The 72089-nt window shown below is 36.5% G+C and overlaps 1 protein-coding gene across 3 annotated transcripts; it reads left to right on the top strand.

The window, feature by feature from the left end:
• The first annotated feature begins 19348 nt into the window (after positions 1-19348).
• LYPLAL1 (lysophospholipase like 1) lies at positions 19349-65136 on the top strand. 3 transcript variants are annotated; one of them, XM_082614614.1, is made up of 6 exons: positions 19349-19453; positions 23911-24010; positions 35034-35203; positions 44309-44424; positions 45226-45274; positions 64857-65136. In XM_082614614.1, the coding sequence occupies exons 1-6, from the start codon at positions 19360-19362 to the stop codon at positions 65087-65089; spliced, it is 762 nt and encodes a 253-aa protein (XP_082470740.1). In that variant the 5' UTR covers positions 19349-19359; the 3' UTR covers positions 65090-65136. The 3 variants fall into 3 exon arrangements, with proteins under 3 accessions (XP_082470740.1, XP_082470742.1, XP_082470741.1); XM_082614616.1 differs by having other exon boundaries at positions 45226-45287; positions 64857-65087; XM_082614615.1 differs by lacking the exon at positions 64857-65136 and having other exon boundaries at positions 45226-46168.
• The last annotated feature ends 6953 nt before the right edge of the window (positions 65137-72089 follow it).

Genomic DNA, 72089 nt, shown 5'->3' with positions numbered 1-72089 from the left:
ATTAATCACACTCTACATGGAGAAAACAGAAGTCATTACTGGCAACATTTATTTTCACTTTTGATGGTCCAATAATGAGAACAAAATCTACTTATAGTTGGGGGACTTTTTTCTCTTGTGTAACATACTTCCACGCAATTATAAAGTAGTATGTTATTAAAAGACACAGTCTATTAAAAAAAACCTTAAAGGAAATATTTTAGAAAAAAATGAATTCCAAAAATATAAGAAAATACTGTCATATTTCTGCCATCAAACAACCATTTCCAGAAATACTTTCATTACTCTTGGTTACTAGTGATCTATCTAGCCCAGTTTTAAACCTATTATATAGTAAACTTTATTTAAAATATTCATTAATCCACATTTTTCCACAACCTAAATAACTAGGGACCATCAAAGATGATTTTTTATAACCTATTTTAACTGGGCTCATTTATGCACTTTTGACTATTTTGTCCTAGATTATTATCCAAAGTGTAACTAACATAGAAGAGACCCCAAATTTTAACTTTGTAGGAAAAAAAAAAAGCCTGTAAAAATGTGTATGCTTTTCACTCAAAGGTAGTGCTCCCAGCATGGTGCCCGCTATCCATGTGCAGCTGTGACTGAAAAAACTCAAGGTGTGATTAAACAGTCTTTTTCATATAATCCTCCCTTAAAGGTTTTTTAATTGGAACACAGCCACCATTAACAGAGCCAGTTCACCAGAAGTCTTTGCTCCAAGTGACGAAAGGAGCCACCCAACTTCTGACTCCTTCATGCCAGGCTGATGCTTGTTACTGCCATCTCTCAACAGTGCATTGCTCTGTCACACGTCAGTTTTAATAAAGCAAATAACATGATGATAACTATGCTTACGAGCCTTTGACATTTGGTGGCTTCATAAGAACCTTATTTTTTCACAGCACAAACAAGAAGCACTGGCGCGGATCTTCTCAAGTGGAAAACTCTCCTGTGTACACATGCCCGCCCCTCCCCATCCCCACACAGCCCCTCCTTTTCAGTTTCCCCATATCCTCAGCTGTAGGGTTATTTTCTGGTGTACTAGCCCAAGAACTTGAGGGCCATTTCAGCTCTTCCTTCTGTATGTTCCCTGCATCTAATTTGTCATCAAATCCTTTCACCTTTTTCTTTTTTTCTTGGCCATTCTGTGCTGCTTGCGGGATCTTAGTTCCCTGACTAGGGATCAAACCCTTGGCAGTGAAAATGCCGAGTCCTATCCACCCCACCACCAGGGAATTTCCTCCTTTCACCTCTTAACAGAAGCTGCCTCCATTCTTGTCATGGTTCCAGCTCCTATCACCTGAGCCTTCTAGAGGACACTCTTGGGCATGCACTCCTCCCCTCTGGAATCCCTTCCACAGTCTCCATCGAGCTAAATGTGCCTAAAATATCACTCTCTTCATGGCATTCCCCTTCTTAATATTTTGTTATGGTTCCCAATTGTCCACTAGATTCAGTGCTAATCCCATAATGGGTTTTCAAACCCCACTATAATGTAATTCAATGTATCTGTCGATCTGGCTTGTTCTTGTAAACTCCAGGACAGCAGTGTTCCCACTGCTTCCTTTCCAGCTGGACTTCCCCATTCTCTAGGCCTCATGATGACTCTTTCACCCTGTCCCCAGTTCTTCTTTAATGCTGGGCACAGAATGTCCTCCCTCTTCCCCACCATTTAAACCCTACCCATTCTTGAAGATCCTGCTCAGTCTACTTCTTCAGGGAGTCTTCTCACACTACTATACTCTACATAGTAATACTCCACCTCTAAAATAATTAACTCTCAAAGTCCTTTATTATATGTAGCTTCCTGTCCTTCTATCTCTCTCAGTCCCTCATTCTCACGAAATTGGCTCAGAGACCTTGTTGGGGACCTGCAGGCTTTATCCTCTCATTATTTTTCTGGTCTACCTGCCCTTTCTTAGCTTAATGCTGTCCCCACTTACCCTATACATTATTACATTCTCATCAATTCAATCAGTAGTCCCATCTCACCTTGACCCTCTGCCTTGCCAACTCCAAGATTATTAAATTGTTCATTTCTTCAGTGTCTTTTCAGTACCTACTGGTACAAATTTGATGACGGCATAGACCAGCTCCTTTAAATTTTCTATATGGATTCATGGCTACTTAACAATTCTCTCCCAATCTTACCCAGCTTCCTTTTTCTTTAAGCCTTTATAGATTTTCTTAAGTCCTTAATCCTTTTCCTACTCCTTTCGTTCCTAGAAAATGTCCATTACTATATACAGTCGTGCTCGGTTTCACTATCCCCACACTCAGACTTGCCTATGTTCTTTTCTAGTCTTAGAGGAAGAGCATCTCTACTCTGCCAGCCTCTTGCTTCCTTCCCCTCCCATCTTTGAGTTCTTATTCAAGCCATTGTTCCAGTTCTCCCTCTCCTGGATTCTCTTGTCAATTTATAATATGCTCAAATCACCCCCATATTTTCAAATACCCCTTTTCTCAGCTCTGTCTCCTTCTTGACTTTACAAGTAAACTTTTTAAAGACTACACTTGCTGCGCTCACTTTTTTAATCCAGATTCCCAAACTGAGTCACAGCAACTGGATGCCTAGCCTCACTGCTCCACAGAAAATGCCCTCCAAAATGTACATATGTACATTAAAATACTATTCAACCACAAAAAAGAAGGAAAGCCTGCCATTTGAGACAACATGGATAGACTTTCAAGGCATGAGGCTAAGTGAAGTAAGTCAGACAGAGAAAGACAAACACTGTATAATCCCTCTTATATGTGGAATCTAAAAACAAATGAACTCATAGAAAAAGAGATCAGATTTGAGGTTACCAACTTTCAGTTATAAGATAAATGAGTACTGGGGATGTAATATACAACATTATGACTATAGTTAACATTGCCACGTGGTATATTTGAAAGTTGCAAAGGGAGTTAAATCCTAAAAGTTCTCACCACAAGGAAAAAAATTTTTTTTTCTATATCTCTGTGAGATGATATATGTTAACTAAACTTATTGTGATAATCATTTTACAATATATATGTCATTATTCTGTACACCTTAAACTTATACAGTGCTGTATGTCAATTCTATCTCAATAAAACTGAAAAAAAAAAAAACGTTGCTGGTCACCTCCTTCCTACCTACCAAATCCAATGGCCTCATTTCATTCTCATATAGCACCCACGGGTATTTACCTAAATAACTGTCTCAAAATAATTGTCTTCTTTGCTTTCATGACATTCCTCCATATTTCCTTCTACCTTCATGATTCCTCCTGAGTGGTTTTCACTGATTTCTCTTCTTTGGCCTAGCCTTTAAATGTGGGTCTTTTATTTTATTTTATTTTATTTATTTATTATTTTTTTGGGAAGATGTTGGGGGTAGGAATTTATTTATTTTTGCTGTGTTGGGTCTTTGTTTCTGTGTGAGGGCTTTCTCTAGTTGTGGCAAGCAGGGGCCACTCTTCATCGCGGTGCACGGGCCTCTCACTATTGCGGCCTCTCCTGCTGCAGAGCACAGGCTCCAGACGCGCACAGGCTCAGTAGTTGTGGCTCACGGGCCCAGCCGCTCCGCGGCACATGGGATCCTCCCAGACCAGGGCTCGAACCCGTGTTCCCTGCATTAGCAGGCAGACTCTCAACCACTGTGCCACCAGGGAAGCCCAATGTGGGTCTTTTAGAGAAAAATTATTCTTAGTTTCTCTTCCCTCCTACTACTAATTTTCTCTAAAAGTGATTTCTTCAATTCCTATGGTTTTATCTGATTCCTAGATACTGATGACTCACAAAATTTACTTCCACCCTCAATCTAAGCATTAGACCCATATTTCCAACAGTCACCAACTTCTGCTGATACCTCAAATAACCTGGGAAAAGCCGGACTCACTATCTTTACTCTATACTTGCTCCTTCTTCTATATTCTTTATCTTTGCTAATAACTTCACCAGAACACTTGGAAACAGTCATTTTAGACTTTTTCTTTCATCTCCAAGTCCAGTGGGTAACCCAGTCCTAACCCATTCCAACTTCCCAACCTGCCCTCACCTCCATCCTCAAAACCACTACCTAAATTCAGGTAATCCTTGTCTCTCTCTAGTCTATTGAAAAAGACTTCTAATAAGCCCCTCCCTATAGCCGCTTTCAATCTACCCAATATATTGTCCCTTAAGTTATTTCTATGTTGCCAGAGCTAGCTTGTTACATATATGACCATGTCACTCCTCTATTTAAAGAGAAGAATCAACTCGGATCTGAGATATGTTTCTAAAAGCTAGCTTGTCCTTTGTGTCTTCCCAAGTTAAAATATGGTCTACACATACAGGCTGGTTGAGAAGACCAGTGTATAACTTTGGCTCATGTGGTTTTTACTTGAGAGATGCTTCCTATTTTCTTCTGTTGCTCAAAGTACCAGGTGACATCTCTGAAACCATCTCTTCCTCTTTCCAGATGCAGTTCGCTCTGCTCCAAAATGGGTTTCTCCATGTCAGTGGTGACATCCCATCTTCATTTGCCTGCTGTTGCAGTTTCCTTGTACTTCAAGGAAACCATGGTTAAATGATGGAATGTGGGCTTCAGTGACCTTTCTTAAAGATGTCTCATTTATTTCTATAGAATAGTCTTTCCACTTGGCATAAAAATTAATATCACTTTTATAAATACTTGCTGAAATTGAAATGCCCAGTGTCCTGGCTTTCCATCTAGAATAAGATTATGATTAGGATCAAAAGGACTCACCTAACTGAAGATGGTTCTGGATTTTTTAGATTATTTTAGAAGATTTCCTACTGTTATTTTGCATTTTACATGTGCAAACAAAGCTATAACACCATTTAAAGCTGCTACCGGTTTACTCTGACTACACGTGAAGGTGCTTATTTGCTGCCAGTGCCAGCCTGGGCATTAACCAAGTCTTGATGCATGAATCTCCCTGTCGCCACCACCAACAGCTGTGGCTGGGAGAATTTAAGCATATTTTTCAAGCCTTGTATAGGATGTGTAAAGGTTCTTCTACTCTACCTCCCAATGTAAAGCATTACTTCATAGAAGAAAGCCTTATTTTATGTTGATTTTTAAGCCTTTCACACAACATAAATATAAAAAGCTTTATCTGAGTTTACTTGTACTGTCTCACTCAAGACGGATCTTAAAAATGCTTTAAGAATCTCCGCCTTGCTCGTCATGTGTTAGGGTGTGTGTGAGAGCAGGAAAGAAAAAGCCAAGGATTAAGTTTGTTTATCTTAAAATTTTTAGCTTGTCGTCAATCATTTCATTTTAATGTGCTACATCATGCTACAGTAATTGTTTTAACCCGTTTCCTGCTGGCCATACCAAACCTTCTGTGAAATCAATTTAAAGGATTTTTTTTGAAATTTTTCTCCAGAAAATAAGGGAAATAAAGATTTGAAGTGATTATACAAATAATTACAGCAAAATCCAACTATTTAAGTAGAGTTTGAACATATTTTTCACTACTGGCTCACAATTTTTAGCATATTTGTCATGCAAGGCACTGGGCTATATATATTTTGCAGCATATAAAAACACCTAGATTAAATGGGTCAATCAGTTCATTAACTAATTAATTAACTTCCTGCTTCACTTTTTCTCTAATTACATAGCTGTTAATATTTGTTTAGGAGAGCCAAACATGATATAATCATTTTCATAAGCTATTATTCCATGTTATAGAAGTTCTGTGACACAAAAATCACACAATTATAGTATCCTTTAAAAAAAAAAAACCCTTCCCCCATCCAAAAGAAAAGTTATATATTTAGGCCAATATAAACTTGTCAGAGTTCTCCCTCTCAACTTCATACCAGGGCGTGGTGCTACACAGCTGGGGAGCTGAGCTAATAAGTGTTGAAAAATGAAAAATGCTGCTTTATGCCATCACATAAACTGGCGAAAATAATACTTTTACCTCAACCCCATTTTTGACAAACAAATGCCAAAATGCAGATGCTGTAAGAATGAAACTTTATGGTATTAGACTTGTGGGACAAACGAGTCTTGTGGGATTTTCTATTTATTGAATACTATATGTAATAAGAAGTGGCATAACATTTATAAAATCTAATCACTTTTTGCTCCTTTTTGAACCTCAAAGCAGTCATTTCCAGAAAAGCTGTTGGAAACACTGCCTAATGATCTATTTATCCAGTAGCGAAACAGGATTATCCCTTTTACAAGGAGACTGAGCTTTCCCTAACAATATAAATACTGTAATGTGAATGCACACTTTGAGGATTTTGAGGAATACCATGCTCAACAAACATTTATCGAACAACTACAACAGAATTCAGAGTGAGGCTAAGTGTTCTCATGTAATTTACATTCAATACTGAAATCAGGATCCAGCTGATTTTTTTGGGCTGCTATGTTTCCTATCTGATGGTCATACACTCATTCTCACTTACTCGCCATTCATTCAGCACTCAATCTGCAAACATCTAGTGCAGGTTTACCATGTCCAAGTCACATAGGCCTACTAAGTCATGAGAATTTCACAATTATAGCAAGATGGCCCAAACTGATCATGAGGAGAAATCCCTTCATTCAGGGGCTAGGAGTCAACCTGATGGAGCCAGAACAACGTAAGCAAGGAAAGAGAACCAAGAGCATATACTGTTAGGGTACATTCCTTCCCCACAGAGAAACATTGAACTTCAGTGAAGAGAGGAGACAGAGCAGCTCACGACCCTCTCCTAAGGCTTCTAGGTGTTGTTAGGGTCCAGTGGCTGGGAATTTCTGATTATATTTAAAGAACTGTGATTGTCTATTCTATACATGCCTTCCCTGATTTTCCATAGCTAGAAATATATTCTCTTTCCTCTGAACTTATTAAAATTGTACCTGTAACTTTCTTATAGAAGTTACTAGTATGTATCTTACATTATAGATATGTATACCTCTTGTCTCCCTACAAAATGTAAACTCCTAAGGGTAGGACCAAAGTCTGATGTATCTTTCAGTCACCAACAGTATTTAGCATGGTGCATTTTGAATATTCTGTCATTTGGTTGAATAAATGTCGTCAATGGAGTCAAACAATACATAATCTAATACTCATAGCATCAGATAATACTTACTGCAATAGTAAATAAAGACAAAAACGTAAATACTAGTTGAGAAAACTAAAAAGCATGCCTAATATTTGGGAGAAATACCATTTAGGCAGTCTAAGTCATGTGCCGATCAATAAGTGATAGGAGAAATGAGGGAAATCTGATTACAATTTTTTAAATGTGGAATTATATGAAGAAGCCACTGAAAAGTGACTTTTCCCAAATTCCCCAAAGTATTTGAATATATTTTATAGGACACAACCGAAGACTACCATTACATGAGCAGAGACATATTATCATTTTTATGTTCCATAATTTAATAAAATGCATCACTGGAGTATTTTCCTCACAAACAAATGCAAATTCTGCAAATGGCAGATGGTTTCCAGGAACAAGTCTATTCCCCAATCACTATTATTAATCTCAGTGTTACTACTACTGAGTTACTACTCAGTTTACCATTACATACACTGAAATGGTAAAAACAAGAAGGATTTTGGTTCATTGTAGTAGGTTCTAACTATTAAGCAGATGGCTTTAAAATGTATTTTTTTCTCATCACCCTGCTGCTATACTCTGAGCTATAGAGAGGAATCATGAGTTCTTTAAGAATATAGACTTGTCAGTTATCTTTGTTTTAGTGCACCGGATATAGCTGGCAATCTACTGGTGCTATTGACATTTTGCCTAACTTGGCTAAATAATTTCACTCCGGAAGAGAGGATTATTTTAAATAGATAGATAGGTGTGAATATCTATATATATGTTATTCTAAGACTCGGAATGTTCACATTGGGGAAGTGGTGAACACCAGAAAACATTAAATTAACATGAGACATATGGATATGTGAGAAATCACTGATTTTATATCACTTACTATGAGATTTTTTTCCTCCACTTGAATTCAAATGATGACCATCACAATACAACTTCACTGGACTAGACACAAAATAAGCAAAAGGCTTAAGTGAGCTTAAGTGAATCAACAGCAAAACAGCGAGGCATGACAAAAACACTCTTAGGGATGCAATAAAGCACTTTTTTCAAACAATGTGGGAGGTGGGCAAGACACTTCAGCAGAACAGCTTGGACTATAGCCATGTGGCATGTGGTGACATCTTTTGAGGAAAGGATTTAGTCAACCACAGGTCAAGGAAGGAAATAATGATAAACAGTGACAATCTCGGAGAACAACAGCCATAGCCACAAATTAAAGTTCACTCTTCAAAGGACTTCATATTAAGCTTCAGATCCCAAAATAATTGACATGATTAGCATAACCTTTGAATATAAAGAACAACCTTTTTTCTAACCTGTGATATGGACCACTACAGAAAAGGAAAAAAAAAGAAATAGTTGTTTCTTTTTTCTTTACAGTATTTGCGTGCCTTTTATTTTCTTTTTTTTAACTTACATGATCTTTTAAATGAAATCCCTAGAGAAGCTTCTTGGATTGTCCCTACTGAAAATGCCTTAGAGATGTGTGGAACACAGTTAAGAAAGGGTTGCTGTTGAGTACAAAGAGACTGACTGAACTTTTAACACCACACATTCTATTTTTCTTCTCTTCTTTTCCTTATTCAGAAATGAACAAGCCCCTGAATGATGTGATGAGGGAAACTTGGTGCTTTACACAATGCACAACTTGTAGGAAAAACTGCATGTACCTTGTGTTTATGACCAGAGCCACGGGTCAAAATGAAATAATCAAGAGATTTCATTTGCAGTGCATTTTTATGTTTTCTGGAAGTTTGTTTTAAGACAAGGAACAGATTTATTGATAGTTCAGTCTTTTCATTGGTCTAATGAATGGCTTAAAGACAATGATGAGACTTGAGTCTGTGTGTGTGTGTACTGAAGAAAACATGGAATTTACCTTCTCTACTCCCATTCTAGTATGTTCTCCCTGAATAAGCAACAAATTGGTGGTAGCTATTACCCCAAGTGGTTTCCAGATGTTAACCACGTGACTGAACAGAACTATTCTCTGACAAGAGAGGCAAGTGATGGGAATTGTTAGTATATGTGATGATTTTAATAACCATTAAGCACACTTTTTTGTCTATCAACTCCACCTGCACAATGTAAAAAACCTACACAAATAGGATACTTTTTGTGGGAAAGAGGAAGATTTATATGTATATAGCGTATGCGAATCTTTCTTTTTTAAAAACAAAAAATAAACTAACTTAATGAAAGCTGGTTATTATTTATCTTTTAATGGTTTAAACTTTTCTAAGACTAAATTTTGTGCTTATGCTCTATAGAAAAGCATGTACATTCTTACAGTCTATGTTAAGATATGACAAGCCTTTTTGATGTCTTATTACATAGTCTAGGTAAAAATCTGCTTTTAAATTATTTTCAGCTAACATTGAACACTGATGCACTTTCTATTTTTTTGTTAAGAAAAATAAATAATTCACACTTTTGCAAGTGAAGGTATGTACTTTTTCTGGCTTTCGTTAAATTATACTATTGGAAGCAAGTGCCAGCAGACTTTGTGGGTGGCATTTCTCACTGAGATGCAAGACATGAATCAATATTTTTATTAGAGTCAACCCACTTGTCTTCATAAACAAAATATTGTTAATGTTTTTCCATTTAGACTTCAATGCTGGTAAGAAGAACATACAAATTGTTAGAAGAAAGAAATAAACTACTCAGATAAACAGTTTTTCAAAGACCATCACTGGTACAAATTGAAGCAAGAAGTTGAGTTTTTTGCCAGTGGAATTTCCAAAAGCTAATGTTTAGTGAGTGTTTTAAAAATGTAAATTATTGAATAGGTTGCTTATTTCTCTCGTACTTTTACTATTGACACAAATGTAGTGAATGATATTTTTTGAACGTCCTTTGGCTATTACACATTCTATAACAACCGCATAAACATAAACTAGTGGGGAGTATGGGAGAAAAAAGTAAATGACAATTCGTTCTCCACACATGTGCACACACACACACACAAATACACACCTGCAGCCTGCCTTCAAGTGAGAGAATCATTGTAAAGTTTGTAGCACGGTGGCAACATTAAATGGAAGCTCTTTACTTTTGTTGGTATTGTTTTTTAGGGCCAGAGTAGGGAAGTGGGAAAGACAGAAAAGTAAATGGTCAAACGTCCATATGCAGTGTTTGTAATGGCCACGCGTGCTGGAGGAACAGGTAAGAGGGGCATTTGGGCTCAATAAAGACTAGACAAAGGAAGAGAAGATAGATTTGAGATTTGAAGAATGAATAGGTTAGTAAAGGAGGGAAGAGCTATGCCTGGCTGAGAGATCAGAATGGGCAAAGGCAAAGGGGCCCAGGGTGGCACAGCACATGGGGAGAACTCTTGCTGTTCAACATCATGAAAAGAGTAGAACAGATTGGCTGTCTCCAGAAATAAACAGGAAAAATAAAGAGGTATGTTCCTGAACAGTGTTTTGAAAATTGCTTTGTAAAATCAACTTTTATATCAGATGTAAAAGCACCTAAAAAAAGGACTGTGAAGAATCCTTTTATTGTCTAGGCACTGGGACTGCAAAGATGGAAAAAAATCCAATCTGCCTTCAGAAAGGTCAACGAAATATACTCAATTAAATATAAATTATGCCATATTTAATTTGTCTTGTATATATAGACTTTGAGGTGTATATCATACTTTCTTAAAGTGAGGCATTTCCATAAAAATGACCTCATTTCCTTGTTCTTGTCATGCTCAGATCTGAAAGTATCATCTTCAAGAAAAGTGTTTTCTAAGTAGGGTAACTTGACCTCAAGAGTGTACAATACAGTCCTTTGGAATGTGGAAAGAAGATATTAAAACTTGTTTACATCTTATTTTTATCCCAAGCTTTTAAATTTCTACTTTATGTTTTGTGTACATAGAATGTATTACTAAATAATGCATTCATATAACTTATAAGTAAATAAATATACATATACAAGAGATGTGCTAAAAACTTTTTAGTGATAGGGCATATATAACAGAAAAATGCTGGAGATGATCTCTATAGAAGTTAATTATTTTTCTCCTACCAATTAAGCTGGATGATACGGTAGCTAGCACCAGGTGGAGAGTGCTGCTTTGGTTTAGCTGAAGATATAAAGCACGGGGCTTCTCATAAGCTTTGCTTGCTGGGAATCGGAATGATCTTGTCACCATTAATCTTATATGTTGTTGCTTTCAAAACTATAAAAGCATGGAGCAAGATAGTCACATCTGAGGTCCATATATTTCTAGGGAGTCCTTTGGTGGATTCAGAAAACCCCCAAAGTGCACTGGGGTGTGTGTGTTTGTGTGTGTGTGTGTGTGAGTGTGTGTGTCTCCCTTTCACTTGAAATGGCCCATAACTTTAAGCTGAATCTTAAGAAGACCATGACCAGCCCCTACCCAACACCACCAACAATTTAATAGACTTATCACAGGACTGCAAGGTCGGATCTTAACAGACGGCACCGCAAAACAGACGAAAGCTTCAAGTGAGCTTTATTAGGGGGCGCTCCCGGGCGAGGTTCACTGGTCCGAGAGAAAGGAGTCAGAGAAGTCGCACCCGGGCGAGGGTTGGGCAAGATTTTATAGGGGAAGAAGGGAAAGGGGTGTGGTGAATCTGGGAGGGCGCAGGGTATTCCTTATTTGGTGGTCTCTTCGGGTATCGTGGCAATATCTGGTGCCGGTTGCATCAGTCTTGGGACCGTTAGTCCTGCCCCTCGAAAGGCGGGAAGGCTGGGCCGGGTGGAAGTTCCCCAGGTCAGTTCCTGGAACTGGGTGGTCCAGAAAGTCTCCAGGTCAGTTTCTGGAACTGGGTGGTCCGGAGAGTTTCGGTCTGATGCAACCTGTGAATCTGATTGCGTTCCCCTGCCTCGGGCTAGTTGGCCTTACAAGGACAAAATCTTGTCTTTGTGGGCTGGCTGACCTGTGTGCTCCAAACACATATGCCACATTTAAAGCAACCAGCCTTCCTGGATTATGGCTCATTCCTTGTCCTTAGGACCTATTTCTTCTTCTCATTCAGGGTTACGTCCTAGTTTTGTTTTATTCCCACTACACGATCTCTTGCCAATGAGCTCTCTGATTTTCAAAAAATTCTGCTTCCCAAGTGAAGCCAGAACCAGTCCTAATATTGTGATCCTGGCTCTGCCCTTGTCTGGTTTCCTCCAAGTTTTGGCCTGTCCACCTCTCTGGTTCTTCCTGGCTACTGCCAACACGACCAATGACAGGTAGATGTCTGAAGGGGTGTAGAGTTTCACTCTTCCTTCAGGCTTTTCCTTCAAAATATAACTCAATTAAAAGCATAATTCAATTCCAACAAGTAATATTTACGATTCCATTCTAGGCATCTCAGGAAGATACAAAAATAAGTAAAATAGGTCCTGCAAGTAAAATAGGTCTTGCACTTAAGGAAACTACAGTTTAGTAGATCACAGGGATAGCAGGAAAAGTATTTAAACCTAGGTTTCATACCTCAAAGCCACTGCACCTTCCACCATACAACACAAACCAGGTGGGAATTGTGTGTGGGTTTGTAGATTTTCAACACTGTTTAATAAAAACACTTCTTTTCACTTATATTCTTTTATTCTCTTAAGCTGTGAAGGCAAATGAAACAAGTGTATACAAATGAAAACATGTGATGAGTGCCAAATTAACATTCTGAATTATCACTGCCTTAAACTCCTGTTTTATCCCTTGCATCTATTTATCTATTGTGATAGTAGCACATAACATGGAATTTATCATCTTAGCCATTTTTAAGTGTACCGTTCACAGTTCACAAGTGCTTAGTCACATTGTTGTGAAACAGATCTCCAGAACTGTCTCATCTTTTAAATCTGAAGCTCTATCTGAAATCCTATACTCATTAAACAGCAACTCTTCTTTTCCGTCTTGCCTCAGCCCCTGGTAACCACCATCCTACTTTCTGTTTCTATGAATTTGACTACTCTAGACACCTCGTATATGTGGAATCATACAGTACGTGTCCTCTTGTGAATGGCTTATTTCACTCACCATAATGTCCTCAAGTTTCCCTCATGCTGTAGCATGTGACAGAATTTCCTTCCTTTTTAAGGCTGAATAATATTCCACTGTATCATATACCTTACTCTATCCACTCATCTCCTGATGGACATTTGGGCTGCTTCCATCTCTTGACTATTTTGAATAGTACTGCTATAAGACCCTGCTTTCAGTTATTTTGAATATATTCACTTGCATCCATTTTTAACCTATACAAAGAAAATGTTCTCCTAAAGACTTATATTTTGCCAGCATTTTATAAAAAATTCTCTGAAAGTATAATTAGACAAAGGAATGGTATTTGCCTTTAGGATATGAATTAAGGAGAATTTTACAGTTTCTGTATTTTCTTAATTAAATACAGAGATGACAATAGAAAATCCATTGTCATACCTTTACATAAAATATTTTCCATTGGTCAATAATATAGACAGATAGATAGGCAGAAAATAGTCCACTTCAGAATAAATTGCACTTACTTTCTAAATTGCAAAGATTGATTCATATGATCTGATTGTCTTCTTAAAAGATCTTTTTAAATTCTTTTTTTCCTGGCTTTAGAAATCATCAAGAAGAGAGTAGAAAGAGAGAGTAAAGGTACTAAAATCAGCCACACAAGAAAGGAGGAGAATTGTATTTGCTGATATTTCTGATACTACTAAATAAAAGTTTGTGCAGTACAATTAAGAGTTTTGAGCCAAGCATAATTAAATGTCAGAGGTATACTTATAAAAGTGGCATGTGTCACAAATTTAAACTCCTTCATGATCTCAGAATCATAGAACTCGAGAGCTTATCAAGCCCTACTCCCTGATTTCACAGTTGGATAAACTGATTCAAAGAGACTAATGGTCTGTTTAATGTTACATAGCTTGTTACTCCTGAAGCTGGAACATCATTTCAATATTCTGCTCACTGCATGCTACTGTGCCATTATGCTGTTATGATTACATATATATTTCATCTGCTCTTAAATGAACGTAGCAGGACATAGATGTTCAGACTGTATTAAGAGGGAAGTTACTCTTTTTGCTTTTCTTTTCTTTTCTTTTTTTAAATATGTGTACGGAATGCATCATCTTCCCCTCAGCCTATGGGATGGTTTGAAGATTGAGACTTCCCTGCCCTCAAGGGAACAAGATCTGGTTAGGCGTTGCTAATACCTCTTGCTCTGAATTTGAAGAGCCATCAAGATCTGTTATAGAAGGCAAAGAATGGATGCTAGGGTACATAGACATTCCGAAAATCAATGCAGGGATTCCCATGAGGGATGTGAGGACATAGAGGAAGTGGACTAGGAAGCGTTTCCAGAAAGTATCAATAGCTTAGGAATATGAGAACTGGTCATGGGAAGTGCTCCAAAGGGAGGTGATCCCTTTCCTAAAGAAGAATCATGTCACAATGCAAACAACATTGTTGCAGTTTCCAGTCACATACACTGACCACCGAGCCTACGTCTGAGGCAGAAACTTCCACCATCCTCAACCAAGTCCTGTACACTGCTTTGGTGTGAATCACTCTGACTGTGAATAGTCCAGCAGGAGTGACAAGTGCCCACGCTCCAAGATTGTATTTAGTCCGTATCTGAGTAACTCATGTGTCATCCCCCATGCTGCCTCAGCCTAGCTCACAATACCCCAGGTGACACATCTGCTGTGAAATGGCCCCATGTCTGCCATGCATATCTAGTAGGAGTAGTGGGTTATAAAAGGAGGATTCCCCACACCTGCATTTAGAAGGACTGAACTGAAAAAACTTAAGGTCCCTAGAACTGAGGAAATGGCTATACTAAAGTTTATAATCTCATATAGCCATTCATTTCTAAAAAGTTCATTCTTATTGTTTAATAAGAATTCAGGACCTTTAAGTATTTTCTAGTTTTTCTTTCATAAATGGATAAGGGGAAAGTATAAAGGAACTTACTTTGTTAGTTTATAAAATTTTACCCAGTGTTATTACCTAACACTGAGATATTTTGTCCAATGTGTACGTACTGTTAATGTATATGTGTTTCTCTCTTTGAATAATGCAACAGATAAAAACCAACCAACGCAAAGAGGGTAAGATTTGATGCTCAAGAATGAGGAAAACAACAAATGCATAAACTGTGTATTGTCTGATGACTAAAGTGATTCCAATTAACTGTGATCATTTGAAAGTACCAAATATACTACTCTAAATGGCTTATCTTACAATCATTCTGAAGCCAATAAGTGTGTCCTAAAGGATTTCTAAACACATAGCGTCACAGCAAACTAAACTCTCACCTTACCATTTATCTTTAGATCCCAATAGATATTGAAACATTGCAAAAAGGGAGGGTTTTTGTTTGTTTGTTTTTTGCTTTTATTTTATTTACTTGTTTTCCTGAGGTTAAACACTGAAGTTACCAAAAGGGAGTGCATCAATAATGGGCATATAGATTGGCTGAAAGGAAACGAGTTAAAAACAAAAAAAAAATTAAGAGATACACAAAGAGTAAAAGAATGTATGAAGAAAAATCTTCCAAAGATAACTCTTCCCCCAAGTTCAAAATGGCAAAAGATCCACCAGAAAAGAAGCAAACAACCATCCTGGGACTTAATTACATGCAAAGTAATGCATGAAAGGCACATGAAAGTTACAAAGCAAAGTTACATGAAAGGAACAAAACATTTTTGTTCAATAGTTTCCTACCAGATGGCATTTCTAAATACAGTAATCTAAAACCTTCTGTTTGTTCTATGAATAAAGATGAAAGGAATAGCAACAATAGCTAAGCATTGAAATCACTGGAAATAAAAGAGTATTTTGATTAGGTTTATAAGAATCTGGCTTATACCAATAATGATCCTAAATGTGGGAAGCCTCAAGTTCTAGAGGAAACTCAGAATCCCAGCATTCAGGTACTGCTTATCTACCTGCTCAAAGTGATGCTCATTCAAGGTGAACTGGTGCTCATTCAAGGTGGAGGAGCAAAGCAGGAATTAAAACCAGACTTGGGGATAATCTGAAGAAACACAGAACTCCTAATAGATAGAGACTCTAAAGGGCTACAATCTAAATCCCAGAAGCATTTTTTTTCCTAAAATAGAAGAGTTGGGACATACCCTAATTTTTGTGAGCTACTGTGTAAATGTGTGAGACTGGACTTTGGCATCAGATAGAACCAATATACAAATCAAGGCTCTATAACTGACTGGCAGTATGAACTTGAGCCAAGTTCTTTACCCCTCTGAGCCTCACTGGCAAAAACAGATAGTAATACTGCACAGTTTTCTTACCCACCAGGGTTCTTGGCCTCCTTAATCAATAGGAATTGATAAGAGACCAGACAAGACATTCAGGCAAGGCTTTACTGGGGCCCCTGCTGCAGCCGCCGGGAGCAAGAACAAGCAACAGGTCCCTTGCTTGCTCCCTGGAGGCAGGGGAGAGCTAGTTCCTTATATGGGGTGAGGGGAGGGATGTGTCCAAGGGTCAGGCCGGAGGGGTGCCTTAGATGGTTTGCCTACCCCTCTGGAGGTGCTATGTGCAGGGGGCTCGTGCAGTCCCCTGATTTTGCTCCTGGCTCTTCAGAAGTGGCAATTGGGTTTTTGGTCTTTTTGTATCTTGTTGTTCATTATTTGACCCAACTGCTCATACATGCAGTTATTTTTAGTCCCTTATAGTTTCTTTGTATTTTGTAGGAGACGTCTGTCCAGATGCAAGTACCGCAGCAAAGGGTCCCAGGTTCCAGCCTGTCTCAGTTTTATGGGAATTTACTTATGATACCTAGTTATGCCCCAATGTTTTACTCTTTTTTACTATTACTATTTTACTATTATTAGCAATAATAATCATAATAATTATGTTTCTGATATTTTTGCCATTTCAAAAGCATGGGGTAGTGCACAGAAAGTTTTTCTGGCAGTAAATGGAGTTCTAAGAGTAGAACTCAAAGCCTTACCTGGCATATCTCCAGTGGTCACTCCTCCTATAGCACTGCCCTCTTCTCACCTGGCTCTTGAAAGTTATCAAGAATTCAAGTGGGGAAGGCAGATCTAGAGACAGAAGTAATTTTTTTTTTTTACTTGGAGTATAGCTGCTTTACAATGCTGTGTTAGTTTCTGCTGTACAATGAAGTGAATCACCTATATGTATACATATATCCCCTCCCTCTTGGACCTCCCTCCCAGCCCACCCCTCCATCCCACCCATCTAGGTCATCACAGAGCACCAAGCTGAGCTTCCTGTGCTTTACAGCAGATTCCCACTAGCTATCTATTTTACTCATGGTAGCGTATATAGGTCAATCCTAATCTAGAAGCAATTTTTGAGAATTGGCTATCAGAGCTCTGCCCATCCCAGCCTGTCCTCATTAATGACTTCATTCTCAGTCCTCTCTGCTGAAGATCTAGAGGCTTGTGAAAGAAAACAAGAGTTACTTTTTGATCTGGTTAACTAATGGCATGTAGGGCCATTCCCAGGGACAGCATTGGTATAACACTGATAGCATAGAGCTTATCTTGGCATCTGAAGATAAGCAGTTTAGTCACCTGGGAGTAGCACAATTACCTTGAACAAATAAAAGATATGTTGCAATTGCTTAAATATGGAGCAGACTACAATGAATGGAAGGCTGGTGTTTAATGGCTCTTAAAGTTCCACTGGTTGTTTGTTGAACTTTACAAGAGGAGTGAGCCACCTGCTGGGACTGAAGCCCTCAGTATTAAAAGATGTCTATGATTAGGCCTTGATATAGAAAGCAATTCCTTTTTTTTTTTTTTTGGTACTTTAAAAATTGTGATAAAATATACATAACAAAAAATTTACCATTTTAACCATTTTTAAGTGTATAGTTTCAGTGGCACTAAGTACATTCACAATGTTGTATAACCATCACCATTTCCAGAAATTTTTCATCATCCCAAACAGAAACTCTGTACCCATTAAACAACAACTTCCCATCATCTCCCCCCAGCCCCCTGTCCTGGCTTAAAGCCCTTGGTAACCACTATTCTACTCTACTCTGTCTTTAAGAATCTGTCTATTCTAGAGACCACGTATAGGTGGGATCATAAAATATTTGTCTTTTATGTCCAGTTTATTTTCAAGGTTCATCTGTGTTGTATCAGAATTTCATTCCTTTTTAAGGCTGAATAATATTCCAATGTATGGGTATACCACATTTTCTTTTCCATCCACCCATCCATGGACACTTCGGTTGTTTCCACCTTTTAGCTGTTGTGAATAATGCTGCTATCAACACTGGTATGCAAGTATCTGAGGCTGTGCTTCCACTTCTTTTGTATGTATACCTAGAAGGTGCATTGCTAAATCATATGGTAATTCTGTTTAACTTTTTAAGGAACCGCCAAACTTTTCCACAGCTGCTGCACCATTTTACATTCTCCTCAGCAATCTTCAAGTGTCCCAACTTCTCCACAAACACTTATTTTGTTTTTTCAATAATGGCCACCTTCAGAAATAGAGACGCAGAGGTAGAGAACAAACTATGGGCACCAAGGGGGGAAAGTGGGGCAGGGGGGATGAATTTGGAGATTCGGATTGACATAAATCCACTAATATGTATAAAATAGATAACTAATAAGACCCTGTGGTATAAAAAATAAATAAAATTAAATTAAAAAAAAATGGGGGCTTCCCTGGTGGCGCAGTGGTTGAGAGTCCGCCTGCCGATGCAGGGGACACGGGTTTGTGCCCCGGTCTGGGAAGATCCCACATGCCGCGGAGCGGCTGGGCCCGTGAGCCACGGCCGCTGAGCCTGCCCGTCCGGAGCCTGTGCTCCGCAACGGGAGAGGCAACAACAGTGAGAGGCCCGCGTACCACAAAAAAAAAACAAACAAACAAAAAAAAACGGCACCCTAATAGGTATGAAATGGTACCACTTTCAATCTGATTTTCCTAAGCAAACTATTTTTATAAACTACACGAAGAGTTATTATTACATGGCTGTCTTATCCTGTATATAAAATGCTACAAACATCCTGTGTAAGTCTCACAGGAGAAGGTAAAATATGTTTATGTTAAATTTTAAATATCATAACTCCAATATTTCTCCAAATCAAAAGCAATCCTGAGTTTTCGAACTGCAGTTGAAAATCCTACAGCAAAGAAGTATATCCGTGCCTTACCGAAGGGGTCACCTGTATGATACCAGTCTTGGCAAAACCAAAGCCTCAGTACAGCCTAAACTGCCTCAGACTTGGCCCGGAGGCAGGACTGCGCATGCGCATCTCGAGGCGCGCCCCCTGCCAGCCTACGTGCGCGGGCCCGCGGGAGAGCGTAAGGGCGGGGCTTGTGAATCTCTAGTCGTGGCGGCAGTCATGGCGGCTACGTCGGGTTCAGTTCGCCTGCATCGCTGCATGGTGTCGCCGGCTGGGAGGCACAGCGCCTCTCTGATCTTCCTGCACGGCTCAGGTGGACTACAGTTTTTCGTCCCGGTTACTGCAGCATGGGAAATGCCCCCCCCACCACTCGGTTTCCCCAGTGTTGCCCTAGTGGGGGAAGCGCTGGCCCCAGTAGGGCGCGGTGGACTCGGAGAGGGTGACTCTCCCCTCGGTAGCCCCGCGTCTGTGGACACACAGGTCTGGTAACCTGTCCCCGGCCGTCCTCCCCCCCCGCCCACCACCCTTGTCTTCCTTTTGCCTGTCTTGCAGTCACTGGCTGGCCCGCTGTTCTGGCCTTTGTGTCCCGTCATTCGGCCAGCCCTCTGTTTACATTCTCTCCATTGCAACCATTGCCACACATTCCCCCGCCCCATGTCTCTCCCCCAAATTTAAACAGAGCAAGTTAGAAAGGTAAGTCTTTTGCTAGAGACAAATAACATTATCTAGTACTTTTCAGAGTCAGCTACCAGTGTTTGGAATTTTCAACCGCAGTGGATTATTTATCTCCTTTCTGTGAGGGACCATGCCAGGGCTGGAGTGCCTTTTCCCCTTCACTCTTTCCTGCCCCCCATTCCTTCTCCTTTCCCACCACCCCCTTGTCTTTCAGACCCCAAGATAAAGCACAGAGTCAACTCGGAGTCCCAGGGGCAGGTATTCTCCTTCCACTGCCTGCCTTTAGTGACGTGTTTAATTCTGTATAGCGTTTCTTACACTTACCTGTAGTTACTTCTGACTTCCCCACTTCACTTCTTCCTCAAGATTAAGGACCCTTGTTTGAACCTTTGCATCCCTAGTGCGGCCCAGGGTAAGTTCTTGGGAAGTGTTTTTTAAAGAAATTAAATGCAGCCTGTGTCCCCCTCGGGGCCTACCTAAATTTAAAAACAATTCGTTTAGTTTGACTCAGCAGTGGAGATCACAAGATGGTGCATGATTTACTGCCAAGTGAATTATAAGAAAAAAAACTTTGGATAGGCATTATTAAGGCTTTTGGAAAATGAAGAGCTTGTTAGGTTTGCCAGAGGAAGTGGTCTTTAAACTGGGACTTATGTAGGCTTAAAGAGGACAGTGATTGGATAGTGGAAAGGATTGTAAGGTACAGGGTGGAAACCTGGAAATGGGCAGTTGTAGGAAATATTCTCATTTTTAAAATGAGTCTGGGTAGATTGAATAGTTTGTCCATGGTCACTTGGCTATTACTGTGAGTGGTGGTGGAACTGGGATTTGAACCCAGATCTCTGACTCCAGAATCAGTGCTCTGGAGAGGTAAGTTGAAAAAACTCTGAACTAGGATGTATCATTTTGGAAATAGGGAAGAAAAAGGCCAAAGATGTTTGAAGGGAAAGACTTGACTAATGAAGTATACTTAGAAGATGAGGGGTCTAAGATGACAGCAATGCTTATAACTCGGAGACTAATACTTATATTATTTGGGGCTCCAAGGGTGTTTATAAGGACCCAGAAATTCCCCAATACCATAGTCCTTTTAATAAGTAAATAATTTCATAAAAAGTCTGAGACTTTTCTTCTTTTTTCCCTGGACAGCTTTGCTTAAAGTTACTATCCTCACTCTTTTCAATTTCAAATTACTGACGTTTTAAAATTTGTAACCATATGTCTCTGAAAGCCAGAGTTGTATGTATATATTTTTTTGCTCTGTGCTTTGAACGAAGAGTTTATCCAAAGAATCCTGCCAGTTATGCAAGTATATTGCAGTTCCTGTGTATTTTGATCTCCAACTTATCGGGAATATGATTTTACATTAGACAATAATATATGTGGTTATGTTATAGGATATGTTTGGCTTCTGGTTAATACAAATGTGGGCAAACCGATTTTAACAGTTTTACCATACTCTTGGAATAAGGTGCTGGCTTTTTAAAGAGCAGACTTTATGAATGGATGGATGCATGTTGTTTTGTAGCATTTAGTTTTGCTTTTCAAGGTTGAAAAAGTGTTTAGAGGCAGATTTTGTTTTTTTAAAAAATCGTGAAAACTTGAGGTTCTCTTCTACGCAGTGGCAGCCATAGAACATCATATAGGAATAGAAGTTATATCTAGCCAACTTAATTTGAGTGTTTCAACTACTAAAATACCGAAAAAATACCTTCTTTCAGGATGATGAAAACAAATGATAGCTTAATTAGCTTTGCTCAGCTTCTCAGATTAGATAAATTCACTTTTATACGCTCCATTAGGACACTGTGGTTCTTCTTTCAGTGACATTCACCGTATTTGTAATTACCTAATTTAATGTCTGTATCCCACACTGAGCTCTAAGGTTCACACAGGCCCAAATCATGCATGACTTGCTTTCTCCCCGTATAGTAAGTCTCAGCAAATTGACTGAGTTGGTTCTTACTAAATTCACCAGTAACCTCTGTGTTGCTAAATGTAATGGACATTTTTCAGTCATCATTTTATTTGAACTGTTAGCAGCATTCGCCTTTCTTCTTGAAACACTCTCCTGGTTCTTTCTACCTGTATATGGATGTTGCACACTCATTCTCCTCTCCCTGGCCATTAATGTTGGGCTTCCTCAAAATTCGGTCCTAGGTCCTCTTCTCTTCTCCCTCTACATTTTTCTCCTCAGGCTAAATTCCATACAAGCCCACAGATTCTATTTTTATCTCCGTTCATGCGACACAAATATGTGTCTCCATTTTAGATCTCCTTTGAGCTCTAGACCTGGTTATCCAACTGCCTAATAGTCATTCATGCATTAATCTATTCATTCAAGAAATGTCTATTACATGGCCACTGTGCAAAGCACTGTTCTACGCTCTCAGCTCTTAAGAACCTGGATTTTGCCCTCCAGCTGGTTGTAGGTTGCTCAACCCTTCGTGTAGGACCTAGAATGCATTACAAAGGGGTACCTCACACTCAGCATGTATAGACCTGCTGCCTCCTGTGTCTCCTGTCTTGGTGTATATAGCTCTGGCCAAAAACCTCGCCGTCACCCTAGAAACCCTTCATAATTGACCCCTCATAGCTAATCTATTGCCAGTTTCTTTTAATTTTATCTCCTAAATATCTCTAGTATCTATTTCTGTATACTCCACTGCGATCACTGTAGTCTAAGCATCTGTCATCTGAACAGTAGCCTCCGAGCTATCCTTCCACATCTATCTTTGTCCTCTTTCAGGTCTGTCTTCACATAGCTTCGAGAGTAATCCTTAGAAGCATGCCCCCTTTCTGCCTCCCCCCCCCAAAACCTTCACGGCTTCTCCATGCTCTCAGGCTTTGTCGGGATGTTAGGATCCATCCTGCATTCACTGCTTTTCCCCTCATTTTCTACTTTTCACTTCTTCAATGCCATACTGCTTCCTGTACAGCGTTTCAGCATTTGCCATATCCTGTCTGAGATGCTTTTCCCTGTGCACTTCAGTTTTTACCATCCTGTAGATCGCAGTTCAAACCATTCAACAACTATCTACTGGATGCCTAGTTTGTGTCCTAGGCATCAGATGAACAAGTAACTCACTGGCTGAAACACAAAATGAACCTTGCCTTGTGGAGTTTATATTCTAGTGAAGTTATCCCTGAATCCTTAAGTGGGTCAATTCTGAATCTAATAAACCCTTGAAGTATGAAGTGTCTTACCTTTGCAGTGGTTATGCTTGTCTTTCACATTTATTTATATGATTAATTGACTAATGTCTGTTTCTCACAATAATCTATACACTCCATGAGTATAGGAATTCTTTCTCCCATCACCTTCCCATCACTGCCTCTCTAGCAGTAAGCACAGTGTCTGACACATTAGTAGGTATTCAGTAGATACTTTTTTAATTGCTGCCTTAATGAATTGATTGATTAAAAATTAGAGTTGTTAACTTGAAAATTTTCTCTTTAGGACCACATAAAATGAACCTATAGTTCCTTCCATTTTTATGGAACTACACATATATTAATTCTTGCATGAGGCTTGGTTGTTTTTCAGCCATGGGATGTACAGTCATTATTTTAGATTATGTAAACATATTGCCAAAATTAAATTCTCATTTCTTCAAGTAAAAAATAAAAGTATGCTGTATATCCCTTTTGAAGAAATTTGTCTTTTTAACTAAGAAAATTGTTTTAGGTTGTTACAATTACAAAATTTTATAAGCACTTTAGGAATTTACTATTTTTAAGAGTAGAAAGAATAAATGACAGTGTTTAAAATCAGATATGGAAAGGATTTCTTTTTTAGAAAAATCAATTGATTTATTTGTTCCTATTATATCCTTTAAACAAATGAAGAAACTTAAAACTCAAACAGGTCTTTAAAGTGAAGTCAGGAGTAAAATAATCAAAATTATTTCTAACTATTGATGGCTGATCAGTTATTTCCCATTAATAAATCGGTTTCTATACAGTTATTTTTATTTATGAAGATTTTTTAATTCTGTGTTCTAGCCTCTGTGTGACATGAAATTTATAGACTGCTTTTAAATACACTGTATTGTCAAACTGTTTTAACTTAATCTAGATTTTGTGATTCCTCAGGTGATTCTGGACAAGGATTGAGAACGTGGATCGAGCAAGTTTTAAATCAAGATTTAACATTCCAACACATAAAAGTTATTTATCCAACAGCTCCTCCCAGGTATGCAGTAATTTAAATCATTACTCAGTATAACTCTGTGGCATAAAGTATTTATAAATGTACCAGCTAGATGGTTTTTCAGCTTAATTCTGTATTTAAAATATTTTAAATTGGGGTTCTTTTTTCCAGAACTTTTTTTTTTTTTTTTTAGCAATTACTCTGTTAGACCAAGTTTCGCTAGGTGTGTAATTTATTCTTTGAAAAGCATTCCCTGAAGCTCTTAACTTAAACTTTGTCCCAGGCATAGTTTACAGGACTCTGCTTTCTGTGGCCCTGCAGATTGCTCATCTTTCAAACTCTTTTCCCCTTCTTTCACCCCCTAAAGAAACTAATAACTCAAACAAGGATAATCTTTCTAATAATTCAGTTAAACCAGAGTTCATAATCTCTGGAAAAAGGGGTTTGTGGCATTCTTTCTACACATAGAAGGTTTTAGAAATAATTTTAAGCTTTTTGAATCAGTAAACCAGAATAGGAACATGGCATCAACTACTTAATCCATATTTATACAACCTGTAGACGTGTTTAACAAAATGCACAATCATAAGACTGGTATAGTTTTGAAGTCGAACTGCTTTTTTATGATTATTAAATTAACATCTACATGGTCTTTTAAACTGGGATTTACAAGTTTTTTTGTGTGTGTAAGTGAAATATTGTGCTGAACTGTGCAACCCAACTGACTTCCCATAATCTATTCTTGATTTGTTCTTATTAGCACACTGTGTACTTACGCAAATGCTTTGATTTATTTTTCTGTAAACTTAGTATTAAGGAGAAGTATTGATAGAAACAGAACTTCAAGGACCTTTTCATATCTACTGTTAAAAATTTACTTATCTGAGTTGATAGAATTGATAAAGGTAGAACAATAAAATGGTAATTTTGTTTTAAGATTCAAAAAAAAGTTATTATTTTAATATAATTTTGGAGCAGTTTAGTATTTTGATAGTGAAGATAAAAGACCTAATGGCCAGTGGGTTATTTTTGTGCTGTAAATTGAAGGTCTTTGAAAATGTCCGAAGAGCTTATTATTTACTATTGGTTTTTAGGGTGAGTGAAGTTAAGAGGGAGGAAGACAGTGGTATTTCCCATGGGAATGGGAAAGATAAGTTCAGTTTTGGCTAAATATAAATGTAATTGGCTGATAAAATTGAATGGAAGATCATTGGAAACATGATTCTAGGAATTACTATTTTTCGCTTATGAATATCACGTCACCACCAATTATGATATGAATTCTAGACCAGTGTACCTCATACTTAGGCCACAGATATTTCTGAGAGTCCAGAATTCTCCATGTGCTCTAAAGCATTATTTGTAGGTGCTGTTGTGATTTAATAAAATATAAAAGCATTGAAATTTTTACTGAATTCATAGTAACTTTTTATTATATGTTTTCATAGTCAATAGCTATTTGGACAGATCAACAGACATTTTAGACCGTGCTATCAATGGAATATACTATAAGCTACATATATACATTTAAAATTTTTGACACCAAATTAAAAAAAAGGAAGAAGAAACAGGTAAAATTAATTTTAATAGGTTATTTTATTTAACCCTTATATCCAAAATATTATCATTTCAACCTGTAATCAATATGAAATTATTAAAATGATATTTTACATTCTTTTGTTCATTTTCCTGTCATAGACCATTTTAGTTTTTATCCTCAGTTTATCAGTATGCATACCTATTTATCTTATTTCTTATTTTCCTTCAGGAAAATTCCTAGAAAGTGCTCAGAGGTCTTAAAGTCAATTTCTTTTTGTTTAGGGAATTAGCTTTTCCAAATTGTTTTCCAAAAATGGAACAATTTGCATTATTTAACTTAGCCTGTTATTAATGTAATGTGGTTAGGTTAAAAAAATAGTAGATTGGGAATTCCCTGGCTTTCCAGTGGTTAAGAATCAGTGCTGTCACTGCCAGGGCTCCCTGTTTGATCCCTGGTTGGGGAACTAAGATCCCACAAGCCACGTGGCACGGCCAAAAAAAAAAAAAACAAAAGTAGATAGATAGATAGATAGTTATATAAATAGATAGGGATAGATGTGTGATTTTTTTTTCTTGTACACTCAAAATTTTTTTAATATTTTTTCTTGATCACAAAATTAATTGTTGCCTTTACAGTGATACCTACTTTATAATTTAACAGCCTCTCAAAGAAGACTGAAAAGAAAAATATAGAGTTATGTCAAAATAAGAACAGACTACCAATTTGTTGATCAATTTTAAGCTTAGTTAATGGGTATGTGCTTTGGAAATATATTTGAAGTCACTTTTATGTTATAGTTAGACATTTTTAATGCCATTTATATTTCAATATATCATATATTAATAAGAGTGAAGCATATGTAATACATATCTAAAGTGACAAATACAGTAATAAATCAACAATAAATCCACTTGTTATTCCTTGTAATTAGTTTGAATGAAAAATCTGGTATGTACTATACAACGTGGAATCTTTGAGAAACCAGTACTTCAGTTAAAGAGGAAAAGTGAAGACTTTTAGAAATACGTCATCTAATTCTTAATTAAAATAAAATTATAAGGGCCATTAATGAAGAATTTGTCAGTTCTGTGTCTTAATTTTCACGTCGGAAATTAACAGATTTGACTAGATCTCTAAAATCACTTACAATGATTAACTTTTTGTATTTGGGGACCCTTCAGATTTTATCTAGTAAAGATAGAGTAAGAACCAGTAGTGTGGGACTTCCCTGGTTAAGAGTCCACCTGCCAATGCAGGGGACACAGGTTCAAGCCCTGGTCCGGGAAGATCCCACATCCCACAGAGCAACTAAGCCTGTGCACTACAACCACTGAGCCTGCGCTCTAGAGCCTGTGAGCCACAACTGCTGAGCCCACATGCCACAACTACTGAAACCCACGTGCCTGGAGCCCATGCTCCGCAACAAGAGAAGCCACTGCAATGAGAAGCCCGTGCACTGCAACGAAGAGTAGCTCCTGCTGGCCACAGCTAGAGAAAGCCTGTGTGCAGCAACAAAGACCCAACGCAGCCAACAGTAAAAATAATAAATAAATAACTAAAATAAAAAGCAAACTGGGTTTATATGAAGTTCAAAACCAAGCTAAACAAAAATCATTTAAAAAAAAAAGAACCAGTAGTGTAATGCTCATCGTCTTTTTTGCTGTACTTGTTAGGCCAATAGGTGAGGGAAATACCCAAGATGGTAATATTATTCAATAGCAGATTGAAGATACATGGAAGTATTGTGGTACAGTATTTAAGAATGCAGTTTTTGGATTAGGCAGACCTGTGATTGAATCCTGATTTCTCTACTTAATGCTGTAAGGTTTTGAGCAAGGTATATTGCCTCCCTAATGGTGTCCCAATTTCTTGAGCATTAAAGTAGAGATAATTGTATCTACCTCAGAGTTGTGAGAATTGAATGTATAACGTACATAAATTCTTCAGCACGAAGTGTGACATAAAATAAGCACTCAATAAATGTTAGTTACTTAGAGCAGTCTATGATATCCTTGTGGGCAAGATATAGAAATATCCAAAGAATTACAGATAATCCTTGAGGAAATTTTCCAGAACTGTGTTTCTGGGTTGTATTCTTATTTTAATTTAGATGAGGAGACAGTGCTCAAATCTCCAGATGATATCCTCAAAGGAAATGCCCAGTCATGTTGTTTGCCCATGTTTTTATTTGGTTGTCTATCCTTTACTTACTGATTTGTTAAAGCTCTGTATTTTTTTAGATACAGCTTGTTGTTGTTAGATGTATGCATTCAAATATCTTGTCCCTGTCTGGTTTGCATTGTCACTCTCTTAATGAAATCCTGTGACCAGAAGTCCTAATACGTTTCTTTAAAAGTAAAATTTACGGTGAAATGCAAACATCTTAAGCATACAGGTCAATCAGTTTTTATGAATATATGCACTTGTTTACTTCAAATATAGAGAATGTTCCCACCATCCCAGAAAGTTTTCTTGTGCCTCCTTCCAATCAATTCCTACCACACATAGATTACCATTGTTCTAATTTCTATCACTGTAGTATAGTTTCGCCTGTTCTTTAATTTCAACTAAATGGGATAATTTAACCTTCTGTGTCTGGCTTCTTTCACTCAACATAGTGTTTATGTGCTTATCAGTAGTTCATATAAAAATTTTTGAGTAGATATTATGTGTGAATATACCACACATTTATTTATCCATTCTACTGTTGATAGACATTTGGATTATTTCCAGTTTTTGAAAATAATGTATGTCACTGCTATAAGTACTTTTGTGTTTTGTGAACATATTTTAATGGATTCTTACCTGAACTCTGTTCTGTTTCATTGGTCTATTTTTTGAATTTTATGCCAATATAAAACTGTTCTGATTAATATAGCTTTATAGGAAATTTTGAAATCAAATTGTGTAAGTTCTCTTGAACACTTTTTCATCCTAGGTTCTTTGCATTTGTATGTAAATTTTAGAATCCACTTACCAATTTTACAAAACACCTGTTTGGATTTTGATTAGAATTGCATGTAATCCACAGCAGGTTTATTTACAGAAAATTGATGTCTTCCAGTCCATGCACATGGTGTGTCACCGTTTATTTAGATCTCTATTCATTTCTCTCTGCAGTGGTTTAGACTTTTCAGTATAGAGGTCTGTTGCCAAATTTCTTCACAAATATTTTATGTTTTTTTGTGATATTGTAAATGGAATTTTTTTTTAAATTTAAATCTCTAATTTGATTGTTACAAGTACATAGAAACACATTTTATATTTGTATCTTGTTCTTATATCTTGCTATCTTCATAAATTCACTTATTGCTAGTAGTTATTTAGTAGATTCCTTATGATTTTTGTGTAAACAATCATATCATCTATGAATAAAGGCAGTGTTACTTTCTCCTTCCCAGCCATCAATAATTTAAATGATGGTATAGTTTCTCGGTGTTTTGAAAAATTCTAAAAGTAATAAGATTCAGTCAGTAGTGCCTCTACTTTTCAATTCACTGTTTTTCCCAATGAAGTGCATGTTTATATTTTTCACTAAACATATATTCTGAAACAGGGTTAGGCACTCTTGATTTAGGTTTAGTAATGGGTTCATCTTTACTCCATCACTTAGGATTCATACCTGAAGCATGATATTAGGAGATCTCTCTCCTGATAACAGTGGATCTGTACTATAAGTACACTCCACTGGCAAGGAACCCTCATTAAAAAATGCTATTTTGAAGAAATAGTATACTTCTTTGGTAAGTATTTTAAATGGTACATTTAAATATCTATTAGTATGTAAAAGCTTATTTTCTTAGAAACATGTTCTTTCTAAAAAAAAATCAACAAAAATTTTTGACCTTTTTCTAGAAATCACAGAATGGATATTACAAGAATTAAACTCAAAAGATATTCAGAGCAAAATAAAATAATTTTAGGTATCCTGTTAGGTATTCTGCTGACAAAGATTATTCCCAAATCACAAATGATTATTGGCATTCATCGTTCAACAAATACTTGTTCTTGCCACTGGGGGTATCACTGTGGAAAAGAGCATTACAGGGAGAGGGAATGTCAGGTGCTAAGTCCCTGGATCATTAGTGAGGTGGTCCTGAAGAAAAATGAGGGAAATGTGCCTGGAACCTAGTGAATGTTGGGGGAAGAGCAGTGAAATGAGCACAGAGAGGAAGCCTGGAACCCAATGATGTTATCTGAAAGGTTATGATGACCTTTCGATTTTATGACTTACAGGGAACAAAATTTGGTGTCAAGCTGAAATGTCAACTCTTTATATTTTTAGACCTTGGACATTCATTCCCGTTTAATATTTTACCAGTGTATAATGGTTTGATTGATTGATTGATTGATTGAGGAGCCACACGGATGTTCTTTGCTAAACATATTTATTTATGGTGGTAATGTCTGAGCTGTTTTATACCAGCTAATAAAGTGGTTTATTTGAGGAAGAAGGTGAATGAGTATAATATATGTGCCAGTTTGTTTACCTGCTTTAAAAGACAATCTTACTTTCATGCTTTATTGAAAGGTTTTTCTAACATCTTAGGAAAATTATGCATTCTTGATTGTTTTATTAACAAAAAAAGTTCAAAATTATTCTTTGTCTCATCACATTTTTCCTATTATCTCCTTTGAACAGAATTAATTTTCTCAGAGAACTGAGAGAACAAAAGGCTACTATATTAGTAAAACTTATATTCTATGGAGCATCTATCTCTAATTAAGTAAGGTACTGTCAAAGACAAAAAGTTAAGTGAATGTCATTTTTTTTCTATTAATGGCTGAGTTCCCAGAATGATTCATATTTTAGCCTATGATATCATCCTTATTTAAGTGCTTCGACAGGCAAATAAACCCTTAGAGAAACAGAAGAAAATGAAAAGGGAAGTAGAAACAAGTCAAAAAAGTACCAGTCTGATTCAGGCTTTAGTATGAGTGTTGTATATTGTTTTCATTCAGAAGATCACTGTGATTTAAGTGACAATTTCAATAGTTTGAGAGTTCTTTTTCTCTAACAGTGACATAAATGCTATATGGAAAGCACCTGCTTTCATTTTCAGAGTACTTTAAGAAAGTTAATCCTGAGAAGGGATTCTGGGAGGTGGGAGGATAGAATGCTTTCTGTCTTCTCTCCCGTTCTGATTCCAATTTATCTACCTCTCTTGAGCCAAGCAGCTTCTGAAGTCAGAAGGCCTACAGGAATGAGGGAGAATTTAGGCTCTGTGGGGGTCCCCATAGAGAGCTGGTGCAGGATTTTATCTTCTCTGCACCCAGTGTATCCACTTAGAGCCTGCGGAACGAGGCAGGAGAAGCCTTAGGTAGGGCCCAGAATGTGGCCGACCCTGGGAAGAGCACAGTCTGCAAAACTCTTCCCACCTCCCAGATTCATGTCATAAAATGTTAATTCCCAGGCAATAATGCAATACTAGTTAAATCCCACAAGGACTTTTTTTTTTTTTTTTTTTTTGGTTGCGTTGGATCTTTGTTGCTGTGCACAGGCTTTCTTTAATTGTGGTGAGCGGGGACTACTCTTCATTGCGGTGCTTGGGCTTCTCATTGTGGTGGCTTCTCTTGTTGCAGAGCACGGGCTCTAGGCATGCGGGCTTCAGTAGTTGTGGCTCATGGCCTCTAGAGTGCAGGCTCAGTAGTTGTAGCACACGGGCTTAGTTGCTCCACGGCATGTGGGATCTTCCCGGACCAGGGATCGAACCCATGTCCCCTGCATTGGCAGGCAGATTCTTAACCACTGCGCCACCAGGGAAGTCCTGAAATCCCACAAGGACTTTTAAGGGGAATTATTTGAAACTATTTAAGAATTTACTAAATATTTGATTAATTTCTTAGAGAAACAAAGAAGATTAGATATCTGAGAATAGGCAGGACAAGTCTGTAAGACATGTGGTAATGGTGGTAGGGAGAGGGGGCCCACCTGACTCCACCTCAGAACATATTCTAAAACCACTGTAAATACAGTCGATATGATCCTAACACAGGAGTAGATAAATAGATCAGTGGAACAAAATAGAGCCTTTCCCAACCAGAATTTTCCACCTGAATCACAGAACACACAAAATGACTTGTCATTTTCTTGATTTTTGCCTAGGATAGAACAGAACTAGTACCAATCTAGATGCTTTGGAGAGCAGCCCATTCATTATAGATAGTAAATGTATTAGGTCATTAGGTTTTAATTCTGTTATTTACCTAGGTTGACACAGACTAGATAATTCAGACCTATAATATGGCAAAGGTAGAATTTCACCTTTGTGAGAAAAGTCTTTGTTTTTTTGTAGTAGTTCAGGCACAACTGGCTATCCATTTGGGAGAAAATGAATTTGAACCCTTAGGTCACTTCATGTATGAAGTAAATCCCAGAAAAATTCAAAACTTAAATGTAAGAATGAAAACAAAAATCTTAGAAGAAAATCTTGGATTCTATATGTAAAAATGTATGGATTGAGAATACCTTAAATAAATCAGAAGACCCAGAAATTTAGTTTAATACAAAAAAAAAAAAGGACAGATTATATCAATTGTAAAAGTCTTTTATTTGGCTTTTTAAAAAAAGATACTTTAAATACATTATGTCAATATAAAGAAATTGATTTGAAAAAATACTTGAAATACAAATGAAAAATATTTATGGCAATAATACACAGATGCTGTTCTAAACTAATAAAAAAATTCAAAACCCCAATAGAATAAAATAGCCAACGTTATGAATAAGTAATTCCTTTATGTGGCGTTCTGGAAAGGCAGCACTAATCTATAGTGATAGAAATCAGTCAACGGTTGCCTGGGAAGTGAATGGGACTTGCTTGTAACTGGGCATGATGGAATTTTCTGAAGTAAAGGAAATGTTCTGTATCATAATGGAAATACATTGGCAGAAGTCTTTGAACTTTGTATTTAAAATGTGTGCATTTATATATGTAAACTATACCTCAGTAAAGTTGATTTTAAAACTATAGTTGATACCCTTCAATGGTAATATTTTAAAGTATGTTAGTATCTATTGTAATTAGGGTAGGGCTGTTGGGCAAAAGGATGTTCTCAGACCTTTCTTGTAGAAAGGTGAATTTTTATAGCCTTTGTGGAAGCAACTTTGAAACATCTATTAAGGTAAAAATCATACCTCTCAATCCAGTAGTCCTATTTCACAGACTCTGTTCCATAGGAATAAAAGTCCCAGTATGTAAAAACATGTACGTGAATATGTTTGATGCAGAATTGTTCTTAGTGGCTAAAACCTGGGTACCAAATATTAAATGCCCATTAGTAGGTGAAAGGCAGATTAAATTGTGGAACATCTTTATTATATTATATAGCTATTTAAAAGGATGAGTAAGAGCTATATCAGATGAAAGGATTTCCATGAGGTATTGTTAAAGGAGAAAAGTATGACACACATAAGAAAACCAAATAGGCTTATTTCATTTTTGAAAAGCAAATGCTCTAAAAACTATAATGTAAAGAAACATGTTTTAATGTATGTGCAAAGAAAAACATTCCAGATCATTAACATAGTTTACGTAGTGTGAAGGGCAAGGATGTACGATGGGGTGGGAGAGGAGAGGAGGAATGGAGAGATGAGCAAAAAAATAAAAAGGACTTAATTGGAAGATATCAAAACAATACACACACAGACAAAATAGCCTGTATTTGCAAGATTTCATGCATGTGCATAAACTAGGAGAAAATGTTAGGATTTTATGTACTGACTTACAGAGATGTTTGTAATATACATTCAAATTTTAGAAAGTATGTTACCAAGTAAAGTTTATAACACGATTATATTTTAGTAAATACGAGGTTCTCTGAAGATGAGTTCTTGTTAAATCTGAGTCGGAGCAACTGTCTTGTTTCCAGATTTCTTTCACTTTCTCTGAGAAGGTTTCCAAAATATTTTTCTTGACTTTTAGTCTCCTTAAGTGGATATCCGTTTATTTTAGAGTGTTAAGACCAATACCGAACAACAGTTGTGTATTTCTCCTATTCCCTTCAGCGCCACCCTTTGGTCCTAACAATTGGATGTTTCTGATGGTCAGATCTGCACAGACTGCAGAGTCCTTTTGCTACAGTGGTTGAGAGAATGAGAATTGAATAGTTCTCTCTCCTTGGGTGTGCCAGGATTCCACTTGGTTTTTCACTAAAGAAAATGCAAAGAAGCACATTCAGATCTCAGCTGGTGTCTTTCAGCCCTCCATTTTTTTGTTCTGGCTGTACACTTTATGCTTTTATTTCACTGACTCTGGAGGGTGAGAATATATAGCTAAATTTGAGATGGGGCAAAGTAGTAGAGGTGTTGGTCTAGGAGAAACCCTGCATCTGTGGTCATCACTGGTTTAGATTTCTTTCAAATTATAATGTATACTTTTGTCACTGTTTGTGTTTTCTGTGGTCTTCTTACTTATAAAACTGTTTTTCACGGTCACATGAGGGGAAAGCAAGATTTGCTAAGTGAAAAGTTGTCATCTTTGGAAAACTATTGTTCTCCATGTGTGTCTTCTATATCCCCATAAACTTCTGTGTGTTTGCTACAGGAAGCTCTAAGAGTGTTTTCATTCCCTTCATTTACCTTTACCAACATAAGACTTGATACAGGACCCCTTGACCCCATTATAATTGATTAAAACAGAATATTTGGAATACCTTGGGATACACACAAACGTGTGCATACACACATGTATACTTAAAATAACAGAGCATCCAGAGCAAGATTCACTAATACTGTAACCACCCCATCTCATACTTAAATGTAAAGCATCTTATAATAGTCTTGTTCAACAAGACACCCAGTTCAGGGCATCTTATCACATAAAATGTTTTTAATAAAAGTCCAACAAGGCACCCAATTTGAGATCCAAATGATGCAAACAGGTTGGAATATCTGTATGATAAGCACTTCCAAAGATTATTTGTATCCCATTAAACTCATTTCAAGGTTCCTGAGAAGATTTAAAAATAAAATAGCTCCAACTCTTGATTAACAAAACAAAACAAAACAAAAATACTGTGAAGACTCCTATTCTAAGGATAATCTACCTGGATGTGATCAAGAAACCTTTAAATTACTAACGTAGCCTTCATACTTATGTGCTACAAACTAACCACCTTTTGAAAAGCATTTTGGTAAATCATATTTTCTACTCTTGAGGCATTGACTTTTTGCATGGCCAGACATTATTTATTTAGCTGTAAATATTTAAATAATCATTTAAATTGAGTGGAAAAAATAACATGCACACACAATAAATAATTACCCTTTTTTCATGGGGATTTTCTGGAGAATTTATGAAACTTAAAAGATGGAGGAACTAAGATGATGAACTGGCATTAATAAATGTTAATAGAACCAAGGTAAGTATAGAAGAGTTAAGGCAATCAGCATGGGAATATTTTTAATGTGAATTATTTAACTTTTAAAACTTGGAGGAAATTGTAATTATTCAAAACACTAATTTTTTAGAAATTAAAACATCTATTTTAATTTCTTCTTTTTCTTTTTTTGGTTTTAAACAGGCCATATACTCCTTTGAAAGGAGGATTCTCCAATGTATGGTTTGACAGATTTCAAATATCTAATGACTGCCCAGAACACCTTGAATCAATTGATGTAATGTGTCAGGTGCTTACAGATTTGATTGATAGTGAAGTAAAAAGTGGTATCAAGAAGAACAGGATATTAGTAGGTAAGATCTTTAGATGTTGAGAATTTAAATACTTTTTTCACTTTTATGTAATTCTATACATTGAATTTTACTTGGAACATTATTTAGAAGCACTTTGTATATCATTTGACCTATTCACACTTTCAGATAAACTTTACATATTAAGAATTTTACGGGTAATAGAATTATAAGCAAAAGCTCATGAAGCTTTAAATGATTTTCTTTTTAATAATAACATACTTTAAGACTCCCATGGCGGTAAAAATTTTCTTTCTACTTTAATTTTCAATTAAGAGATTATTCATTCCAGTTTTTAAAACATTTTATTTTAATTAGCTTAAAATTTATATGTTTAAACTACTATCGCCATAATTAAGATAAATTAGAGTACATAGTCAAAATATAACATCAAATTCGTGAAAAGTATACTCTTCGGAGTTAATATTGTAGGAATAAGGTATTCATAAACTTTTGTTAAACATGTCTTTAGCAATCTCTCTTCCCAAGGGGATATAGCATGCCTTTATATAAGCTTTATTCTACTTACACCCCTTTCTTTTTCTGCAATCATAAAATGCATAAACTATTTTATAATACATACAAAAATAAGATAAACTGTATAGAATGTGAATGATACAGGATGGATTTTTGTTAAAGAGTTATTTCCCAATAACTATTTAATTTATAATGAGTTGTATTTAATGTTGAAATTATAAAGCAAATTAAGTATCTTCATCATGTTCTAAACAACATTAAAATGTACATTGAAATCCTGTGTAGACAGGATTTGGGCAAATTAATAAACTTCCTTTGTGTTTATTGAAGTACTAAACTATTCATTGAGTTGAGAAGCAATATGATATAATGGATGGAATACATTTTTCTGTCTTGGCTTCAGCATTCACTTCTGTTAGTTAAAAGCAGTGTGCCCTCCAGTACAGTAACATCACCTTTCTGGGCCTCTGTTTCCTCATCAGTGTTTAACTCTATATTTCTATGTTTCTCTGTTTAACATCTGTGTCACAGAGATAAATACAGAACGTTATGGGAGTACTGGGAAGAGCATGGTGAAGGGGCACCAATTCAGTCTAGGGCATCATGAAACAGTTACAAGATAGAATTCAAACTATGTGAATGTGTAACAGATTCTGTCATTCAATGATTTAGCAAATATTTTCTAAGTTTCTAAGTACTGTGTGTCTGGCAGTAAGTTAGATGCTCAAAGACACACCGATAAATAGAACAGGAATGCCACAGTTGCTTACAACCTAGAAGAGCCCATGAGGTACTTAAAATGGTAACTGTAAGGCCAGCCAGCCTTGATGATTGCCCTAAAGCAGTATAGCTGACAGCTCTTCAAAGGGAATGATCATCTGTATTTATTTTTATTTCTCAGGACCCATCACAATGCCTAGCACAGAGCTAAACATTTATAATGAGTGGCATGACCTGATCTGTAAATTGATGACTTAAGTAGTTAAATATCACAGGAGTTCAGATGAAAAGAGGTCATAAGTATTTGGGGCTATTAGAGAACAATTTAATAGGAAAGTATCAGAAGCATTTGAGATTTTGAGATGTGCAAATAAATAAAATTTTAACTATTATAGTGTAGAGGTCTAAACATAGAGAGTAATATGAATGGTAAATAGAAGTAAAAAAAAAAGTAGTGCTTGTTTTTGTCTGTCTGGATGTTAGATGGCTTTAGCAGAAAGTTTGTTGTCTGACTGGAAAATGCCTATTGATCTGATAGCTGGACTAACAGCCTGAAGAGCATAATGGTATAGTGACCAAAATGGGTCGAATCTAAAGTCCACCACTGCCTAGCTGGTTCATCAGTTAATTGCCTACACTGAATTTCTGCTACCTCATCTGCAAAGTGGGAATAATAATATTATAAAAATACTATTTTACTGGGATATGATGTTTGTAAAACAGTTGGCTCATTTTACACTCTCAATAAATACTTTCTGGTTCCCTTTTATCCTTTATTCTATAGGTAATTGAGGAGAGATGATTGAAGTATGTCTTTGAGTCATATAGTTAGTTAGGACTGTGCTTTAGGAAAATTAATCTGGCAGAAGGGGTAAGTGAAGAGATAAAAATTTGGGTATGGGAAAACCAGTTACTGAATTTATGATTATAGGGTAATGAGATCCTGAAGTCATGCAATGACAGTGGGAAAACACAATATTAGTACTATAATAAATTGCTTTAAATTAAAATTATAAAATCTTCATACATAAAAACATAGAAAATATACTAATCGTACTTCTAATGTATGTGTTAAAGAACGTATCGCGTTGAATTGTAATTGCTTGTCTGCTTGTCTCTTGCCCCATCCCTCCTCCTTGCCCTTCCCTGTATCCATCAGTTACTTCATCTTATTCATCTCTGAAAAGACGTTATGGATTGTTGTAAGGTCGGAGAGCTGATAAGACTTTTGAATCTGGGTTTACTTCATTTCAAAGCCCATGGTTCTTCCATTTAACTGAACGCTTGTAAAATTCTTAATACATCTTGTCAAATTCCTTTCATGAAAAAAATGTACCAATTGATACTTCTCCCACCTGTATTAGAATGTCCATCTTATTATACCTCGCTGAATAATATTGTCTTGAAAAATATTTGCTAAAAATAAGTAAACAAAAGTAATTAATATGCACTTAATTTGTTATTTTCCTTTTAATTCTGTTTATGTTTTGACACAAGAAAGCTATTTTTAATTGTCTATTTTTTTCCAAATAATTTCTCAGTTTAAGAAGGTATTTCTCTAGGACTTGAATAAATATTCAAATAGGTATTCTACTGGCTTTTCTATAATTTTTTAAATATTTAATTATTTGATTCATCTGGAGTTTGTTTTAGTTTCTTTCTACCATATCATGGAAGGTTTTAATTATTTTCTGAAGTACCAAGAGAACCTTGTTAAAAGATGATCTTATTTATAAAGCAATCAGTAATGTGGTCGATGTTTTATCAAAGCTCCACTGAATTTTTAACAAAATTTCATTTTGGAAGGGTTATAAACTATTCTATTATAAAATTATAAAATTTGAAATTTATTACAAAATGCATATAATAGGATAGTTATATACACTTATGAATATAAAAAATTGGGAAAGAAAAAAATGCTTTTTTAGAATTTGTGAGGTGAGCTTATGAACTCCTATAAAGCCTTTTTCCTAGCTTGAGATATGAAAGAGACGACAGAGGTGCAGATGCAAGGTTGTTTGTCCTTGTTACTTTACTGTTAGTTATTTAACCAGTCAATGAAAATAAATCTTCACTTACATTTCTGTAGAGTTAAACAAGTATGCCAAAATACATGTGATTCTTGACTTTCTTTTATTATGACAAAACATTACTTATACTACCTCCTTTTTCTTTACATGGATTAGCTATTGATGCATAGAGGAAATAGCATTCTAGTCCTATAGGGATTTTCTCTTGTAGTTTTTTTTTTTTTGTCCTATTGATCTAACTGAACTTCTCACTTATTTGAAAACATGGCACATGAAGCAAAATATTATCTATTCAAATATTTGTACATGCATTTCCTGAGTTCTGAATATCATAATTGCAAATGCATGAGTGCAACTGACAGCAGTATAACATGGTTAAGAACTTGGGCTCTGGACTCAGACTGCAGGTTTCTAATCCTAGATTTACTATTTTGTAGGTATATGAGTTTCCTTAACCTCTGTGTGTGGATGATGATAATGGTACTTATCTTACAGAGGTGTGATAATTCAATTAGTCAATTCATGTGAAATACTTAGAAATGTGCTTGGCAGGTAATGTTGAAGAAATTTTCTTGCTGTTATTAAACACTCTCTATACCACCTTCTGCATGGTCTCTCCAGACAACAGAAAGGCCGTGCTGGACCAGTGCTGCCCTGTGGAGACTCAGGAGCTCATTGTTCCTTCCCTACCAGCTGTTTTCTTTCCTCAGTAGTATATGTGCTGTGCTTCCCTCTTTCTTTTTCATTCCTCGTAGATTCTTTAAACAGAAGTTACTGCTTCATATTTTTCTACTGGTTTAATCCTTTTGTCAAGTGTCTATTATAGAACATTTTAAATTAAGTAAGATTTAAATGCTATTTATAACATTTTAATGAAGGAGGGATCCAATGGGACGTCAAAGCAAAGTGCATTTGAGATGCGAGACACATATACAAACAACATAGGTTATTTTAAAAAATTAATTATAAGAGGAAAAACTAGAAAAATTAGAAGGTTAAAAAGGAAAGGTACTTCCCTGGTGGAGCAGTGGTTAAGAATCTGCCTGCCAGTGCAGGGGACACGGGTTCGAGCCCTGGTCTGGGAAGATCCCACCTGCCGCGGAGCAACTAAGCCCGTGTGCCACACCTACTGAGCCTGTGCTCTAGACACGAGCCACAACTACTGAGCCCGCACGCCACAACTACCCACACGCCTAGAGCCCGTGCTCTGCAACAGGAGAAGCCACCACAATAAGAAGCCCGCGCACCGCAACGAAGAGTAGCCCCCGCTCGCCACAACTAGAGAAAGCCCGCAGGCAGCAGTCAAGACCCAATGCAGCCAAACATAAATAAATAAATAAATTATTTTAAAGGAAAAAATAGAGATAGTAGTACAAAATTGTTATCCTTGTTGATTTTGTTTAATATGTGATAAAATTTCAGATTTAATATCACACATTGTGTCCTCATGGAGCCCTTTTCTCTGAGATTGTAATTTTAACCAATATAGCTTTGTAAACAAAGCTATTCTCTATATTTGAGTAGGTGGCAGCCCATTCTTTTTCTGTGGTTTTATTTTGGTTAGTGATATTATATTAAACTTAGTTTAAAAACAATGTTTTTATAGAGTATGATATACCACCTTTTCTAGGTAGTTTACACAGCTTAGGTCAAAAATGAAACTTCTCATACTAAATTTAATTTCCAAATTGTTAATGAAACTTCTAAGTGCTGGAGTACCAAAAACTATCAAAAGCTTTACAGTATAATGAGGGAGATAACAGAAGTAAAGTGTTCTAAAGAACAAGTCGATTTGGGGGGGAGCTAGGAACTGCTTCTTAGAAGAGATAATTTCCAATTGAGTTTTAAAGAATGAGTGAGAATATGACTGGTAAACAAATAGGGAAACACATTCATGAAAGAAAACAAGGGACACATTAAAATCTCTCAGGAACTACTAGTTTGACATGCGCTTCAACTCCTAGGATTATTGAATTATATACAGAGAATGACATGATCAGATGAGCATTTTAAAAAGATTACACTGACAACACTGTGAAGGCTGGCTAGTCTGAAGTCCGGGGGAATAGGAAGATGGCAAATGCAATAGATCCAGTAGAATGATGAAAGACCAACACGTACAGTGTTTCACGACTTTGGAAACAAAGGATGAGTAAGATTACACTTAAGAACATTGCAGTCAACTGGGAGTTTAGCTAAGAAAAATCCTTTGTTTTCTTGTTTTCAACAATGGAAATATATTTCTTAATGGAAAGAATAAACTTTGGTTAGAAAGGAGGAACTGGGCAAAAGCTTTAAATGTGTTCCTTGGAGACATTGGTGAATCCTTACTATGCATATTAAGAAGATCAGGTATAAGAAAGTTTATTTATTTTTATATAATACCACACATGATTCTACAGAGGGTATGGTAAAAATTAGGGGAAACACAGGCAATAAAATAGTGACTTTTAAATTACTTTCTGAATTTGGCAGCATAGCTATTGTTAAAACCTGGATTCAGATTCTGTATTCTGAGAAAATTATTAAGAATATAGTTTAACACTACAATGTGTTTAAATTATACACATTTTTTCATATACAGTATCTTTCTTGACCCTTGTAATAGGTGAAGTAGGAAATTAATTATTCTCATTTCAGATAAGAAGAAGCTAAAGTTTAAAGAGACTGCTGGCTAAAATAGAGTTGGGACTAGAACCCAGATCCTATGCATTGACTTAGGAACTTTGTACCATAATGAGATTCCTTTTTCTAACCACTAGGTGGTGATAATTTGTTGTTAAGAGAAAACTGACGTAATTTAGATTTAACTTTGATCTAGGATGTATAGAACCTGACAAATGATAATGACCAGATTATTGGTATAGTTTTTCATGTTCTCTGATAATATTATCAGAATTTTGAAGCAGGGATAATCAAGTGCTTCTGGAATTACACCTGAATAATTTACATGGATGCTCTACATACCCATTATGATGCTCTAAATACCCATCATGAGGAAAGCGGTTAAGGAAGTAATGATCTATTAATACAACTGACTATTATGTAACCATTATATACTATATACATACATTTAGAAGACACTTAGTATACTTAGTATGTGTTCAAGGAGTAAAAAAATAATATGGAATTTTGTAATTCTGTTTAAAGACATTCAAATCAGTATTACATGAAAGTAAGGAATAAAATTGTACATATAGAGTGAGTTTAACTGTTAAAATGAATTTTTAAAAGCGTCAAAATTATATGTGAGTAGTGAGATTTTAGATAACCCATTTTCTTTATTTTTGTATGGTGGAAATACTTTACACAGTGGGCATATATTAACATATTAATTTTATAATAAGATTTAAAATTAAAATGAAGGGATAGTTGCAGTTACCAAGATGAAACCTAGCTCCACAATTTCCAGGCTGACTTTCCTGACATTATATAAGTTTCTTTTGAAGCTCTTGGAGGGAAAACTGGAGAATGATAGCATCCTTCTACTTTCTTTTAACATATATATATCTTAAATAATGTACGTTTCTTCAGCAACAATTATCAGAACTTTTAAGGCTTGGGACCGCTGTTTTAACAGCTCTCCATAGAAGATGATAAATATTTTGTTTACCCTGTCAATTTTATATGAGAGAAAATATACAAATATGGTGGGCATAATTTATATATTCCCAAATTTTTGAGACTTTATCACAGTTCATTCTGAAAAATAATTATATATAAAGTGGAAAAATTGTTGCAATTTGGTTGGAGGGTGGATTTTATTCCATTTTTAAAATCCTATTCAATTGACGGTAAACTTGAATTGTAAGTTCCCTGCCTCCCCCCCTCACCCCCTCGCCCCTGGACTTTGTTTTCAGATAGATTAGCTTAGTTTTCCCAGTACAGTTTTTATACATTATTACTGTTTTATTTAATTTAAAGACTTCATAAAAACTAGGTTATTACTTTTTTAACATGTTTTATTCAGCCTGTTAATCTTAAATGTATGTTGAAATGTTAACTCTTGACATTTTAATGCTTCACCAGCGACTATAAATATACATCATAACTATTACCTACAATGAGTTTACTCTTTGGTATTTACTTATTGAACAGTATATTTTATATTGCATTTTAAACACTTAGATGAAAATTGAATTGAAATAACTAGTCTTTTGTGTTAAATTTTCTTCCATTAGAAAAAAATACATAAAGTCCCTTTCACACCGGTGTCCGCAATGTTAAAGGTGACTGTATTGTCAAAGATCGCTTGTGAGGAATTGCAGGCTACCTCACGAGATTATAAATGGACAAGGAACTTAGATTGAATCTTAAAATAATGAGTTTTCAACGAGTACATTTTTCTTCATTATAAATTAGGAGAATTGAACATGAGGTTAAATGTCTCAAGGATGCCTTTGTTCGTAATGGCATTTCATATGTGGGAAAGTGTTTTCTTTCTTAGTTTTGTTGCTGTTCTTGTTGCTGTTCTTGCTGTGGGGGCTCGGAAATCCCATAAAATGATTAAGTTACCCTAGTCAGTAAAAATGCAGTGATGGGGTGGGTGCATTTAATGTGTAAAAATTTTCTCAGTAGGTGTGATTTTATAATAATTTTTAAATATGTTTTTGCTCACTGGTCTATTTTTATTCACATTTTATCTTTGTATGTTTTTTTAAAATATCGCATTAAAAGATCACATTTAATGATACTAGCCACATTATTTTTTTTTATGGAACATTAATTTCATTTTGCTCCATTTATGAAATTTAAAGCTTTTTTTCCATCATTGGTGCAGCTTAGATTATCTAGAACTTCATTGTCCCATATGATAACCCCTAGCCACATGTATTTAAACTCAGATTTTAACTAGGTAAAATTAAAGTAAATGTTTAATTCCTCAGTCATACTAGTCCCATTTAATATGTTACTTAGGTACATTTGGCAAAAAATATAATTCAAGCTCTTGAATTTCTCCAAAAAATAAAAACTGTGTTCCTACAGCCTTGTTATCTGTAACATATGGATTTCTTTTAAATCGTGAGATGTCTTTTAACTCTCAGTCATGCTGGGGAATATCACACCGAGTCTCTAAGCTGAAGCTGGGCCATCCTCTCTGCTATGTCACGTCAGGTACCTACCTCCATATTCTGTGTTGTGTCTGTTTTCGCCTTTGAACAGAAGGGTCCAGGTATTTTAATCTGCACATCTCTGGTGACTAGTGTCACTCCAGTGACAGTGTTTGGCACATAAAAGACAATAAAAATTTGTCAAGTGAATATTTTTTCCCCAAACTCTTTTTTAAAAGGACATATAGGTATATATGTTTGAATTATACTATCACGTCAGTTTTCAAAATAATATTACAATACAAAGATGTTTTATCTTTCTCACCAAATTTTTGATCATCCTTCCTAATTCAGAGATCACTGAGCATCTATTATATGGCAAACTCTAGAAATATAATCCTCATGGAGCTTATAGCTTGGCAAGTAAGACAGAAAGGTGCATGTTATTAATTGTAGCTGCAGTGTGAGGATTCCTACAAATATAAACAAAATGTAAGTAGACACTAGAAGTTTAAATAAATAACACTTGTGCTATGACTCATATTTTGAAATATAATAAATATTTTTACTTGATGACCAAGATTTCTTTTTTCAATTCTAGCTCCTTTTATAACAAATTATTTTACCAGTGCTGACATAGATAGAACAGTGTTATTTACTCATAGCAGGTTTTTTTCCATGAGATCTAAAGTAGGCTAAATTTCTCTTTAGCACTGTATCTCTTTTAGGTCTCCAAATATTTCTGGAAGTCTGACATAGCTATATCTTGTTCTAAATTATCGTTAGATATATTCTGCTTTTTCTGATAAGTGAATTTTTGCTTGTTTTAGGAGGATTTTCTATGGGAGGGTGCATGGCAATGCATTTAGCATACAGAAGTCATCAAGACGTGGCAGGAGTATTTGCTCTTTCTAGTTTTCTGAATAAGAAATCTGCTGTTTACCAGGTAAGTTCCAGATTTTAAAAACAAAACAGAAGAAAAAAATGAGACATTCACACATTGAAACTAAAACAACATTGATAATTACACAATAACAGTTGATTCACAGAGCATTCCTGGTAATTCAAATTAGTTATATTGATACATTCCATCTGGTCATTCATGTTTAGGAAGTGCCTTGTACAGAGATTATTGTTAAGCAAAGTGTCAAAGAGAAAAGGATAAAAAATATGTGTATGCTATATATGTATCCTGCATACATATTAAAATATAGATGATTATAACTAGGTTTGCTTATTATGTCATGAACATAATCAAACCAAAGAATCAGTTACATGGCTGATACCTATTTTTCAGCAATATCCTAATTTATGAGTATGGCATATTATAGTGCTGCAGCCTCATTACCAGAAGTAGAACCAGCAGGTATGGAAATGAGAGCAAGAGTGCTATTTTTTCCTTGATTGTACCTGAGCTCTGTGTTCCTCCCTCTTTCCACTCCATGTGAAGAGGTTTGTCTTCCCAAGACACAAGGTTTCTTCGGGAAATGCTTTGACCATTTTTGAGACAGTCCTCTACGGAGTAAATCCAGATCACGCACAACTGCAGCTCCAGTGGTGCCAGCAACCAGCTAAGCTCCTGGTCCTGGCCCATCAATATGTACCTGAGAGAGCTCTACCACTGCCTCTTTTCCGCTTTAAATGTTGAAGCTTTGGTTAAATTGGAGTTTTTCTGCCCCCTCTGATTTCTAAGAATAATGTTCTTAAATGAATTTCTTAAACTCCATTTTTGTGTTCTCTTCTCTAGGCTCTTCAGAAAAGTGACGGTGTCCTTCCTGAATTATTTCAGTGTCACGGTACCGCAGATGAGTTAGTTCTTCATTCTTGGGGTGAAGAGACAAACTCAGTGTTAAAATCTCTAGGAGTGAGCACAAAGTTTCATAGTTTCCCAGGTGTTTACCATGAGTTAAGCAAAGCTGAGCTAGAAAAACTGAAGTCATGGATTCTTACAAAGCTTCCAGACTGAATGAGTCAAGATTGATTTGTTAATATATAAGTAATGTCTTTATGAAAAGTGATTTTTACTGCCAAATTCTAATTTGATAAACAATAATTAAAATATTAAAAAATATCAGCAGTTTACTGACTTACTAGTTATTGAAATGCTTAGCACCATAGAGAGTAGTATAATCTTATTAATGGTTAACGTTAATTTAGGCAAACGTCTGTGTATTATTTGTCAGATACATTTTTATAAATATTTGAAGGCCTTGTAAGTAAGTAAATATTGAAATATTAGAAAGTACTTAAACTAGATTAAATAAAGGCAATGAGAAACCAGGAAAAGTTTTAACATGATATTATTTTATCTTCGTTATCACTTTCTTTAAATTGCCTTTCTGCAGATATTCATGTTCCTGTAGTTTTTGACAGAATAACATTAGTACCCCACATTTATAGAGTAGTTTCCCAGTACTTCACCTGATCATCACAAGAGCTTGATGAAATAGACTGAGCAGTTGTTACTGGTATTTTATAATAGGGATAGAAGGATTGAAAACTTTCCCAAAGCCTCAAGAGTGAAAACTAGAATCCAGATCTTCTCGTCCCAGTGGAGCTTCCTTTCTCTGAGACCAGATTGCTGCTCTGCCCCAGTCCTAGGGTTCCGGTTGCTCTTCAGATCCTTGTCAGCACTCAGTGTGGCCAGTCTTTTCAATTTTATCCATTCTAGTGGGTACACAGCGGTAACACTTTGTGGTTTTAATCTGCCCTTTCCTAAACTAATGATGTTAAGCAATTTTTGTATGCTTATTTGTGATCTGTATAAACCCTGATGATATCTCTATTCAGATCTTTTGCCCATTTTTTAATAGGGCATTGTAAGAGCTTGCATTGTAAGAGCTGTTTATATATGCTGGGTAAAAATCCTTTGTTAGCCAGATGTTTTACAATTTTTTTCCCTTAGTCTGTGGCTTGCCTTATTTTCTTTACAGTGTAATTCAAAAGAGCAGAAGTTTTAAATTTGATGACGTCCAGTTTATTCATTATTTTTCATTTATACTTTGTGCTTTTGATGTCATATTTAAGCAATCTTAAGAGATTCTAGGTCACTAAGATTTTCTCTTATATTTTCTTCAACTAATACACTCCTTTAGTGCTATAAATCTTCCCGCAAGTATTATATTAGTAACATCCCACGATTTTTTTATGTTTTGTGTTTTCATTTTCATTCAGGTAAAATCTTTCTAAATTCTCTTTTGATTTCTTCTTTAACCCTTGGGTTACTTAAAAGTGTGTTATTTTGTTGCAGTATATTGGGAATTTTCTAGAGATCTTTGCTATTGATTTCTAAGTTAATTCCATTGTGGGTCAAGAGAGCATACTTTGTATGGCTTGAAATCTTTTAAATTTATTGTGACTTGTTTTATAGCCCAGAATATGGTCTATCTTGGTAAATGTTTTGTGTGCACTTTAGAAAAATATGTATGATGCTAGTGTTGGGTGGAGTGTTCTCTACATATCAGTCAGATCAAGTTGGTTGATATCCTTGTTTAAATCTACTATATCCTTGCTGATTTTCTGCCTGCTTGTTTTATAAATTATTGAGAGGGGAATATTGAAAGTTGCAAGTATAACTGAATTTGTTTCACTTTGCCATTCCCTCAGTTTTTGCTTCATGTACTATGAGGCTCTATTATTAGATGCATAAACATGTAGGACTATCATGTTCCCGTGATGAACTGGCCTCTTCTTCTTTATGAAATGATCATCTCTATCCCTGATAGACTTTTTTGCTCTAAAATACTCATTGTGTGATATTGATATAGTCCTTCCAGCTCCCTTTAGACTAGCATCTTTTTCCATACTTCTCTTTTAGCCTATTTGTGTCTTTATCTGTAAAGAGCAATTCCATCAGGCAGAATACAGTTCGGCCTTCCTTGTCTATCCAGTATGGTCATCCCTGCTTTTTAATTGATTATTTAGAACATTTTAATGTGATTGTTGGCATGTTTGGATTTCAAGCTACCATCTTAACTGTTTATTTTCTCTATATTCCATCTCTTCTTCTTTGCTCCCTTATTCTTCACTTTCTACTCCCCCTTTTTTTCTTGGATTATGTGTTCTTTTTCTGGCTTCTTAGTTATGATACTTTGTACTTTTATTTTAATGATTACTGTAGGGTTTATAGCATATAATTTTTATAAATTTTTTTAAATTTTGAAATAATTACAAGCTCACAGGAAGTGTTAAAGATAGTACAGAAGAGTCCCATGTACCCTGCGCCCAGTGGTTACATCTTACGTAACTATAGTATAATGTCAAAACCAGGAAACTGACATTGGTACAATGTGTGTGTATAGTTATATGCCATTTTTTCACATGGCTGCGTGGATTCATGTATCCACCACTACAATCAATATACAGAACTGTTCCATCACCACAGAGATGCCCATTGTGCTGCCTACAGTCATATCCATCCCTTCCTCTGTCACCATCTAACCCATAACAACCACTGATTTGTACTCCATCTCTATAATTGGACATTTTGAGAATGTTATAGAAGTAGAACTATACAGTATGTGACATTTTGAGATTGACTTTTTTCACTCCATCCAAATTGTTGCAACCATCAATAGTTTACTTCTTTTTATTGCAGAGTAGTATGCCCTGGCATGAATGTATTCAATATTATAGTTTGTTAAACTGTTCTCCAATTAAAACACAGTTTTTTTGGCTATTATGAATAAAGCTGCCGTGAACACTCTTGTATAGATTTTTGTCTAGACGTAATTTTTTTTCTCTCTGGGATAAATACCCAGGAGAGTGATTCCTGGGTTGTATAATAAGTGTATGTTTAAGAAACTACCAGATTTTTCCAGAGTAGCTGTGCCATCTTATATTCCTACCAGAAGGCAGGAGAGATAAATATTCTCTACATCCTCATCAGCATTTTGTAGTATCACTATTTTTTTTTTTATTTTAGCTGTCCTAATAGGTATATAATGAAATCTCATTGTGGTCAAAATGTGCATTCCCTAATGGCTAGTGATGTTGAGCCTATTTTCATAAGCTTATTTGCCATCTCTGTATCCTATTTGGTAGATGTTTCTTCATGTCTTTTGCCCATGATCAAATTGGATTTTCTTTTTTGTTTGCGTTAACTGTTGAGTTTTGAAAGTTCCTTTTAATATCTTCTAGATGTGAGTCTTTTGTTAGATATATAGTTTTCAAATATTTTTTCACTGTCTGTAGCTTGTCTTTGCAACTTCTTAGGTTCTTTTATGCAAAAGTTCTAAATTTTAATGAAGTCCAGTTTACTGACTTTTTCTTTCATGGATTATGCTTTTGGTGTTAGTGAGCTATTGTGGGTTAATTTTTGTATGAGGTGTGAGGTTTAGGTTGACATTCATTTTATGTTTTTGCCTGTAGATGCCAAGTTGCCCAGCACTGTTTGGTGAAAGAACTATCCTTCCTCCATTGAATTATTTTTGTATCTTTATCGAAAATCAGTTGTCTGTTGCTTGTGTGTCTGTTTCTTGTTTATCTGTTCTGTTCCATTGATCTCTGTGTCTGTCCACATAACGCTAATTACTATAGTTATACAATTCTTGAAATCAGGTACAGTTAATTCTTCCTAATTTATTCTTCTTTTCAAAATTTTATTAGCTATTTTAGTTCCTTTCCTTTCCATATAAATTTTAAAATACACTTATCTATATCCACCCAAGAAATCTTGCTGGAATTTTGAAAGGAATTGTGTTAAATTTGTATAACAGTTTAGAAAGAATTGACATCCTTTCCTTATTGAATCTTCCAATTCATGAACATGATATATTACTCCACTTATTTAGGTCTTCTGTAGTTTCTTTCATTATTTTTTTGTAGAATTTAACACACAAGTTCTGTACATGTTTTGTTAGATTTGTACCTGAGTGTTTTGTTTTTTGAGGAATTATAAATGGTACTGTATTATTAAGTACAGTTTCCCTGTGTACATTGCTAGCTTATTGAAATAGAGTTGTTTTTTGTGTGGGTGTCTTATATCATATGATCTTGTTTAGCTCAGTTACTAATTCTAGGAGGTTTTCTGTAAATTCCTTGGGATTTTCTACAAAAAAAAAAGTCACTTGCAAATTGAAATCAATTTATTTCTTCCTTTCCAAATGAAGTCCTTGTATTTCCTTTTTGTTGCTTATTACACTGGCTAGAACTTCCAGCACCATGCTGGATGAGAACAGTGAGAGCAGACATCCTTGTCTTGTTTCCAGCCTTAGGGGGAAAGCATTCAGTCTTTCATCAGTAAATATGTTAGCTGTAGGGTTTTTTGTAGATGTTCTTTATCAAGTCAGTGAAACTCCTCTCTACTCCTAGTTTTCTAAGAGTTTTTATCATGAATGGTTGTTGAATTTTATCAAATGCTTTTTCCACAAGGGATAAAATTATGTATAATTATTAATAATATAATTTATTATAATTATTAATTATTATAATTATTAATGATATAAAATTATTCTCTTTAGCCTATTAATAATATGTTCTTCTGTATCTGATATGTGTTTTTTACTCTTGCTGTTTTTAAAAGTTTCTCTTATCACTGATATTGAGCAATTTGATTATGACATATATTGGTATAGTTTTTCATGTTTCTTATCCCGGGGGTTCCTGCTAATCTTTTTAGGTGGTTCTTTCTGGCCCCAGATAGTTTACTCTGTGAATACTCCAGGTGGACCATCTCTAGATCTCTGGAGTTCTGTCTCTGTGAAACGTACTCTTCTCTGGTACTCTGTCCTCTCAATTCTAGCCAACATCATCTACTCAGACTCTCAGCTCTGCATGTCAACTCAGGGAGTCCACCAGGCTCTGCATGGATTTTTCCTCTCTGTTCTGCAGTCTGGGAGCTCTCTCAAGGCAGTAAGCTAGGGACATTATAAGGCTCACCGTGTTTCCTTTCCTTCTCTCAGTGATCACTGTCCTTCATTGCCTGATGTATGCTGCTTTGAAAAACATTATCTCCAGTACTTTGCCTTTGTTTGTTTGTTTTGTTTTTGTTTTTTTCTGGTTGTTTCAGGTGAAAGAATCCATCTAGTCCGTGTTTATTAATTACATTATGTCTGAATGCTAAATTATCCTTTAAAGAGATTTTTTTAAAGTTTTTTAAAGTCTTTTATATTTACCCATATTCTTTCCTTTTCTAATGTTCTTCATTCCTCAATATAGCTTCAGATTTCCATATGGTATCATTTTCCTTCTGCCTGAAATACATTAACATTTATGACAGACATGTCTACTGCTGTTAAATTCTTTCAACATTCTTCTATCTGAAAAAGTACTATTTTGTTTTTATTTTTGAGAGCTGTATAGAATTCTAACTTGACAGGGTTTTCTTTCTTTCATTACTTTAAAGATCTTATGCTGTCATCTTCTAGTTTGCATTTTTTCTGCTGTTGTTCTAATCTTTTATCCTCTGGCTGCTTTTACAATTTTCTCTATTTTTAGTTTTAAGCGATTTGATTAGGATGTGCTTTGGTGTTGTTTTCTCCAGTTTCTTTGTGCTTGGAATTTCTTGAGTTTCTAATCTGTGGATTTATAGTTTTCGTGAAATTTAGAGACATTTTGGCCATTGCATTTTCAAATATTTGTTTGCCTATCTCCTGTCCCTTTTTTGTAGGATTTCAATTATACTTATATTAGACTGTTTGAAGTTGTTTCACAACTTACTGGTACTTATTTTTTTCTTTTTTTTAAATTTGTTTTCACTCTCCATTTTATTTTGGATAGTTTCTATTCCTGTTGTGAATTTTGCTGGTCTTCTCTTCTGCAGTTATTTGTCATTAATCCCATCTTTTTTATCTCAGGTATTGCCTATCTCTAGAAGTTCTTTTTTTAAATTTCTTGAATTCATATAATTAATATGCTTAGTCTTTTCTCCACCTTCTTGAATATATGGGATATAGTTTTAATAGCAGTTTTAATATCTTTATTTGTTGAGCCTATCATCTCTGTCATTTGTGACTTTGTTTCAATTAATTTTTCTTTTTATTAAGGATAAATTTTTTTGCTTCCTTTGTATGCCTAGTGATTTTTTATTGGATTTCAGACACTGTGAATTCTACATTGTTAAGTGCTAGATCAGTTTGCATTTCTATAAATATTTATGAGCTTTGCCATGGAATGCAGTTAGGTTACTTGGAAAGTACTTAGAAGTATTTTGATCCTTTCAGACTTCCTTTTAAGCTTTCTTAGGTAGTACTAGAGCAGTGTTTGCTCCAGGACTAACTTTGCCCCACCATTCAAGCAACACGTTTGAGTACTCTAGCTGATACTCGCTGGATTGTGAGGTTTTACACTCTGACTAGTGGGAACTCAAATTTTTCCCAGCCCTCTCTGAGCCTCAGTGATCATTCCTTCTGTTCCTTCTAGGTAGTTCATACTTTCCTTACACAAATCTGTTGGTTAGTACTCTGCTGAAGATTTGAGGGGGACCCTCTGAAGATCTCTGTCAGTCTTGCAGCTGTCCAGTACTCTGTCATATGAACTCAAAGCTCCTTGACTTTCTGGACTCCCAGCTCTGTCTCCTCCTTCGGCTCCATCTGGGTCTCCGTCTCCATGCTGTAGCCTTGAAACTCTTCACACAGTAAGCTGGGCATTTGTAGAGCTCACTGCATTTGCTTCTCCTTCTTAAGGGATGACTCTCCTGTACTGCTAGTGCCCAATATCTGAAAATGTATATGTGGCCCACCTTTTCAGTTGTTTCCGGTCAAAAAATAAATCTGGTCCCTGTTCCATCTTGGCCATCTTGGTCATAAGTGGAAGTCCCTTCATTCCCCTTTTATTTGAAGCTATAAACTGTAAATTTGAAGAGGGAGGGAAGGAGGAAGAAAGGGTAGGAAGGAGAGAGGAAGAGAGACAGAGACTGAGACTTTAACTAATAAAGTCCAAATCCCCTCAGAGAAGACTCAGTTCCTGCAGTATTTTAATTATCTTAAGCTTTTAATGACCTTCAGCTTCTTGACATTTTAAATGCCCTGGCTTGAATATACATGGTATCACTCATGTTTAAAGCCCTTATGGCTGCAATTTGCCTTAAGAGTAACATATATACGTATCATAGATAAGCGTGTCAGGCTTATACGTGTTGAGTATATACATACCAAATATAAGAGAAAGGAATCCAGATCTTTTTGGTGAATATTTGTCCTATCACTTGATAATTATGTATTCTTGGATAAATTTCAGCCTCTGCTACAGTATACTCTTGTGAAATTGTTGTGTGAGGATCAAGTTGTATAGCATGTGTAAAAGCCTTTAATAAAACGTAAAGTTAAAGAAATTGAAGGTATTACCTGTATAGTTTTGCCAGAAATGGAGGGAGGTATGTGTGTAATGGTTATAAATCTTTCTCCACAAACTGGTCTATGCATGAAAGGTATATCTAAATATTTTATATGATAATCTTCGATCCAAGTCTACTCCCCTACCCATTGGGCTGATAGGATATTCAGTCTTAGTTGTCATTTGCTGCTTTACCTCATTCCAAATCCTGCCAGTCTGGGCCCCCTTGCAAAGGGTAGTATCTTTAGGGAGGCCCTGCATTATCCAGTGCTCACTCACCTTGAGACACCTATTGTCCATATGCATGTGGTCTCTTAAAGCCAAGTATTTGAGCCTGAAAAGTCATTGCTAAGGCTAGGCACACGAGGGTTTAAGGTTTTATCCTCCTAAGGAAACAGCTCAGCCATTTTCCTCATGTTCTGTTACTTCACCCACATAAACATTTCCTAAGGCAAGAGAGTTGAAATAGTCTTGATACTTTCTTACGTGGGAGAGGAAGAATAGCAACAAGAAGAAAGCATAAATCAGTATCACAGTAAATTATATATGTTTATATGTTGGGGAGACTGGAATTTTTCAAGAGAGGAGAGATAAAGCTAGTATGTAAGTGAAGGGAGATGTTCACTTTTTACTATATATTTCTTCTGTTTGAATTTTTATAATGAGCTTTATTGGTTTTGTAATCCTTAAAGTGAAGTAAATGTTTATTGATGGCAGTTTTTCTCAACTAAGGACTGAATAGGAAAGATCACCATCAGTGGTAGGAAAATTAAATGTACTCTTTATAGGAAGTTAAGAATTTCAATTAACAAAATGAACTGAGAACAAAATATGAAACAGACTGGCAATTTGACTATTGAGAATTTAAAGTACTTTAATACGTTGAAGAAAAGTGCAGATATCACTTAGCCAGAATATATTTAAACAATACGTCTTTATCATATAAAGAATTTCTTGATATACAATAAGAGAACAGAAAGCCATGTAAACATTTCAAGAAAAATCAGATTATATGATACACAAAGACCGCTGGTTCACAAGACTTTGTATATAATTTTAATACATGAAAAGCTAGAATTATATTTACAGAGAACAAATGTACTGTTATGTACATTTTGATTCTACTTTAAAATTTACCCTTTAGAAATACGTTTCTGTGAGTATACACATGTACAGTCTTCCGAAAGGAGTGTAGCCTCAGCATATTCCTACACTGAGGGTAAGATGCAGACCCATGCATGTGTTATCTCTGTCATATTTGTTAAATTCTGCCATTTAGCTGCAACCAAATCAGCTCAATTTGTTTCATGCAGCAGTAAGACTATGAACAGAACTCCAAGCACCAGAATGAGGTCAACCTACAGCCCTGCTCTCAGCTGTGCTCCCCAGGGCCCTGGTGCCACCCAGCTGAACAAATTGCATGGCCTAGTAAGGATGTGCCTCAGGAGGCCAGCTGTCCTTCTCCTTAAGTTTCTGTATTAACCTTCCTACTTGAACCAAAGCATTAATGCAGGCATTACAGGAGCAATTGCACAGACTCCACCTTGGCCTGCGAGGACACAGTTTAGGACAAGGTATCCTCCACAACAGCCATGGCCATGAACTGAGTTGGACCTGAATGCTTCCAGGAACAAGAGGGTATCACTGATCATTTTAGCTAAAGATACACGCAAATTTCTTACCAGTTTTTCAAATTGGATGGTTCCCATTGTAAGGTCACAGCCCTTAGGTTGTACATAAATAACAAATTGGTTGTCATCTCTCTAGAAGGCTTTCCCGAATAATCAAGGTAGCTTCATTTTGGAGAGATCTCCAGTCATCTTAGATCTGCATGAGCTATTTATGATATTTCCTAAAACACTTGAAAGTCTATTATGACACGTGAAAGTCACCATGTTTTCCAGCGATACAAGTTAATACCTACTTTGCAATTCTGAGGCCCCCTCAAATGGGACCTACATCAGCCAAAGGCATAGGTGACAGTGTCTCCAGCATGACTCCTGGCCAGCTGAGAAGCCTTAGTCCTCCCAGTTCAGTTCAGCAATTGAGTCTAGTCCTTGTTTTTGCAGAGAATGCCCAGGAGAAGTCACCCCAGCCTGTGCTGTTTGTCCACACCACGAGCTGCGTTGCATTTGTCCATACCACAGACTGAATAAGTGACAGTTATGGGAATGGGTATGGAGGAGATATCTGGGGAGCGTGCTGACAGATGGTTGGTTTTGTCTTTTGTGAGGGAAGGGTTTGGTACAGGAGCTGGGGCCATCCTTTGCTGTTTCCACAGACTTAGTAAGGTTAAGAAGAATGGTGATCAAATCTTGAATCCTGTAGAGAGGTGGCAGGCCTGGCACTCAGTTAAATCTAAGGTGCTTTGTAACAGTGTGGGAAACCTCACCAGGGTGTTTTCCAGCTTGAGGAAAGCTCCAGGGTGGTCCTGAAAGACAACAATCATTAATATCCCTCTCTTCCCCATAAGTTCCTGGGGTCTAAGATGCTCTCTGGTATCTCTCCACTTACACATAATTTATGTCCTATTCCAGTAGCTATAACTTCATCTTTTTTCTAGTTGTCCCTTACTCATGCCCAGACCTTTCATCCAGAAGGGTTGGGTACAACAAGGGCAAAGGCATTTTTATAGAACCTACAGAGACACATTACGCCCCCCACTTTGGGCCACATGGACCACTATAGGGGGACTCAGCAAACACTGCGCTCAGCCAATTAGTGATGATCTTGTTTCTCCAAGATCATGTCATTGAAACAAATAAATCCATACTTGTAAACCAGAAGTAAGTTTAAATCCCCTTCCTGCTTTCGACTAAGCACCCTCCCGGAAGGTATACCAACCAGATCAGCCTGGGTTGCCATTAGGGGAAGGAAGAAGCATTACACTCAGTGGTCAGGAGGAACAACAAATTTTCAAAAGCACTTTATATAATCTCCCAACACTTTTATTCTGACCCTTACCCAGGAAACAGCTGAGAGGAGATGATCCCTTTCTGAGGACAGCTGTATTCCTTGACCTTACCAAGGTGTCTGGACCAGAAGAAAGTGAAGGAGGTAGAGCCAGACATCTTTTGAGTCAATTTTTGGCAAGAACCCCCCAATTCTCAACAATACCAAATCCCAGTGAATTGCAGGGAATGTTCAAAGACTACCGAATACCTGACTACCAGCCCATTGTTTTGCAACAAAAGGCACACCATTGCCAGACTGAAAACCATCCAGAAATATAAGCCAAAAATATAACACAGATGAGTTTCATGACCCACAATAGTGTGGTCAGTGTAAACTTATCACACTGGAACGTCAACATATAACCTGAAAAATTGTTAATAAGTAGTGAGGCACCACCTATAACCCCAAGAAGAGGCGAAAGGTCAGATGTAATCAGTGTGTCAGGAACAAGTATGGGCAATGCCCCCTGCTATGTGGTTGCCTTCACTGCCAGACAACTGGGTCAGCTTTTGCCAGGACTCAAAAGTCTGGCATGCAGTGGTAACCTGTGTATCAAAAACAGAAGCTCTTTTACCTTGTACCCAACACGATGGTTGATGTGTCACTCTGTCTGGTCTGATGATGGTTCACGTAAACAACACTGGCAGTCTGGCAGTGCAGACTCAACCAGCAGCTTGATTCCAGTTGGTTTCAGTGCCAAAGGGGGTAGTCTTGAATCTTACAGTCTGTGGTTTTCCAAGTGACAGTCCAAATAATCAGGCCATGGCAACAACCCAAGAGTCAGTAAAAATATAATGAGATTTATCAAGTGTCATATTTGTCAGAGCTATAAGAACGACCTTGGGTTTTGCCCACTGAGCAAAATGACCCTGTCCACTTTGAGTTCTGAATAAGTTGGCCCTGAGCCTGAACAATTGCAGCCGCCCAGTGGACACCACCAGCTGTCAGCTTAGCCAAACCATCGGTGAAGCAGTCCCAGACATTATGGGGAACCTCTGTGAATCAAGGGCCCCAATGAGCCAGCAACTTTGCTACAGGTGGTGGAGTGGAATAGCTGCCATTTTTTCATATAGAGCCAAGATGCTTCTGGGGCCAGGCTGGCTACATTCTTGAATGTACCATTTCCATTACTGGATCCTTTTTTCACTTTGTTAGTCATTGAGTCTGAATTGATCCATCCCAAAATGGAAATACCAGGCCAGAGAGTCACAGTTGCTCCAGGGGTCAGACACTCAGTTTCAGTAAGAGCCCAATAGTGAGCTAAGAGCTGCTTTCAAAAGAAGTAAAACTGGTAGCTGTGTCAAGGAGTCAATGAGTCTAAACCCTAAGGGGCACCTCCAAGTAGAGGCCACCTCCCTTTGCCAGAAGCTCCAACTGGCAGCATCATCACTCACAGAGACGTGTAGCTCAAAGGGATCATTGAAGATGTAGGGCCCCAGAAGCATCAGCACCTCTCTACATGCAGCTATTCCCAAACAGGAGAATCCCTTTTGGATCTTATGGGCATTTACAGTATAAGCATATAAAACATAAATACCAATTACACATTCAGCAGTGGAAGCCAGAACAATACATTGCATTAACACAGAGGACTCCACTCCCTGGCCACGTTAACGTTCCTTTCTTACTGTGAGCTCTGTCCTGACCCCAGCAGTTGAATTTGGGCATAAACTCACTAATGGGACCCAGTTGGATGGTAGCTCAGGTGCCAGTATCCACCAGAGCCACAAAAGTTTGAATCCCTTCTCTTCCCGACCTTCCCTAACCCCTTTGGTAGATTATGGCTTCTCATCCCTTTTGGGAACACAGCAATGTCACCTAGCCCTAACCATCTTACTCCTTAAACCAGCTGAGGTCAGTGAAAGGAGACAGGATGGGTCACAGGGGTACGGAGAGGGAGGGTGACTCCACTCAGTAAGCAAGTCACATTTCAGTTTGGGGAGGCATGTCCGCAGCATGCAATAATTTATTTAGATTGTTGGAGTCAGTTTCTCATTCTTCAGGGGATCAGCCTCATCAGCATTGTAAACCAAACCTAGAACACTAAAAGCCTGAGTACCAGTCAATGCCCTATCTGTGGTTTCCCATGGGAAATTGTCTCAGGGAAGTTTTCCCATGGGGCCAAAGCTCCCTGAAAGCAAGCAGGACCCACTGCAAAAAAATAAGACAAAGCTCTGAGACATTTTACTGCCATCTTCAAATGGATCTAAGGTTGGCATAACAGACTACAGGAGGGTCTGAGCCATAAGCCAACCCAGCTGTTCTGTTCCTCCTTAAGGAGCATCCTTGCACGATGCTCTCTATCTACCAGGTGAACCAGAGAACTTTCTAAAGATTTGCCTGGTCTCTCCTCTTAGGGATTGTGAATTTCACTCCTTTCACACTCAAGGCAGTTATGTGTCTCTGTAACTGTTGTCTGAAAGAGAAAAGATACTTCTACCCATACAGAATGAATGTTAGTATCAGTTATTCTAAAGGGGTGGGCCCGAAGCTGAGGTTGACCGAGGTCCTTCCACTGAAGGAGAGTTAGCAATGGATAGGGTACCAATTGGATAGTTGTCTGGATCCCGTTCCTTAGCCTGCAATGGCCCCCCTAATTGTTACTGAACACAAGTTTGTGTGCCCGACACACAGCCAAACAAACTGAAAGGTTGGAGTTTGGATCAGAGGAAGGTTTTTGCAAGGTCATGCAGGGAGACGGGTGGCTCGTGCCCAAAAAACTCTGAGCTTCTTGAAGGGTTTCAACAAATCACTTTTAAAGGCAAGGTGAGGGAGGGACATGGTTAGTTGTTGCAGACTTCTTGGGGTAGGATTCCTCTGTTCTTGCAGCTGTCCATGTTTGTCAGGTCACGATGTTCCTGTAACCCTGCAACAAGGCAAATATTATTCTCTGTTCTGCAACTTTTTATCTCTATATGAATGGACTCAAAGATCAGAGCCCTGAGAATAGTCTATTCTGTGTATTTCAGGCAAGATTGTTTTGCAAACGGTGCAGAGCCAGCATGACTAAGCACAGGCAACAAAATAGATCTAATATGGAGTCAGATTTGTTCTTCTCCATTACATAATTTCTTTTCATTAAGAATAAATACACTGGAAGACCATTTATTGCCCAATTGACGTACAATTTCTTCAGTGTGTTTGCTGCCATTTCCCATGGACTTCCCTCAAATTCTGTTCATTATCCTGCAAAGCCTTCATGCTTCCCTTTCTCATACTTCAGCATTTGAGAAAATGAGTGTGAAATTTAATTTGAAATATTGAGTGGACTTTTACAAAAATGTAAAGTATTATCTTAAAATACATTTTCTTTGTGCTATCCTCATGTTATTATGTGCGTTACCTTTGTGATTTTACTTAGGCCTTTTTGTCTTGGATTGGTTGCAAAAGCCATATGTGATTTTTATATTGGGAATAGAATTAATGAGTCTATGATGAATAGTGGACATCCTGTTTTGAAGAAATCATATTTTGGGCAAAATGCCCATAAGAGACTTATGTTTTTGCCAATAGTTTAGTGCAGAGCCTCAGGGATCTTTCTTTTCTTTCTTTCTTTTTTTTTTTTTTTAAGAAATGAGAAAGTTTGATGCTTTTGCATTCTATTTTAAATTCGTTTTAGGGGTGATTTCAAAACAGCTTGTTACTTCATTTTTTGTTATTGTAACAAATTCATACTTGTTTTGTTTTGTTTTGTTTTGGTGTTTCACTACCTACACTTAAGGGCAGAGTATTACTTTAATTAAAAATCACTCTGGGGACTTCCCTGGTGGTCCAGTGGCTGAGACTCCGTGCTCCCAATGCAGGGGACCTGGGTTCAATCCCTGGTTGGGAAACTAGATCCCACATGCATGCCACAGCTAAGAGTTTGCATGCCGCAACTAAGAAGCCCGCATGCCACAACTAAAAAAGATGCTGCATGCTGCAACTAAGACCCAGTGCAGCCTATATAAATAAATAAATATTAGAAAAAGAAATCACTCTGTTTTCATTTTCTGTTTCTCTCTTTCTTCCCACCTCAATTTTTTCTAGTCAGTTGGTGGCTTTTCCACTTGAAACTAGAGAAACACTTGACATATTAGTTACTTGACATATTAATTTTGGCCACTTCTGGTATGCTTTCTTTTGCCAATGAAATTATTGCAATTGAAAATTTGGGTGCGGGTCTCTATGAGAAACAGAAGTCTTTCCCTTAGGCATTAAGTATTAAGGCAGTTTCTCTACCATATAACAAGAGAGAAGTGTTAAAACCAAAGTTCATGACATGCAATTGGCAGAGGCAAATAAATGGTTCTCTTTAAAAATTTAACTTCAAGAGCAATAAATCTCTAGTTAAACTTAAAAACAGGATTTTTAAATGGCAAATGAAAAATATACCAATTTCAAATAGTAGCTGAAATCCTTTTTTTTTTAAATTAATTTAATTTAATTTTTTTTTCTTAATTATCCTGTGAAATGTCAAGTGTGCTTTAGGGCATCTGGTTAACATTGTCTTAGTTCTGCCATATAATCAAACAATTTTTACTGCTGGAGGGAATTCAGAGATGATCATTTTACACATATGGAAACTGAGATCCAGAGACAGTCAGTGATGTACCCATAGTCCTGAAGAAACAGGGCTAAAACATAATTTCCCTTTCTGATGCTTTTTTCACTATGCCACATTGCCGTAGCAGTTCAGAAAGTATAGCTAAATATTCACATAAATTTCAAATGACTTAGATTTAAAGCCATTTCCTTTCCTTTGTAGACATTTTATATTCATGCTCCTTTTGGCTCCATTTGTACTGTTTTGCTAAATGATGTAGTGGTCTTTCCCTTTGCCTCAATGTAATAGTAGGCCCAGCCTAATTTTTAAATAATGGAACAGATTTAAGAGTTTTTAAAGATTATGAACGATTTCTATCAGAATTCTAATTTCTGAATCCCATAACCTGCTTCAGTCCTTATCTTACTCGATATCTTTATAGAATGTGACACACTGATTAACCCCTCATTCTGGAAACAACTCTTCCAGCCTGGTTTTTCTAATATCTCTGGACTATGATTTCTCTATCTCCTTCAATGGTTTCTTTACTGTTAGTCCCTTAATGTGGAGACTCCCTTTGGTTCTATTTTTGTCTTTATTCTCTCTCTGGGTGATCTTCCACTTTTATAGCTTCAGAAAGCTGGCTTCCTATCTACACCTCTGGCCCCAAGCTCTCTTTGTTGCTCCACATCTGCATTTTATACTTCCTGCTGGAGCTTCCCACCTGGTTGTCAGACAACCAAGATACATGTCATATATTCACAACATTGCAAAATTTTCACACTTACCAAGTGTGATGTGGGTTAAAAAAACAACAACAACAACTAATCTCTCCAAGTTCCTGTTCCCTCACCTGTACAATGGATTTGTTATGAGATTAAATGTGAAGAGCCCAGCACAGCAAGTGGAGAGTTATTGCTTTGTTGTCCACTCCAGAACCTACTTCTCCTGTTGCGGTCTGTTTTCAATGACCTTCCCTCCACATAACAATGTCTTTGTGTCATACCCTACTCTTCTCCATCTCTCATCTTTTCATTATGTCAGTTAACAATTCCTTTTGATGTTCTATCAGCGAAACGTCTTTCTGTTTTCGCCTCTAAACCATCCCCATCGTCTCTGCCTTAGTTCTGGTCTCATTGTACCTTTGGATCTGTCTGCCTCTGGTCTCTTTTGTCTGTTCATTCTCCAGGATGGCCTTCTCTACTACCTAACAACCTCACTGTCTGGGTGGGCTTCCCACTGTCTTCAGAAAAAAATTAAAATTTTTTAATTAAGCAGCAAATTCCTTTACAATCTAGCCCCTACCTACTATTTCAGCTTCATCTCCTGCCCTTAAATTTGTTAAGTTAAAATATTGTATATGATGTGTTAGTTAACTTGTAAAACTAATTTAGTGTCTTCTGGTTTAGTTAATAACAAGTAGGAAGGTAGGATAGACCAGTGTATGTTTTAAAACAATTTAAAATTTATATAAAAGTCAATTTCAAGTACCGTATAAAGAACTTTTTTTCCTGAACTATTCGAGAGTAAGCTGCCAACAGAATGCCCCATCATCCAGAATACTTTGGTGCATATTTTCTACAGACAAGGACATTCTGCACATCCATAGTACAACCATAGTAATCAAGGAGTTCAAAATAGTACATTACTACAATTTAATCCTCATTAGACTAGACCCTCATTCAACTTTCACCAAGTGTTCAATTATATCTTTTATAGCAAAAAAATCCACACCAGATCGCACGTCACATTTATTTGTTATGTCTGTTTAATTGCCTTTGGTCTGGAACAGTTCCTCACTCTTTACTTGACTTCTATCACTTTGATACTCTTGAAACTTTTAGGCCAGTTAGTTTTGTAAACTGAATTATTCTGATGTTTCCTCACAATTACATTTGGGTTAGTTCCTCTTGTGCAGAAACATAGAAGTGATGGTGTATACTCCTCATTGTATCCTATCAAGTGGCTCATGGATTCAATATATCCCAGTACTAGAAATGTTCATTTTGATCATTTTATCAGTAAGGATAGTAACGTAAGTATTATTCACTGTAAAATTACTCCTTTCCCTTTGGCAATTAATAAGTATTTTGTGAGGACATACTTTGAGACTATGGCAGTATCATATTCCTCATTAAAATTTTGATTTGTTTATTATATCAGAATCAACTCATGGCTTCCTATTTCATTCAATGGATTGTAATATACTGCTGTCATTTCCTTTTAATACTAAAATTTTCCCAGAATTGGCCAGTTAGTGTCTTTTTTGAGTTGGCTTCAATGTTCTTTTCACAGGTCCCTTTCATTCTTTGAACATTGTGTTATTTTACAGCTCACAAAGATGTATCAGGTGCATCTTGCACTTTTCTTGCCCAAGCCACTGAATCAATCATTTCTCCAAAGACTCCTGGTTCCTATTTAGTGAAACATGAAATTTAGAAACCAAGATCTGGGCACTAAGTAGACACATTCTATTAGGGTATTGCTGTTCCCAGGCCCTTAGTGGAGAGAACTGGGGATAAATGTATGTGTGTATATATATATATATATATATATATATATATATATATATACACATTAACAATGATATTTAGGTATATGTATATTCTATATTATTTGTATACATATATATGAATTATACAATAGACATACCTTTACATGTATTTATGTTGTATAAACACATATATATATATGCATATATGGAATGAGTTCATACATGAATGAGAGATAGTGTATGATAATGGAATACCTTCTGACTTTTCTGAAACATATTAAAAATTAAGGTAATCAGTACAGAGTGACTTTAGCTGCAGAAATCCTGATCAACTATGACTTAAGCAGTAAAAATAGTTATAAATCTCACAAAGAAAAGTTGGAGAAGTGCTCTCTGGTTTGGTATAGCTGTCCAATGCTGTCATTAAGGACCCAGACTTTTCCATTTATTCACATTGTCATCCCCAGCATGTTGGCCTTTTTCCTGACATTTGTTATCCTATGGTCACAAAATGGCTGCCAGAGAACCAAACAGTGCCTCCTCACACTGCAGCATTCAGTGCAAGAAGGAAGAGAAGGCATAGCCAAGAAAGACTTCATCACTTGTCTGTCTTTTTTCAAGCAACATAGTCTTTCCCAGAAATCTCCCAACTGTCTCCTCCTTCCATACTAGTTTTCAGAACTATGCTACATGGCCCCAGATCCCTTAGAAAAAAAGTCATACTTAGCCAAAGTTTTCTGACTTCGTTAACAATATGTGTGTGTGTGTATATATATATATATATATATATATATATATATATATATATATATATATATATTTAGTTTGCAGTTTATACTAACTCTTCTGTCTTTCTGCTGGGTGAATATGTAGAGAAAACCACTTGTGTGCTTTCTAAACTTGTTGACACTCCAATGCAGGGACCCAGTTCCACCAAGATGACAGAATATGTATTTATTAATTCAATGAGTATTCACTGGATATTATTGTAAATGCTAAGATATGAAATTCCTGCCCTGAAAGAGCTTGCATTCTAGTGGTGTGCTCCATCAGAAGAAATCTAAATCCAGATCAGAGGAGATCAAAAGACTTTTCAGAATTACCTTTACTTACTTCCTATCACTCTGCTTTACTCTTTCAAAAACAGAAGTCGGCTGTTCATTTCTGGTGTATATTTGACTCTGACCTAAATTATATTTTTCCTGGCTGATATTTCTGAGTTTGTGAAATGAATTTGGGCTTCTTCCTACTTTTAAGTACTAACATTTGCAATGCTATTTTTGCATCTTTTTGTTCATTTTGGTCAATTATAGTGTTGAGAATTTTGTAGTCCTGCTCTTTGAACAGCCACTCTTCCTTAAATTTAGTGTGTCCCACTTGGGAAGAAACTCATACTTTAAATGGAAACTTTTGCTGTACAATATGGCTTTGGAAAATTGCCACAGGAATGTTTTTTGATTGTATAGGACTTGGCAATGAAAATAATTGGTTAAAGAATGACATTAAAAAATAATCCTCGGATTTTGACACCTTAGAGAAGAAAAGAGGGAATGTTATTATATCACTCTTTCTCCATGATATGCTTTTCTTAGAAGAGAACAGTATATGTTTAACTAAATAATAACTTACTGCTTAATGTCTATTTTAAAAGGACATATTATCAGTTTGGATGCTTTGGAACAGCATGAAATAGAAAACACAGACTCTGTCTTAGTCCATTTGGGCTGTTGTAACAAAATACCACAGGCTGGGTGGCTTATAAAGAACAGAAATTTATTTCTCACAGTTCTGAAGGCTAGAAGTCCAAGATCAAGGTGCCAGCATGGCAGGGTTCTGGTGAAGGTCCTCTTCTGGGTTGTGACGACTTCTCACTATGTCCTCACATGATGGAAAGGGCGAGGGAGCTCTCTAGGGTCTCTTTTATAAGGTCATTAATCCCATTCATGAGAGCCCCTCCCTCATGACCTAATCACCCCCAAAGACCCCGCCTCCTATTATCATTACGTAGGGCATTAGGATTTTCAAATATGAGTTTGATTGCACCAGGAATGGGGGTGAGGGGGGAAGCAAAAACATTTAGCCTATAGCATATTTTTAAACTGAGTAAAGAAATAAATGTATTACTTCACAGAACAAGAAGTCCAGAAGTTGCACAGGCTCCTCCACCATGCAACCAGGCTGTTAGGGACACAGACTCATTCCATCTCATGGCACCGCCATCCCAAGAGGGCTGACTGTGCTCTCAGGCCAACTCCTCTCTGGTCGAGTGATGGCCTCAGAAGTTCCAGGCATTCCATTCAGATGCAGCATCATCAAGAGGAAGAAGAAGAACCACCCTTTTTTCTGATTCTCTTTTGGGAGTGAGAAAACTTCCCTAAAGGTCCCCAGAAGACTCCCTCTCACATGTTACTGACCAGACTTGGGTCATATGCCCATTTCTAAACCAGTTGCTGGCAAGAAGTGGGGTTCCCCTGATTTGCTTAAATCAGCGTCCATTTCCCAGCGCTGGGGACAGGATCACCTTCTCATGACATGCTTTGTGGAGCGCAGATACCTGAATGAAATTGGATTCTGCTAGGAAAGAAGTAGCTGGAAGGAGAGGAAATGGATGCTGAAGAAGTGACCACTTAATAACCGCCGAGTGGGTTCTCGCTGCTATTTGATTGGTTTAGCAATGTCAATCCATTGGTCAAAAGAAAATTAGTTTAACTAGGATTGTATTGTCCTGACCATATGTTTTCAATAGTGTCTAAAAGCAAAATACAAGCAAAATATGTATGAAGTGACTCTCACGTCATTTAAAAAATCTTAGGTGTAATTGCAATTAAAGTTTAGCAGACAACCTCCAATCCCCAAATGAAATAATCTGTCTCCATCTGTGTCTCCTTTAACCTTATTCTATTACCTCAGTTGGTTTTTAATGCCTGAAACATTATCTAAATGTTCAGCTGAGATCCGCATTTGTTCACTTTAAATCCCCAATAATTGGTGCAAAGAAGCTTTTTAGGGTGCTGGTGCGAAGTTGTTTTCACTCAGGCTGTTCTAGATGAAAAGCTTAATTCTGTGGGGAAACCATGCCAGGGCAAGTCTCAATCCAATCTTTATGCCAGATTCACACTTGGTCACTCACCCAAATGGACATTGTTCTGATTCAGAAGTTATTTTAGAGGCCCTTTTAAAAAATTACTTGTCAAAATTTAGTTGTATAAATCCCTGAAAATAGCTCATAAAACTACTAACAATGACAGCTAACTTGTAGAAGGCATTTCTAAAGAAATATAATTCTACTTTTAAATTAGTCCCTCTTGCCAGTATATTGAAATGCTTGGAATTTTAAGTAAATCATCCTTAAGATCCCTTAACAATTTTGTACAGATGGAAGGCCACGTGGGTGAATATCTTGCATGCATGAGGATGAGATCCAGATGACGAGAACATAGAAAGGGTTGTTTGAAACATATTAGAGGAGAACATTGAAAACATCAAACACTGTGATTGTAAGCAACTGTCCTAACTCTGAAACAATGCAAGAATATGAAGATATCAAACCCCATGGCATCTTCATTTAGTCTCTCTCTGGACTAAAAATATTTGTGTTTTCTTTCAAGAAGAGATGAAACTTGAATATATAAATATATTCAGACAAACATGCATGTTAATAAACATTTATGCAATATGTTACATATATTACATACATTGCATGTATGTGTGTATATATATGTTTGCATGTATTTGTATGTATGTAGGTATTTTAGAGGACATATGTCACTGGTAGTTGATGGAAAATGTTCATTTTCAAACCTTTATTTTCTTATTTTCTTAACAACACCACCAAAGCAAGAAAATATAAAAATAAAAAGGATCTTCATTTTTTTAAACAGATGGGAAATACACTCTCTGGGGAAGTACAACCAGACTGATGTTTTGTCTGCATCAGTTTCTTTGCAGACTATCTGGTATTCCTTGACAAGCTTGGCATGCTTCCCTTACTTGTTGAACATCAATATCTATGGGTAACTACATATATATCCTCATAAGGGTAAAGGTTATGTCAAACAATCACCAATAAATATGTAAATGTAATTATTTCTATGTGCCATATACTAGCTGCCTCATTTTCACTAAATACCAAGCTGTCTCAGAAATAGAGATTTTTCTGATGTTCCCCATAACACATACATAGAGAATACTTAGTACAGAATTTTCATGACACTGTAGAAGCTGTCCATATATACGTAATTGAAATTCTGTATGTTTCTACCACAGTTATTTCCATGAAACTGGCTGTCAGCTTTCAGGAGACAAATTTTCTCTTGAAATTCTAAATTTTTATTTCTTCTCTGTCATTGTTTGTTTCAGAAACAAAACTTTTTCTTTTATATAAGCAAGTATTACCCTTATCAGCTAAAATCTGTGAGGTTTTAGGGAGATATTTATTACACCGACTTGGAACAAAGTGGTATTTTTTATTCTTTGCTAACTCAACAGTAATGCCCAAGCTCAGATAGCCTGATTACTGTTCACTTAAGCACACACACACACACACACACACACACACACACAATTTTTCAAAATACAGTATAGCATGAAGTTGGACCCTTATCTTACATTATACACAAAACTTAACTCAAAATGGATCAAAGACCTAAACATAATAGCTAAACTATAAAATTCTTAGAAGAAAACATAGAGAAAAGCTTCATGACATTTCATTTGGCAATGATTTCTTGACTATGACACCAAAAGCACAGGTAAAAAAGTAAATATAGGGCTTCCCTGGTGGCGCAGTGGTTGAGAGCCCGCCTGCCGATGCAGGGGACGTGGGTTCATGCCCCTGCCCAGGAGGATCCCATGTACCGCGGAGAGGCTGGGCCCGTGAGCCATGGCCGCTGAGCCTGTGCGTCCGGAGCCTGTGCTCCACAACGGGAGAGGCCACAGCAGTGAGAGGCCCGCGTACCAGAAAAAAAAAAAAAAAAAAAAAAAAAAAGTAAATATAGATGAACTAGATTATATGAAAATCAAAAACTTCTGTACACTGAAGGACACAACAGAGTGAAAAGGCAACCTATGAAATGGGAGAAAATATTTGCAAATTATATATCTGATAAGGGGTTAATATCCAGAATATATAAAGAACTACAACTCAACAACAATAATAAAAGCATTAAAAAATGGACAAAAGACTTACTTAAGTAGACATTTCTCCAAGGAAACTATAGAAATGGCCAAAAAGCATATGAAAAGATGCTCAACATCACTAGTCTTTAAAGAAATGCAAATTAAAACCACAGTGAGCAATCACCTCACACCCAGTAGGATGGCTACTATCACCAAAAAAAAGTGAAAAAAGGAAGGCAAGTGTTGGCAAGGATGTGGAGAAACTGGAATCTTTGTGTACACTTGGTGTAAATGTAAAATGGTGCAGCTGCTATGGAAAACAGTATGACAGTTCCTTAGAAAATGAAAAATAGAACTACTTTATGATCCAGCAATTTCCCTTCTGGGTATATATCCAAAAGAATTGAAAGCAGGTTCTCAAGGAGATATTTGTACATTCATGTTCACAGCAGCATTATTCACATTACCCAAAAAGGTGAAGCAACCCAATTGTCCCTTGATGGATGAATAAAATATGGTATATATGTACAATGGAATATTATTCAGCTTTAAAAGGGAAGGAAATTCTGACATATATGCTACAACATGAATGAACCTTGAGGACATTATACTAAGGAAATGTCAGTCACCAAACAGTAAATACTGTATGATTCCTCTTAAGTGAAGAATCTAGAGTAGTCAGACTCATAGAAACAGGAATTAGGAAGGTGGTTTTCCCAGGAACGAGAGAGAGGGTATTGAGGAGTTGTTGTTTAAAGAAGGGGTCCCCAACCCCCGGGCTACAGACCAGTACTGGCTCGTGGCCTGTTAGGAACTGGGCCACACAGCAGGAGGTGAGTGGCAGGTGAGCGAGCAAATCTTCACCTGTATTTACAGCCGCTCCCCATTGCTCGCATTACCGCCTGAGCTCCGCCTCCTGTCAGATCAGTGGTGGCATTAGATTCTCATAGGAGCGTGAACCCTACTGTGAACTGAGTGTGCAAGGGATCTAGGTCACAGGCTCCTTCTGAGAATCTAATGCCTGATGATCTGAGGTGGAGCTAAGGCGGTGATGCTAGTGCTGGGGAGCGGCTGCAAATACAGATTATCATTAACAGGTTTAACTGCACAGAGACCATAATAAATCAATTGCTTGCAGATATTAAAACCCTATCATATCAAAACCCTATCAGTGAATGGCAAGTGAAAACAAGTTCAGGGCTCCCACTGATTCTGCATTATATGAGTTGTATAATTATTTCATTATATATTACAATGTAATAATAATAGAAATAAGGTGCACAATAAATGTAATGCACTTGAATCATCCTGAAACCATCCCCCCACCACTGGTCCGTGGAAAATTGTCTTCCACGAAACCAGTCCCTGGTGCTAAAAAGTTTGGGGACTGCTGGTTTAAAGGATGTATATTTTCAATTTTGCAAGATGAAAAAGTTCTGGAGATTGGTTGCACAACAGTGTGAACATACTTTACTAAACTGTACACTAAAATGTTTAAGATGGTAGATAAAAAAGTGTAACAAAATGTAACTAGATATAACAATGGAAAATGCTTTCCAAGTGAGTGATAATCTCTGCCTATAAGCACTGCCATGTAAAAGGGGGACAGGCTGTGAAAGGCATTTTGAAGAAGAGATGTGACATAATTGTGGGGAAAGCAGTAAATAATACAGTGGAAAGACTGTCACACCTGGGGTCAATCATACTAGGGCTTGACCATCCTAAGTATTTTTATGATGAGCCAAGGTCACTAAATGTTCTGATCCTGGGTTCTGTTATATATATGGCAAATATACAAGCCTTAAAAGATTATTTTGAAGGTTAATTGATATATGTGTGCTTGTTCTATCCTGGAACAAGGAAAATACGAATACATTGTTGTTGCTTTTACTATCATTATCACTGTTCTTCAAATAAAAATGTTTTTGCTTCAAGTAAACATTGTTTTGAACTTTGGAAAATAAATAACATACCAGAGCTTATATTTAATAGATAGAATCTTATGCCTAAGTTATTAAATTGATAAATTATTGATGAGTCTAAAAATGTATAAAATATAAGATAACTTCCTTAAATAATGGTATCTTTCCCTAATCAAATAACAAATACTCATAGAATTCTAAGTGTAAAGTGTCTCACATTTACTTAGGCACAAAGAATAAACTAAAGATAATCAGAGACGTTATACATTTGAAATTAGAGAATATTGAAAGTTATAAAAATAATAATGAAAATCTGCACATTGAACAAGAAGAAAACAATTGCTTCTATGTTAGTAACTGTCCATAACTCCATGGGCTTTCTTTCCTACCTACTGCTATAAAACAACTAGAGGCTGCGGACATCTTCTTCCTGTAGAATTCTTACTAATTTTTGAAATATCTTGTATTTGGTTCCTTTATAAAACACAGCATTTGATTAGTGCTGACTTGGTATTTGTATCACTTAGAAATATTTATTGAGTCCACATTGTGGAGGCCCTAAGGAAGTTCTATCTGCAAACAGATGATGGATAATGTACATGCAGCCTCTAGGTCGGAGGTAGAATGAGGCTTATATCTTTCCTTTAAATGTTGAAGATTACTTATTTCTTTATCCTTCTACTTGGTGTAAATAAGAATACGACAAAGATCAAAGTCACACGAAGTGATTTTTTAAAAGTACTAATTTTTCACACTACCTTTCTATGTAGCTCTTATACAATGTAATCTGATATCTCATCTGTGTATATCATAATTCACTTTGACCAAAATGTCTTGAGGAAAAGAAAAGATTAATTTAATTAACATATTATTGGGCTTTGACTGCTGAACATATGGTTTTTGATGGCTGACAAGACACTTTGCAGAGGTTGAAATAACCACACCATTAAATCACACACTAACCAGTGTACTTGCTCACGGCTACATCGGTAAGCAAAAGTGTAAACATCTGAAACATAAAGGTGACATTCTTGAAACAAAAAACTTCTTTCACTGAGAACATACACTTTCTAAAGTTAATACTGAGGCATATTTGATTACTACCAGACCACGCTGAATGAGAAAGTGAGGTTGTCAAGCCAAGCCTTTGTTTACAGAGCATAATCTAATTACCTATGGATCAGTGTGGTAAAATGGGCCAGGATCTGACTTGACATCAATGCGCTTTTAATATTTCAGACAATCTATTTTACATTCAGCCTTGGAGTGAGTGTGTGACTTGACCAAAAATGTTCTGCAGAGTAGCATAGAAATCAAGCTTGCCCCTTCTACTATGTATGCATACACGTACAGAGTGTATTCAAAATTAAAATTACCTACTTCCTACATGGTTTTCTAAGACATATTCATTACGCATGTGAGCCTCTGAATTCAAGCATAGTCTTGGCATCAGGAAGACTTCTCAAAGCCAGTATGGAGATTAAGTACACCATGCTTATTTTATATAAAATTTACACAAATTGCCAGCATTTCATAAAGTTCTTGTCTACCTTTGGCACATTTGTGTAGGGAGCCAAGAGAATAGATTGACATTGTGAAGTTCCATTTTCAGGGAAAGGACCAAGGACATGGCTTGAAGGTTCGGCATTTGTTTGGAGTTCCAACAATATTGTTTTCATTATAGTGAGCTTAAATAAGTATTAACAGTCTTTCTATCAAAGAAATTAGTCCTTATGTGAATGGCCTATAAATAAAATTGTTATACAGTGGAATAATAGGAGCATGTAATGAAACTTGATTTCCAGCCAAACAAACATATGGACATTAAAAATTTTTTAAAGGAAAATGTGCACTATATAGGTCCCATGTGGGATGATTGAAGTCATCCACTAACATGTGTGTCTGGATTCTATCCACTTAGGAGTGCAAGATCCTTTCAGGCAGGGGACCGCTCTTACTATCTGGGGGTGTTGCAAGTGAGAAGATGTGGTTTCCTGTGGAGGGAAAAAGAGGTGGGGCAAAGTTTTCAACAGTTACCACAGTTTTGTTCAACACGTTTTATTGGGTAATGGGTTACTGAGATTCAGGGCATAGGAAGTATTAACAATTATAGCATTCACTATCATCTCAAAGCAACTAATGGTGTCTCTATTTTGTGTGACGTCACCTTACAAATACCTGCATGGTTTTTGTTATTTTACAAAAGTTATCTTACAGAAAAAAAAAGTTACTTTACAAAATCCTACATGGTTGTCTACATCAGACTTCATGTTAATTTCATACATTCACTTATAGTTTCAGACATTCATCCATTTAAAACCTTT

The sequence above is a fragment of the Mesoplodon mirus genome (genome assembly GCF_964341445.2).
Source record: "Mesoplodon mirus genome assembly, chromosome: 3".
NCBI classification, from domain to species: domain Eukaryota; kingdom Metazoa; phylum Chordata; class Mammalia; order Artiodactyla; family Ziphiidae; genus Mesoplodon; species Mesoplodon mirus.
The sequence above is the reverse complement of the archived record's forward strand: the minus strand, read 5'-3'. Positions and strand labels throughout refer to the sequence as shown.

What these genes read in the sequence shown, in the direction of transcription:
- LYPLAL1 (XM_082614614.1), top strand. Translation starts at nt 19,360, where the DNA reads ATGGCGGCTACGTCGGGTTCAGTTCGCCTGCATCGCTGCATGGTGTCG. An exon ending in AGAAATCTGCTGTTTACCAG is followed by an intron (nt 44,425 to 45,225) that starts GTAAGTTCCAGA and finishes TCTCTTCTCTAG; the next exon opens with GCTCTTCAGAAAAGTGACGG. An exon ending in TGAATTATTTCAGTGTCACG is followed by an intron (nt 45,275 to 64,856) that starts GTACCGCAGATG and finishes ATTACTTCACAG; the next exon opens with AACAAGAAGTCCAGAAGTTG.